Source organism: Diadema antillarum, unplaced genomic scaffold (genome assembly GCF_040938485.1).
Source record: "Diadema antillarum isolate AM-2024a unplaced genomic scaffold, OU_Dant_1.0 seq00000471_RagTag, whole genome shotgun sequence".
Classification (NCBI taxonomy): Eukaryota; Metazoa; Echinodermata; class Echinoidea; order Diadematoida; family Diadematidae; genus Diadema; species Diadema antillarum.
Genome location: NW_027271439.1, coordinates 458,736 through 530,824, shown reverse-complemented (window position 1 = coordinate 530,824; position 72,089 = coordinate 458,736). Strand labels below are relative to the sequence as shown.

General features: G+C 38.3%; 3 protein-coding genes across 3 annotated transcripts; 1 reads left to right on the top strand and 2 right to left on the bottom strand.

Annotated features, from left to right (window-relative positions):
* Window positions 1–20,600: 20,600 nt before the first annotated feature.
* On the bottom strand, window positions 20,601–38,418 carry LOC139733327 (uncharacterized). Its single transcript, XM_071644165.1, has 19 exons — window positions 38,339–38,418; window positions 36,680–36,937; window positions 36,001–36,101; window positions 34,943–35,068; window positions 33,938–34,075; window positions 33,375–33,501; window positions 32,163–32,269; window positions 31,717–31,897; window positions 30,491–30,574; window positions 29,095–29,243; window positions 28,455–28,673; window positions 27,554–27,803; window positions 26,445–26,626; window positions 25,786–25,872; window positions 24,391–24,731; window positions 23,833–23,967; window positions 22,907–23,015; window positions 21,742–21,862; window positions 20,601–20,985 (listed from the first exon to the last, which is right to left on the bottom strand). The coding sequence occupies exons 1-19, from the start codon at window positions 38,415–38,417 to the stop codon at window positions 20,753–20,755; spliced, it is 3,027 nt and encodes a 1,008-aa protein (XP_071500266.1). The 5' UTR covers window position 38,418; the 3' UTR covers window positions 20,601–20,752.
* A 71-nt stretch (window positions 38,419–38,489) lies between these two features.
* LOC139733313 (uncharacterized) lies at window positions 38,490–41,859 on the top strand. The gene is made up of 4 exons (XM_071644150.1): window positions 38,490–38,581; window positions 39,822–40,016; window positions 40,495–40,579; window positions 41,033–41,859. The coding sequence occupies exons 1-4, from the start codon at window positions 38,566–38,568 to the stop codon at window positions 41,433–41,435; spliced, it is 699 nt and encodes a 232-aa protein (XP_071500251.1). The 5' UTR covers window positions 38,490–38,565; the 3' UTR covers window positions 41,436–41,859.
* A 7,494-nt stretch (window positions 41,860–49,353) lies between these two features.
* LOC139733326 (lipoamide acyltransferase component of branched-chain alpha-keto acid dehydrogenase complex, mitochondrial-like) lies at window positions 49,354–70,007 on the bottom strand. The gene is made up of 11 exons (XM_071644164.1): window positions 69,936–70,007; window positions 65,510–65,681; window positions 64,655–64,760; window positions 62,635–62,810; window positions 61,076–61,239; window positions 58,929–59,037; window positions 55,486–55,811; window positions 54,329–54,406; window positions 53,348–53,539; window positions 51,715–51,786; window positions 49,354–49,602 (listed from the first exon to the last, which is right to left on the bottom strand). The coding sequence occupies exons 1-11, from the start codon at window positions 70,005–70,007 to the stop codon at window positions 49,435–49,437; spliced, it is 1,635 nt and encodes a 544-aa protein (XP_071500265.1). The 3' UTR covers window positions 49,354–49,434.
* Between the last annotated feature and the right edge of the window lie 2,082 nt (window positions 70,008–72,089).

Sequence of the window (72,089 nt, the reverse complement as noted above, 5' to 3'; positions counted from 1 at the left end):
TTTAGTTTCATTTCTGCATTCCATTTACTTAACAGAATGACTGAAGTTAACAAAGTGTGAAATTGGCATGACATACCAATTATATCATTATACATGCTATGTAATAAAAACATAGGAAACACGTCAGATAGGAAACACGTATAAAATGAATACATAATACAATGTCAGACTGAAGAAACACTATCAGACGAAACACTTTGAGTGAAGTCTTTTAATTGACAAAATAATTTTGAAATGCAGGATCAGGAGAAGATGTTCATAAGTAAAGCTTGACCGGAAGATGGCCCATCATAGAGTACATTTGAATTTGCCTGCTAATCACTGAGTAAATGGTTGCTGTTCGTTATTCCGAATGTTCGATAATCCGAAGGTTCGTCATCCGAAGGTTCGTATGTCCGAAGGTTCGATAATCCGAAGGTTCGTTAGTCCGAAGTTTCGTCATTGCGAAGGTTCCATAATCCGAGGGTTCGTTACTCCGAAGGTTACAGTCATCCGAGGGTTCGTTAGTCTGAAGGTTCGTTATACCGAAAACGAAGTAGATGCGATGAGATATAATTTGATGTTAGACTGTGGATCCTTGATGAGGATTTTACCTCAAATATGCATGGTATGGATTCAGTGTAGTGCAGATAAAGTTTGAGTTAAATCGGACAACCTATTCAAAAGTTATGGATTTAGGAAGTTTGGGCTAAATTCATGTGCCGTCCTAGCTGCATACGAAAACTTCAACAATTCGTGATATCATAATAGGGCAACGATATAAAGAAATGCTTTGTAAAAATTGAACGTTCCTTCGACTTTACTACTGACTTAGATTATGTTGAAGGTGTTATCAATCCCCCTGCCTTCTGAAAGAAGTAAGTCAAGTGCACTTTCAAAACAGAGTATCATAATGATAGAAACTCCAAGAGTAGAAGTGCTCATAGATAGGGGTCGCAGGAGATAAGATACGTTTAAACTGATGTTAGGTATATTGCACTCGAGTAGTTAGAAGGGAAAAGAATAGAAATCGATGCACATACAAAAGCCAATTTCTATACAGGTAATGCAGAAAAGACACATACTAGTAGATCTACATACTAGTAGTCATCGCAACTACAGACATAAAAAATTGTGATGTGGGTCTTTTAAAGGGGATGGCGAGTAACTGATCAATGGGAATCAGTAGGAATGCTGGGGGATGATTGTTCCAATCCTTGTGGGATTCATTTAAGAGTACATTATATACCTATTGTTGTGTGAAAATTATTTGCTTCAGAATGGTCTCATATTCAAGTAATGTGCAGTTTAATGTTTCCAGCTTAGCATGCCTGTACAGTGACGGGGCATTAAACTGCACATTACTTGAATATGAATCCGTTCTGAAGCAAATGATTTTCACACAACAATAGATATATGAATTATAATATACTCTTAAATGAATCCCACAAGAATTGGCGCAATCATCCCCCAGCATTCCCACTGATTCCCACTGATCAGTTACTAGCCATCCCCTTTAAATGTGTATGGTGTGCGTCATAGTAAATAGATATATAATTATGGGGATAACAAATTCTCCATTACGTATGGATGCTACTAGCGTATGATAGCGAGCGACGGTATCCCATCAGTGGCCTGGTAGCGTTCATCCACCCAGCTATGACCTTGCCACTTTGTGGTCAATGACCTCTGCGATGAGGAGGAGGAGGAAGAGGAGAAGGACGAGGGGGTGGCTGAGAGTTCGTTTCACAGGTGAGCTGGCATCCATGGTTTGTGAGTGATGCTGAAGGGATGCATGACGTCACGCCGTGGAAGGATGCTCGGCAAATGTAATTTCCATCAAAAACTCATAATCGGAATTCAGTCCGTCTCGCTGTCTGGTGTTTATCCGATGCCGTGTCAAGAACCCCCTTCCATTATTTTCTTCTGAACGCTTTAAGAGATTAAACTTCGTAGCAGAGTTTCAAGAGTAAAGTGTTGTCAGATTGATACGTATATAGGCCTACAATAACGTATGGTCCAATCATTCATTCTTGGCATTAAGAGTTTATTTTTACTTGACGTGGTACGCAAGGACAAATTGACAAAAGCCTTAAACAAATCGTGTCTATATACATGTTTATTATAATATATATATATGTATACTTGTACATGGATTTCTTTTTTTTTTAGATATAGATATTGTATTGAAATGAGATGAGGTTGTATCGTTTCCTATATAGGAACTTTACTAGCAAAGTGACATTTTTGTTGGATTCGTTTACTTTTTTTTTCATTTTTGTGCAACCTCTCAAAGCAACAAAATGTTCTTCAGACACTCGAGGTTAAAGAATATGGGGGTTTGGGCTGTAAAGATCATAAACTTCATTTAAACTTCATTTTGTAGTATCATAACAGTTCAAATTTTCACCTGCATACCTTTAATCAATTCCTGTGCAATCTCAACCAGCCCTTCTCTCCGCCCCTGTAATTCTCTTTCCCCCTCCACCCCCCCCCTCTCCCCCTCTCCTTCTCAGTGAAGTTCAGTGACCCCTCATTTGCTGCTCAAACGCTTCTCTTGCGTTGACACTCAGCGAACATCCTTCCATCGGTGTGCCGTCACCGCGTCCCCCGGTACACCTCGGGGCGCTGTTCACCTGAGAACTGTTCTCAAGGCCAGTGACCCGAGCCGGGGAATAACCGCTGTCGTACGTTTGGAGATCATTATCAAGCCATCGTCACGAGTGTCCTTGAACTGATATTCTGATGATGTATTTGCCTCAATCATCCTGAAGCAGGATCAAAGACACTTTGAAGTATTTGCTAAGTAAGATAACAGTTATCATCTTTCGTTCTTGTTGTTTTTATTGCATAAAGATTACTTCGCAGTGAATTTAAAAATCAAATTTGCTCCCTATCTGCAAAACTATGTCTTAGTATCATTCGCATACTTCTTAAGTAAAGAAAATGGGATCCCATTTTCTTCGCTCATTTCTCCATATATTCATTTCAGGTCATAGTCTTCTGTTTACGTTGGTCACGTACTCAAAAAAGCTGCATCACTTCGGTGATCCCTTGCATTTATCCCCAAGTTGAATTATCCTTGGGTTTATGCCAGGTTTAAGTGTGTGCGTGTGTGTCACACACAAACACACTGCTAAAGCTTCTGACCATTTTCGAGCATTGAGAATTTAGGGTTTGTGTGAAAACACTGAACTAGGGTTTTCTATAGCTCAGTCGGTAGAGCACCGGCCTAGCACCCGGAGGTCTCGGGTTCGAATCCCGATGGAATCCCATTTTCTTTGCTCATTTTTCCACTGAAATATAGTTTATTATAACATTCCAATATTCGCTCCCCTGGACTGCCCAGAAAGTAATATAGAAAAAAAATCAAAGCAAAATCACTATGACAAGATTGGTCAATCCTCTCACAGTGTCCTTGGAAATTTGAAAATGATTCAATCTAAATAAGATATTTCAAACATATCTATAAATTGGTAAAGATGTAAATGATAACCCACTCCGCTACTCGAGAACACCTTGCATGACTTAAACTTCATGTCAAACAATACGTGGACAGATAACAAGCATGATATTTACAGCACGCTTTAGATGTTTGATCAGTACTTGTACAAGCAAATCACAAAACTCTTTTTATTTCAGTTTGATTCTTCTTTCTAAATAAAAAATTTTTTAAAAGACTACGTCGGAAGTCCAACATTACCAAGTCTGCTGTCTCCGCATGTAAAACTTGTTTTTTATCATAATATACGTCGATGATGGAAATATCATCTTTATCGTCATTACAAGATGAATTTGGGCAGATATTTATTGTGACAACACACATCACACAGAATTCTCTATGCACCAATGACAGTACATGAAATCAGAATTTCATTCGACGATGGATAATTGCGATCATAAATACACACACAACCCTCCCGAGAAAGAGCCGCACGTCTTCCTATCTCCCAGTACCCTGATGAGAGAAAGATGAACCGTGTGCTAAATGGAATTGCCAGACTTCCGGTTATGACAGACATGGTCTCTTTTGGCCCGTCTTTTGGACGTGTTTATACGCCTTGAAATGCTACTGAAGTGTGAAGCGATGTCATGGTTATCATTCATCGAGTAATTGCCACGTGTGGACATTTCTTCTCCTTTTTTTTCCATTCTATTTTATTCCATCATTTAATCTTAAACTTGAAATCATTCGCACGCGGACAGGACCGCAGTTAATGGAATAGGACAACAGGTAAGCGGGCGTGCGATGACCGAAGTAGAGGTGACTTGGCTGCAACGCTCGATGTTCAAGACGTATAATATACGTTACATTAGCCCCTTCCGAAATCTGTCAGTGTTAATATCCGAAAACGCTTCGAAAGATGAGTGACATTATGATACGTGGTAGTCGGTGAGGTTATCTGAAGTGAAAGCTACTTTCCTTCTTCGTGTTGTCCGTTCTCTTCTCAAAGCAATTATGTTCTCCTCTTCTCTCCTGTCTTCTTATAATGCACAGAATTATTTCTCTTTCACCTTTCTGTCTGTATATTATATATCTCTCTCTTTCTCTCCTGTTCTGTCGGTGTATTCTTATCTCTCTTCAATGTTCTTGATTTTTCTCCCAAGAATTTGCCTTACCATAATTTCATTTTCATTATATTTGGGGATTTTGTGATTATGTTTCTTACAAAATAGTACATTGCAATTTTCAAATTATCCTTTTGTCACCATTAGCCTCTCCACACTTTTTAATCAATGGAGGAACAGCTTTGCTAATTAACTCCGGTCGTAACTTCCGAAACAGAGCTTCAGTCCAGATTCTTAATCGATAGTTCTTTTTTTCTATATTCCTTGTTTACCGAAATATATTAAACAAATTTACTGTAAGTGATACAAACATCATGATAGTAAGTTATCAGGACACTGATTAGTTGTTGTTTTTTCAAAAACAGTGAAAACAACAACAGTTATGACGGCTATGAATATCCTTATTAAACTGATGTCACTACAATCCCTCGAATAACATATTACAGGTCATACTGTGATATTTAGAGCTAATGAACTATGAAGCAGAAATGTGTTCGAAGTATAAACAGAAAGTTTAACTGCAAATAAAAGTAAAGATGTAAAATGAGATAAGATTAAATGTTCAATGAAAGAATTTTATTTGTTTGAGTGTGCATTTCTAGGTCGTCTATCCGCACACCACTGTGGCACATAATATGCTTTGCGGAAAACAAGAATGTAAACTACAAAAGGACTAGCTGAAAAATAGCGATCTGGATAACATAAATTCCTTCAAATAGCAATATAATTTATGTAAATAGAATCTGCTGATCATAATATCAAACTGAATTGCTTGCAAAGAGACGCTGCTTAAACATATTAAACCTCACTTGGCATACTGTTCGGTGATGTTATTAGGCATTTAAAGTAAACAGTCATGGGACATTATACCTTCGGGGAAAAAAAAGAAAAATTATCGACAACACACTTCAGTTCATTTGGTGAAAACACTCTAATAACCATGTTAACAGAACTAAAAAGGTTTCCGTGCGATAAAGGCCCCTCATTCGAGTGTTACAAGAAATAAAACAAAAATTATGTTAACACAAATTTGATTACACAGTTTTCCTTGTCAAGAATACGGATGAAATTAGATGGAAATAGATTTAGCTTAAACATATATGAATCTTATCTGATGAATATCTCGTTTCACTTTATTTCATAGATGCCTGTTCCACATATCACGAAGTGTGATTATTTAAAAAGTTAATGCTTTCATGTAATTTGGAGCTAAACCTCAAACACATGCACAGTAGTATTCTTGTGTCGATTTTCATTTGATGTTCATGTTCCAGTGGAAGATTTGCAAACATCGCCAATTGATAAATTGATTGATTGATGAATTGATTTAATCGATATGATTATGTTATTGATATGATTGTCTGATATGTGTCTTCCATATTTACCATCCATCTTATGATTTGGCAACTTTGCTCTTTATTCTATTCTATTCTATTCTATTCTATTCTATTCTATTCTATTCTATTCTATTCATTCTAATCTATATTCTATTCCATTCCATTCCATTCCATTCCATTCTATTCTATTCTATTCTATTCTATTCTATTCTATTCTATTCTATTCTATTCTATTGTGTTCTATTCTATTCTATTCCGAGCGCAGCTTGACGTCACTGCTCGAGGTTGTTTGATTCTTCTTCTTTTTTTTTGTCTTCCATATATTCCACATCTGTCATCATCTTCTGCCGACCATGGCTATAGTCCGATTAGTTAAATATAATACATAAATCATTCCATTGATTGACAGACCTACAAAATGCCACTCACCCGGAAAACGGAAACTATAATTGAATTGTTCCTTCAAACCAGACATTTAAGAGTGACACTAACTCAAGCGCGGTAAAAAGTTCATCCGCCATTGTGTTGAACGTCTTTTCCCCTAGTCCCATACAGTGTCATTCTCGTTGGCTCGCTTCCAAATTGAGGACTACCCCTGTTTGCTGTGCAAGAGTTCCTTCCCGCCGCAGACATTGTTTCGCGATGGATGAGACCAGGGCCCAGGTGTGCAGCCGTCTGGGGGGCATAGAGCTGGGATTCATGGCAGCGATGAATCGGATGATATAGATTTAGGAACACAGAGAGGGGAAAATGGAGCAAAAATGCCAGACATTGCCCGAGGGTGAGACCGGGTTTCCTACAAACAAACCTTGTCCAGTTCTCCGGCTAAAAAGTTGCTCCTCGGCCGTGACTCATCACCTTTTCTCTCTCTCAAGTCACGAACTTTGTTGTTCTTGCCAAGCACCGAGACAGGACCATCACAAACCGTTGCCCAAGCATAATAAATTCCCGCGCACAATATCGCCGGCAGGGGCCCCCATTCCTTCGAAAATAAAAACTAGGGGAAGACGTTCCACAATGTCATCCCCCCGGGGAAGGGAGCGGGGGAAATCCCAGCAGTGATCTGGTATGATTAAGGTCTATTTGATTGCTTGTACATGGGACGCGGACACCGATCGCTACCATCGCTGGGCGGGTGGCCTGAGCAGGGGAGGCGGGAAGTAAACTGTTACGTGCCCGCTGGAGACAGGAGACTTGGTAATGCTGTACTTTCGACCGTCTTTCATTCATCTTTTATTTAGAAGGAAAAACGTTCTTCCTGATCAATTCCATATTATTTAGAGTTTCCTTATTTTGTCTCGATCTGCTCTGTTCCTCTGTTCGTCACTGATTTTGTCCAAGAGTACGTTGGGTTCAGTGCTCAAAATGGGAGGGGAAAATATGTGAGCAAGCTTTTGAATCCAACATCCATAAAATGCTTCTTGAACGTTAACTCTTTACATGCCAGACAAATTGTTGCTCTATGGGATTTGCGTTCAAAAGGTACAAAAAGCATAATGTTATTAAACCCTCCCCTTTCAGCTTTAAAAAGACTCATAGTAAATGTAGCACATAGCCTTCCTGAATATTTGAAAATCAAGGGGGGGGGGAGTCGACTTATATAACTTTTAACGTTTTCACTTTCTGAGAATGTCAGACGCAGTTTCCAGTAGTGTTAAAGATAAACGAGAAAACTTTAAACTACTGAGTTAATGTTACAAGTGATCGTCTCTTGTAGGCCTATATCTATTATATTCAAATCTCTCCTGCATTATCAATGATCAATGAAAATAGAATAAAACGAAAACAAGTGAAAGAATTATGATTTTGTGATTGGTTATCATTTTTCATGAACTGATTATTCTCTTTTTTTTATTCATTTGATTTTAATGTCGATATATTATATCTTGTTACAATAGGGACAACAACATTCATTTCAAGAAAACAATCTCAACATATATATATATATATATATATATATATATATATATATATATACATCAGTAAAGTAAATCATATAGCATAAATAAAAGCAAATCATAATCGAAGTGGTATTTGATATTTGATTGTGATAAGTCACAGTGATATTCAAAATCCGATGTGGGCTCAAAAGAGTGGTTTTTTAGAGATGATGTTTTTTGATAAATCAAGGCATAGAAAAAGGAATAAAGCCTATCCCGGAATGCCTTGTTCAAGCCACATCGCGCTCAACTGAGCCTCTTGCTTTGATCACCTTTATGTCATGAAAGTCTCGGTTGATACGATTTATTATAGTTACAGTCATTCGTCATTGTACTAAATCATAGCATACATCTTCATTTGATCACAGGAAAAATACGATTTATGAGGATATAGCATTATGTATATTGATGAACAAGAAAACTTTAATAATCCGCATCCGTTCGGGGACGAGGACGCCCTATATATCATAGCATAAAGGAAAATACTTTTGCTGTTGCTCAACGGTCACATCATATTCTCATTTCTCATTTCCAAACAAAGGGCAGATTAATCTGAAATTTGCACCAGCAATTCTAATGCCAATGAGATATTTTTTTTTGCATACAAATAAGGCATAATACTTAGAAGCGCCTGATAGAAATATGTCAAACATTAAAGGACAAGTTCACCTTCATAGACATATGGGCTGAGTGAATGCAGCAATATTAGTAGAGCACATCATTGAGAGTTTGAGGAAAATCGGACAATCGGTTCAAAAGTTATGAATTTTTGAAGTTTCTGCTTACTCAAGGCTGGATGAGAAGACTACTATAGCTTGTGATGTCACATGAGTACAACGGTACAAAGAAAGAATAAAGAAAATTCAACATATTTTCACTTTTCTCGCATAACAAAAGAACACTTGACTTCTCTCTTTCAGAAGGCAGGGGGAATAATATTACCCTTAGTATATGTCAGTAACAAGTCGAAGAAATGTGCACTTTATTCATAAAGTCAAATTTTGTGAAATTCTCTTTTTATTTTCTTTATATGGTTGTACGCATATGACATCATGCACTGTAGTAGTCTTCTCATCCAGCAGTGACTACGCAGATACTTTAAAAATTCATAACTTTTGAACGGATTGTCCGATTTTCCCCAAATTTTCACTGATGTGTTCTACTAATATTGCTGCATTCACTCAATCCACATGTTTATGAAGGTGAACTTGTCCTTTAAGTAGGCCTACTGGTTACCATAGTTGCCGTTATTGTCGAACTTTCGTGACTGAGCTACAATAATGTTAATAAATCAGTGAAGAAACATTAAGACATACTAAAGTTTCTTTTTTTAAAAATAATTATTATCATGATGTCTCTTTTCAAGGTGAACAAAAAAAAAATCACAATGTTATACTAACCGTTCCTATAAGATGCATTCTAACACGAATGTTTGTGGGAAGTATAATGTATGGTAAATCTGGTCACCCATAGATTTGCACATTTTTAAGCATTTTCTTTTAAATGATATAAGTCTAATTTGATCAAACCCTCCTTTTTGCAAACAACTGACGGGCTCTGGTAGCATGTATTACTATTACCAAGCAACTTTTAGCCTAACGTCTCTCGATCCAGCGCGGTGCATTTATTGTCTTTGGTTAGTTACAAGACGCACGCCAATTCACAGAGACAAAAATTGATTTCGATGCTATTAAATCCAGATCTGAAAGGACTAAAGACAACCTCCCTTAAAACGAATTGCGGGTCCAACTTGTTGACCACAGCAATGACAGAACCACTGTATGTTGTGTTCTACAAAATATACGCGAACTTCGATGTTCGTCAGTTTTTTGTTTCGTTTTGTTTTTGTTTTGTTTTGTTTTGTTTTTGTTGTTGTTGCTGTTCTTCCATCTGCCTGAGGAAATCTGACAAAGTCACTGGATGAATCTTGTCCTGCATATCATCATTTCATTCTTTAGTAGACCTGGATGAAAATAAGTCGGCTGGAGTAGATGATCATTAATGAATGACTCAATAATTTAATGCAGAATTACCAGACGATGAAATTCGAGATGCCAGGCCATGGGAATGTAAAATTGGGTGCTCTAATTCCGTCTCGGGTGATTCTAGCGGAACTCTCGACTTTTTGTGAACTTCACTTCTCGTTACCACAGGCAGTCCTGTCGGGGAGGAAACTCGCGGCCAACTCGGCCGAGAGCATTTGACGTGTTTGGGCTGGCGTTTAAATGGGTGACATTTGGTAGCGATAACCACTTTTACCAGCTTAAAATACTAGCCTCCCACAGGAATCCTTCACCTAGAGACATCGACTACAAATTCCGCATGTGTTGAATGGGAAGTAGCCTTAGAAACTATCAGCCAAAGACAAAATGAATCACTTTCACCCATCACTCCAATCATTCTAAATTTATTTCGTTTTCTGTTGTCGTGCCCTTTGTCGGAAAGTTCTCCGCTGTCAGCACCCAGCATTATCTGGCAAACATGTGCTAATAGATGCTAGCTGTCAGCCAACCATGCCGAACTACATTGGATCCGTGGTTGAAGAAATTTCCTCCTAACATTTATTTCATTATACGGGACAAAACAAAACAAGAAGGAACGTTCATTGAACGTTCTCATTCCCTCCCAGCGGAAATTCTTTGTGAAATCTATGTCTTTAAGTCAAGCATTGATTCGAAACAAAACTGTTAGGCTAAAAACATGAAATTAATTTCTCTGGACTCCGAGGAAATCCGGGGAAAGCCGTGGGGAGCAAACGATATCAGTTTGAACGGAAAACTCAACATAACCAAGCTTGTTTTGCGGTTTCTTGTCTTTAAATTCAAATGCGAAACATTCGATTATCAATGTCCGAATTTCCATGTTTAAGAAGAAAAGTGATAAGACATATACATTACTAGATATTCTCCAGCATGGGATCTTCTATTCTGCGTAAAATAAAGAAGAAAATGCATTAAGGTCTGTGGATGCACAAAATAATTGGACCGCTGTTTTCACGAAGGACGCACTTGACGGATAAGCATCTTTGAGGGGCCTGATTGATGTCATTATAATACGATGTACCTGAATCAATGTCAATCTGCTCTAAATAAAGTGTTGCTCTGGGTAAATGGCCTTATTTAAACTATAAGGCTTCAATACAAATGTTGCAGCTTTCCAATATATTGCGCAATAGTATAATATCATGTGATTAATTCAATACAAGTTGTTTCTCTGTGTGACTGCGCAATAATAAAGGGAAATTTTGGACCAGCTAAAATTAGTCTTATAAGAAATATTACCATCTTAAAGCACAACGGTGAAAATTTAATCAAATTTGGATCAACATTCAAGAAGTTATGAAATTCACAAAACAGTTCTTGAAGAGTCGATATGAATGTAAAAAGAGAAGGAGCGAAATAGAATTACTATGACTTCTTGATTTTTCCCTCCCAACCCAAGGGACCATTCGCTCGAATATATGTTGCACAATTCAGATGACAAAATTGTGACCAGAATAGAATGAAAGAAAGAAAGAAAGAAAGAAAGAAGGAAGGGAAAGTTAACAATGGAAGGTGAAAAGTCAGTAGCTCACACAATTCAAACGCTTCAATTCAGGAATGTTGCTAGAGTCTTGCCGTGTAAGGTCAAAAAGTTTTTAGGGTTTTTTTTTTTTGTTTCAATTTATTAAAGAACAAGTGCGCCTTCATGGACATGTGACGTGAGAGAATGCAACAATATCAAAAGAACACATCAGTGAACGTTTGGTGAAAATTGGACAAGCCGTTCAAAAGTTATGAATTTTTTAAGTTTCAGTCCCGCCATTGCTAGATGAGAAGAATACTACAGGTTGTGATGTCACGTGTGTACAACGATACGATGAAAATATAAACATGATAAAGAAAATTTAACACATTTTCCCTTTTCTCCACTAATAAAAGAGAATTTGTCTTTGCCTCTTTCAGAAGGCAGGGAGAATAATCTTACCCTATAACACACGACAGTGAGAAGTCGAGGGAATGCGTACCTTTAAAAAAAAATTGTGAAACTCTCTTTATATTTTTCTTATCGTTCTACGCATGCGGCATCATAAACTGTAAAAGTCTTTTCATCCATCAGACTGTGCAGAAACTTCTATATCAATATTCAAAATATGTGATTTTGAAAGAGAGACACAAATGCTATGATATAGACTTCATAATCGAAAATGACATTAAGGTCTGTTTTGAATTCTGTAATAAATATTTGGTGTTGGCGTTTTTCACGTGCCTATTTGTCATATTTTTCTGATCACACCATTCAATAATGTACTGAGATGTTCTGCAGGCGTGTGTCCCATGCCAATGCTTCCGGAATGAAATAAAAGAGGGTGTCATTGGTCAGACGTGTCCATGGTAACAGTATTGATTGCAGACTGCCTATCAAGCAGTTAGGCCTGATCCATACATCGCTCTGGCGGCGTGCTTTCGATTGGCACATTATTGGTTGGCAATTACCATCAGATGAACAGACGAGATGATACTAGATGGGGATAATGCCATCAAGTTTGACATGACCCCTGTCACATCTAAATGGTTTCCAGCCTTGAGTTGTTTGTCCCGACATTGGAAGAGGCTTGAACTGATTGAAATGTTCTGCCTGGATGGCATTACACCAACATACAGGATTCTGACGTACGTTTCCGTAGCAACAACTTGTAATCATCCCTTCACTGGTTCTCTTCACTGTTTTAAGCTCGGTCTCCGAAATGTATTTGGAGTCTGACACCAGATGGCGTAGTGCAATGCACGCAGGCATATCCAACTTTTTAAATACTTGTAGCTCTTGGAAATTTCGGGAATTCCCTTTCCTCCAAGTCAAACAAACAACGACAAATTTACGACTTACTAACGTTTCATATCATGATTTATCCCAGTGACTGTGTTTTAAAGGACAAGTTCACCTTCATAAACATAAAGATTGAGAAAATGCAACAATATTAGTAAAACACTTCAGTGAAAGTTTGAGGAAAATTGGACAATCGATGCAAAAGTTATGAATTTTTAAATTTTTTGTGTTGGAACCGCTGGATGAGGAGACTACTACAGCTTGTGAGTCATATGCGTACAACAGTATAAAGAAAATGTAAAAGAAAATTCAACAAATTTTCACTTTTTTCGCATAATAAAAGAGCACTTGACTTGCCTCTTTCTAAAGGCAGGGGGAATAATATTACCCATAACATTTGTCGGTAACGAGTCAGGGGAATGTATACTTTTTTTCAAAAGATGGAATTTTGTGAAATTCTCTTTATATTTTCCTTATATTGTTGTACGCATGTGACATCTAAGTTATTCATACACTGCAGTAGTCTTCTCATCCAGCGGTTACTGCACAAAATCTTCAAAAATTCATAACTTTTGAACGGATTGTCTGATTTTCCTCAAACTTTCAATGATGTGTTCTACTAATATTGCTACTTTCTCTCAATCCTTATGTTTATGAAGGTGAACTTGTCCTTTAAAGACTCTTGTGGCAAACAGCATTTGGCATTTTAAATGGTTAAAAAGAAGAAGAAAAAAGTCTTGATTGCACTTATTGTATCCATTTATGAATAGCCATTGTTATTTCTCATCAACAGTTATAACGTACTCAAAAGTAAACTGAAGTAAAGAATGATTTATGTATATGAGCTACTTAATAGCATAAAAAGAAGTTTGGTTTATGTACTGTACGTAGTTTTCCTCGATGGAGAAGCATAGTGGATGTATTGCTGCCTTTATCCGGATTTTTGATTTTCCTCGAACGCTTGACATTTAAGTTTATTGCAAAATGTTCAATTTTTGTTCTTGTTTTCGTTTTTTGCCATTACATGTTTATGGAAGCAATAGAGATATTTGCTTCCAACAAGGTGTATTCATAGATCAATCTTGTTAACCAATGACTATAAAATGTACCTGAAGGAAATGTGAAGATATATGATGACAGTTGTTGGTAATGCCACAAACTAGCTCAAGAACCGCTTTACCACTTATAATGCAACAATGCAGAAAAAATGAACAAAGACAGAAATTCGTGAACGGGTTTCATTTTATGGAAAGGAACGATTGGTGCATTGCGATATTTCATACCTTGTGACCCTAATTCCAGCAGAAAGTTTGTCAGCCCTTGACCTGCATTAGGAGATTATAGATGGTGGGCATAAGAACTTTTCATAATCAAGAAGTCTTTGTTGTTTTTCTACTGCCATCTATTTACAACGTTGAAAGAGAGGGGTGGTGCTTAAAGGAGAAGTACAGATGCCACCATATTGGAAAAAACAAAAATTATCAATATGTAATCACTAAAAATAGTGTAGGGGGAAAATCTCAGCCTGGTGTAGGAAGCATCAGACATTGATTTATCTGAACAGAAATTTATGATTAAGATTTAATTTTTCGTGCGGCGGCGATGACAACAACAATGACGCACGGGTCTGTGACGTCATAGAGCAAACGGTGAATTGTCTTTGAAAAGAAAGAACGGCAGAAAATGTAATCTCCAGGTCGGAAGACAACAACAGCAGAAAATCATCGCAGCATGACTAGGTGAAAAATAAAATGGCCAATAATGGTCACAATATCTGCGATATTGTGTCAAAACATATTAATGGGTATTCGACGCGACATTGCAATACAGCGTCCTCGGAATGCGAGGAAATTGTCCCTAATAGGAATAGGTCTTGTTCTTCTTACCTTTACCAGGTGATATCTTTAACTCTACCTGCATGTTGTGGTCACGAGTGTGCCCCCGCTGACGTTATGTCTCGAGTCGCAACAAGACATCAATTGCGCGCCCGCTACTGACGTCTGCCAATTAAAATGGCTATTTTTATCGCGCCTTTGTTGTTTTCTGTCCCACTGACCCAGGGACCGTCAAAAATCATCGCGATGATAATCCCATCACTGGAAATTTGTAGATTCATTCATCCCCTCCTCTCTACAGTTCATCATCTTGTCTTTTGTCTTCTCTGACCTTTTGTCGTGTTTTTCTCCCAGCTGTGTGGGCGTCTGCGTGTCCGTGTGAGTGTATGTGTCTGTATTTTATGTCCGTATGTCTGTGAGAAGAGGCAGGGGGGAAGAACGAAGGATCTGCTATTTCGTCTCACCTCCCTGGCTAGAACGAATTGCTTGCATATCAATAACGGGAATACATTTGAAATAATAATTCATGTGATACAAAAGTATACTGACAAAATATGTGTTCTCCACAATACCCTCATTAATAAAACTACATTGAGTTAAAACTACACTAAATAGGAGTGTTTCATGGAAATAGCACCCATTCTTGATTGCCATCTCTTAAAATCAATCAATCAAACGTTTGCTGACAAATTCACTTTAAAGATCGAAACGAAACAGACAACATCTCTCATAGTTTTTGGCAATAATATTGTCTTTGAATACAGCTGATGTCTTAACTGCTGAAATCAACGATAGCAGCATCGACTTGCTTCTCTTGATTTCATTCGTTGTTTGTTTGTATCTATGATAATATTAGCTTGTTGCTGTCTGTTGGTTAAGTCTGAGTTTTGTGTTGACGTCCATGCAAGCGAAGCAGGTGATATTACTTATGTTCGCTCAGTTGATAATGATATTAACTCGTGTCGATAACCTATTGGCGTATCGTCTTCTTCAAGTAGAGAGCGACTGAGGAAAAAAAAAAGAAGAAAATGAAATTATACCATTTGATTATTCGCTCTTTCATGAGTATAGAAAAATAGCTCTCAAAATCAATGTAGGAGAATATTGCTCAGAGATTAGCACCTTGAGTAGTCTGCTCGTCTTTGCTCCTAAGAGTTGTGGGCGACACGGTGCGTAGAGCCTGGTGCTCTAACCGTCTGGGTGTATCTGTCCGCGCTGACGAGATTCTTCGCTCAACTCGTCGCACTTAATTAAGGACTTACCAGACACTTCCTTTATCCAAACTTAAAGTTGCTGTGTGTTAAGTATCGGTTTCTTTTTGTTGTAGTTTTTGCTGCTAGTACTGTTTTGTTGCTTTGTTATTTCTCCCCATATCTTCCCTATCTCTTTGTTGTTATATATTTTTTTCTCTTTCGCTCAATCTGCCTCCATTTGCATCCCTCACCCTTCTCTTTCTCTCCCCTTCTCCCTTTTTCTTCCTCTCTTCGTATCCCTCGCTCTGTCAACCGCACGCACACACGTTCACACATAGACACACACACATATGTATGTATATATATATATATATATATATATATATATATATATATATATATATTCATTCATTTATTCACAATAAATTGAGCGCTTTTATATATACATATATTATATATATTTTCTTTTCTGCATATTTTTCTCTGTTTCTACTTCTCAGCCTCCATGATTTGAAGTAATTCAACCCTGGAGCAGATTTTAGCATCTATTCTCGTAGCAATTAGGACCTATTCTGTTATTCTTTCGTGTACCTTTTGGGCTGCTAGAATGTCTTCTTATAATGTGATGTGTTGGGTAACGCTTTCTTTTCAAGTCACATTGCATATTTGACTGATTGATCGATTGATTGATTGATTTTATTTTCCGAATAAAAAACCCCCATAACAACCACTGGATAGCATGTGAGTGCATATGAACAGCATTGAGGATTAATCAGTTTTGAAGCACAACATCGACATCCTATACATCAAATTCTGTTTCGAGACTCTGTCGCAGAGTTCCGTCTATGACGTCACTTTTCGTTGAAAGAGCCTCTTTGGAAATGAAACAGATGATGACAATGATGATGATGATGATGATGACGATATTGTTGATGATGATGACGACGATGATGACGATGACGATATTGTTGATGATGATGTGGTGGTGGTGGTGATGATGATAATGGTGGTGATGATGATGACGACGACGACGACGACGATGATGAAGATGATGATGATTTTGATGGTGATGATAATGATAATGATGATGATAAGGACGAGGAGGAGGATGGTGATGATGATGATTTTGACGATGATGAAGATGATGATGATGGTGATGATGATGATGATGATGATGATAAGGAGGAGGAGGAGGAGGATGGTGATGATGGTACTTGTGGTGGTGGTGATGGTGATTACTATGATGAACTGAGGATAAAAATTGGGGAAGGAGAAGACTAAAAGATGAGGAAGATTAAACAGAAGAAGAAGCAGAAGAAGAAGAAAAAGAAGTTAAGGAGGAGTGATGACCATCAAGTGTAAGTATGAGGTGAAGAAGGGAAAGATGATGAAAAGAGCAAAAAAACAAAAACAAACAAGCAAACAAGAGAGAGAGAGATGACGATTATGACGAAGGATAAAAAGAATAAGAAAAGGGAAAAAGAGAAGAAATTGGCAACCATAAAGTTGATTTGTCTATGCCAGTATTTTGAAGGGATATACGATTTTGGTTGAGATGGGGGATTTAGACTTTAACATTTTTGAGAGATAGTTAGAAACAACTTATGAAATATGAAAGAGCATACAATTCTAAGAGGTATTCAGAGCTTTGAAATGGCTGAGATATCAATAAACAAACTTAAAGAAAGTGGTCCTAATAAGAGTAAATGGTCATCCTCTTCTGGATATCTCAGCCATTTAAAAACCCAATTTTCATCAGATAATTTTTTAATTCCTCTCTGAAATGTATGCTCTTTCATATATCGCAAAAGGTTTCCAATTATCTCATATGAAAGGTTGAAAACCTGAAGTTCCATCTCAACCAAAACTATTGAAGTACTGTATTAAATCTGCGATTAGTGTCAACGCTTTGTTTCACAGGGCTCTACATTAACTTCCCTACTTTTATCAACAACCTGTGTGTACATGATGTCAATGACATTGTTAAAAGGTGGCGCTCAGAGGACTATCCAGTGAATATTGTAACCTCACGATAAGCTTCATAATTTTGGGCTTTGTGCCAGAACAAAACCCTTGTTATTGGGGACGCCCCTGGATTGTCTCGAACATAAACCGCGTGGTGACGATCTAGGATCATACATTGTAAATTAACCAGCAGTCATGTTTTGACGACGGATTTGTAATGACCTTGACTTGTCGATTAAATGACAAACAACTACACGGGTATAGGATTAGCTGCTCTGTTACGCTTGTCGATGCAATTGTATGTGTTACGATGTTTTTCTTGAAAGGGGCATGCAGGTTATTACATGGTATACGAACTCATCAAAGAAAATGAGATATAGGTGTGTTCTTGTGTGGAATGCTACAAATTTTCTTGGTCTAGTCCATCAGTGTAGAATGACTATATTGTGATACTGATTTGCTTGAGGCCTTGATAATTACTATGATTACACGGTACCGAATGTTCTTGCATCAATTTGAAAACAAGAGAAAAGATGACTTCCGATGAAATTGCATGAAAAGAGTCGGTAATTCACAAAGATTCTCCGTCTAAGAATGAGCAATATCTACTACTAATTTTCAGGCGAATACGTCGTCCTTGTCCAATCCAATGACAAACTGCACACAATGGGTGAATACATCACCTGTCTATAACTTCATTAAGTTTGCCGAGGTACCTCCTGCTCGGGGGACCGTTAATTGCATGACGGGGATCCGTGAGGGTGACGAACCCTAGAGCGTTCGGCGAGAAGCGGGGACAATGACTCAGCTACAAGAAGCACGTTACTCCACGAGAGACAGGGATTGGTAAAACAGCACAAACAAACTGATTTCAACAAACAACAATACACATGTACCTGGTAAAGTATTATCATAATATCAGCTATCACTATTATCATTATTGTTGCTGTTGGTATCATTATCATAATTGTCATTAACATTATCACTATTACATGTATCACTTCCACAACTACTACTACTGCTACTTCTTCTTCTACTACTACTACTACCTTTACTACTACCACTATTACTACTACTACTACTACTACTACTACTACTGCTACTACTACTACTACTACTACTACAGTACTACTACTAACACTAAAACTACTACTACTACTGCTACCATCATAATCATTATAATCATAATTATCATCATCATCATCATCACCATCATCGTCATCATCATCATGGTCATCAAGGTCACCATTGTCCTCTTCATCATGGTCATCATGGTCATCAACGTCATCATCATCAGTACATGTATCTATTTGGCATTTCAATAAAAGGTGCAGCAGTACATTTACAATGTACTCCATGAGAAAACCAAGCCTTGTTCTGGATTGACAGCTCACTTTTATTGACATTCTCACATTAATACATTGACACATGAACTTTTTGTGTGCAAATGGATCATATGAAATTATAATAGAGAAGACAATCAAACTACAATGTATCTAAATACAAGATTGATGGAACAATAGAGGATGAAAGACAGAATTGTGAGTATTCAGACACACCAGGTATTGCACACTATCACACATGAAGAAAAAGATGTCTCTACAAAGATCAAATTCGCATTAATCTCAAACCAGTATCAAAATACTATATGAACCTTTCATAAAAATTACATGACTGATTCGAGATACAAGAATGTTGCTTTAAAAAAAAAAAAAAAAAACTGTGCTACGTATAGAGGAACTGACAGACCATGTTTTGTATATTCACATTTCCATGGAGATGTGAGTTGAAAATCAGTCACACTGCAACATTAATTTGTTTCTCTTTTTTCTTCAGGAAGGAAAGCCAATCTCCCCCAAAAGTCAAGAATCAATTTTCCTTTTTCTGTTCATGAGTTAATGTTCATATTTCTAAATACAATCTTGGTTTACATCAAATTCTCCTGCTGACTATGTCTAGGTACTGACATCACTTACTCATGCAAAATGTCACTATTCATGTGGCCACTTATTTGCATACATTTTCTTCAATACACTGTATCTCACAGCAGAATATCTCGGAGTTTACTGAAATGTCTTAATCATCCCAAAGCAGAAAATAATCAATCTATGGACAACTATACTTCACTAGAATCTTCTTTTTTTCACATACATACATACTGATTAAGGAAGGAAACTCTGGCAGTAAAATTCATCTTAAGGTGTAGTATTCAAAACTGTTTCAAGGCTCTGCTACAACATGGACGGAAAGTTCTTTTCCAAGAATCAAGGCACAAATGTCACACACATTATCATGCAAACACTACAACAGTATCTAGTCCAATCTAAATTGAGGTACTGGTACTCGTTTTTGCTATGACTACACACCTGCAAATCAAAAGAATTGTTATCAAAATATTTCAGCAAGATGAATAATGCTTGAAGCCCTTTCTCAAAGATATGTCAAAGCTGTGAACTAAACATAAATTTGTTCTTGGACGGTATAAGCATGTCACAAGCAGGTTATCTGGAGATCTAAAATCAATGACATCACACTGAAATTAATAAACAGCTTTACTGACTATTTGACCTCCAAGACTACAGTACTATCATCTCTATGTAGTAGAATAATCTGAATACATTGTATGAATACTACAAGCACTGAGTTGTATCTGAGCTACTTGGAATTTCTTTTCTTTCTTTCTTTTATTTTTGGTAGGTAAAGTTGCCCTAGTGACAAGAGTGAGAGAAGAGAAACCATAAAGATGTGAAATATATGACACAGATGATGACAATTATGAAAATTGTTTTAATGCGGGTAAAGATTGATTCAAAATGTCTACTTAGCAGCACCTGAAATTAGCTGCCTCTGTCATACTGACCATGGCATCACTCATAATATAGTCCTCATTTCCTTTCCAATTATCCAGAATCTGCCATACCTGTGACCCATGTCACAAGCATGGCTAACATACATATAGTCTGTGCACCAAAGTAGTCTGTAGAGTACAGTGGGTAGGTCGTAAAGTGAAGGAGTGCAAGCAAGCTATAAGTCTAGCAAACCACCTTGAGCAACAAATACATCTGATTAAACTATTTCCCTGAATGTTCATAGATATCAAACTTTTCTCTATTAAATTGTTTCTCCATCTAGAAATGCTCTGTCTCCCTCATCATGCCAGGTGGATCCTTCAGGAAATCCCTCGCAAACGCTGTGATCTCCTCTCTCCCAATAGTCCTACCCACTAACTTTGACGTCAGTGAGAAGCCGTCTGCAGGTGGGTAGAAGGCAGCATGCCGGTGATCATCGGCCTGAACGATGCAGAGGCGAGGGTAGACCATGAGAGATGGGCGGTACTCCTCCGTAATCTCGTTTTCATGTTCTGTCAGGATTGAACAGGGTCAGAGGTGTTAAGGAGAGGTGAAAACCTTCGTCAGTATTAGAGGAAGTCACATAAATTTGAGAAATGAAGGCATGTTAAACATTTTCTGAAGTTCCGTGTAGTCCATAGCAACTGACCAATGGTTTCCATTCAGTGGTTCCTAAGTAATCAATTACTGGTCCCCAATTAGTTCATTTTCTGCATGAGTGAAAGCTCTCTCCCTCTCTCCCTCTCTCTCTCTCTATATATATATATATCTATTTACCTACTGTAAAACATGATATATTCGCGTCATGAAATTTTTGTGAATTGGAGCTGACAGCCTTTTTCGTGGCATAAAATTTTCGCGAACTGCCACAGGCATTCAATGCATATAGTGTACACAAGAACTTTGGCGGGCATTTTAATTTCGCGAATCTTGACGCTCACGAAATTCTCGAAATTAAAATGCCCGCGAACATTCCTCGTTTTACAGTATCTATCTATCTATCTATCTATCTATCTCTGTATACACCTATTCATCAAGTTATCTTATAACCCGTCCATCTATTTATCTATCCATCTATTTTATTTATTTATTTATCTATATATCAATCTATCTATCTATTTATCCAGCTATTAATCTACATGTGTATCTACCCGGTATCTATATACCTATCTATCTGTCCATCTATCTCTTCAACCCTGTTAGTGCAAGTATGAGTCTGAGCTTTGAGTTACTGGCTGTGTTTAACTTTTAATCCATGGTATACTCACCCAGGACAAACTTGGAGTAATGGACAGGGACGAATCTTGCCACCCAGCGTGGAAACTCTTCCACATCCACCCATGTGAAGACAAGGTCCTGGTAGAGGTCATAGGCTGCTGATATCAGTGCCTTGAGGGGGAGGCAACAGTGTGGATGATGGATAGAATACATGGTAAGTACGAGATACAAATAATCCTCAGTGACAAACCATATGACCTTAGGATTATGATATGGTCGAACTTACTGGAGTACACTGTGTCAGTACCGGCATTGCTCTCACAAAAAGGCCCTATAAGAATTATAACCCTGACATAGACAGGTATCCATCTTTAACACTTGAGTGCGTACACACACGATAGGTAAGGCTGAATTCAAACTTGAGATCTCCTGTTCCAAGGGAGTTTCCCCCAAACCACAATGTATTTATTCAGTGAATGCAAAAAGATCAGAGAAACACTCTGTGATAGTTTGAGGGAAAAATCAGAGAAGCTGTTTAAAAGTTCTGAAAGTTTTGATCAATTCCATATGCTGTTCCCACCATATGGGAGCTAGATTACAATACATTGAATTCAAAAGAGAATTTCACAAAAGTTAATTTTGCTAAGATATCCAAAGAGCACTTGACCTGGCTCCTCCTGAAGGCAGGGACAATGATACTTGCCTTTTCAATCAGGTCAAGGTAATGTAAACTTGATGTAAAGAAAGGAAGATTTAGAACATTATTTGTATATTTTCTTCCATTGTGTTACTATTTTCCCTTAACAAACTGTGATGAGGGGAAGCCACACATAGTAAAATTGGGATACGCATTGCACGTCGTGGGCAATATACTGTAAAACGAGGAATGTTTGCATGCATTTTAATTTCGCGAATTTTGCAAGAGCCAAGATTTGCAAAATTAAAATGCATGTGAAAGTTCTTGTTTACACTATACACATTGAATGTTAGAGGTAACTCGCAAAAATGCCATGTCACGAAAAAGGCCGTCCGCTCCAATTCGCGAAAATTTCATGTCACGAAAATACCGTGTTTTACAGAAACCTCCTTCAATAACATTATGAACCCTTCAGATGAATAAGTATTCTGTATATTCTCTCCCATATACCAGTCATAGATATAATGACACAGGGTCAACGGTCAAGGAATAATGTGGGGGTGGTTGGTGTAAGATACCTGTTGAAATGGTGAGCCATCCTCCATTTGGTCTCTATGAGCCAGGGCTATGAGGACAGGCAGGCCACTCTTGAAGACAGAGTTCTTGTGCTTGGTGTCAAACCCCACACTTGAAGGAATAAAGCATGTGAAGGATCATAATATCACTATGACAGCTCTACAAGATAGTCTGACGAGGACTGATTATTTAAAAAAGAAAAGAAAAAAAGTTTGGAAAACATTTGATAAATTTGAGAAGCAGATCAGTATTAAATTCACGGCAAATGTTAAAACAGTTGACACATATTTCATTTAGTGTGTCATCTGGAGTAAAAAGCAAAATAGCCTTATTGGTTCATGTGTCTTCAACAGCTCTTCCACAGTATTTGTCTTTTCCCAAAAATGTATTTTTTTTTTTTTATTTAAAGGAAGGAAGGCCTTAACTTCCTCAGAATTAGAGGAATGTAAGAATGTAAGCTTCTTCCTACCGACTTTAGTACAGACAGAAATTTTTTTTTCTTAAATAATTGATATCATTGACACTTTGTGTGTGAATCAAATGATGGGTAAGACACTAACTATGTCACTACGGTCTGATAAACTTAATAGTTCTTGATGAGACCATGTAAGCTGACTCGCAGAAATTGAAATTGGAAATACATTTCTGAATGCACATCTAATTTCCAATTCATACTTATTGGCAGGTTTTGTTTGTCGTTTGTTTGTTTGTTTGTTTGTTTGCCTTTCCAAGGATGAAATACATGATGTACCAATATGCCTGAAATTTGTGAAGAGACCTCTTTCTGTTTCCTTCCTTTCAATACATGGTTCTAAATCAATAATTCCACTGTAGGTTTGGAATCATTAACAAAACTACACAACTAACAAGTGGGACTATGATAATGAAAAAAAAATCACACTTCTGGTAGCATATCTACTCCACTTACCTAGAGTAGGCGTGGAATGATGTCACAGTGAGATGAGTGACGGGAAGTCGACTGTGGTCCTCAACGAACTCTGTGATGAGGTCTGTGCAGGCGGCATGGTCGTCCTCGCACTTCTGGCCTGACCTTAGTTTGTACCTGAGGGAGACGGGCGAGGGAGGGGCAATACCACCATATCATCAAACTGTTTGCACTTGTAATAATGTCTGTGTCGCTAACAAGGCATGCAGTACAGATTAAATGAAAAGTCCACACATTTTGAACACATTTTTTGGATACTGAATTTCATGGCTTTAACATCCACATACCATATCTAAATCAACTTTGGCTGATACAAATAGAAAACAAAAAAGGTTTGCAGGGCTGCCAACTCTCACACAATTCACTCAATTTTAACGGGTCCTCCTTCTACACCATACATCCTCCTTACCTCACAGTGTCTCACTCCAAAGCTCTGACTCAGGGTTGGCAGCCTTCGGTCTAATGTTTCCACAAATTTTCTAGAAGGAGCAAGTAAAGCATTTTTTGAATAGGACATTGCTTTAAGCCAGGTGCACTTACTTATGAGGGGTGTGGAATTTATGTATCTGAGAATCAGCCTCATCTTGCAGGGCGGCAATCAGGTTCCGGCCACTGGTGATGACCTTTGACACCACCCCATCCCGCCGTTGCATTTCGATTTTGCTGATGATCAACGCTGTTCCCTCACTAATCCTCTGCCTGTCGGCCTGCTTGATGTTTTCTGCGTAGGCAGCGAAGCAGCGAGCCTTGCCATAGAGACGCTCGCAGGCCACCTGGAAACAGTCCAGTGGGTACCAGCTTTTGGTTCCACCCACTGATCTCAGGTACTGTCCAGCTATGGTGATTGGGTAGACTGTGGCTTGAAGGATTACGTCTGTTGTCTGTGAGTATTACACAGATAGTCATGTACATAATGGCAAAGAGCGTCCAAGACGTGCATGTCGATATGGTTTGTAAACAATCCTTAAATAGTTTTCACTCAACTGATGACAATCAAAAAAACAGTCTGATGTCAATCCATTAAATGTGACTCAATCCCAATCATAAGGTCTGTGTCACGATGCTTACCCCATAATGTACCCACCCTGATTCAAGGTTTTGAATAGGAGTATGTTCAGGTTCAGAAAAATTAGGAGTAATTAAAAGATGTCACAGTTAGCAGCTACACTAGATGCAAGTTTTTAGTTCAAATGAAATCAGACCAAATTCTTAAGTGTCAGAAGAGACAAGATTTCATTTGTTTGTTGATACTACATGCAAAACACTGCTCAACTTCAACTTTTCAATGTGAAAGTTTCCCTGATTTTGTTCTGCCTACCAGATTATAATTTGTGAAGTGTCAATGATAAATAGGATGCTCCTCAAACTTTGTTCCTCTCTAACCTTTGCTATTTCTTGATGTCTTCCCCATTTAAAGGGGCATTCCAGACAATTTTCATAATTTCACATCATGTAGTTCATAAATGGGCAGCTCCATGTATAGATTTGTGGAATTTATTGTGGTTCTTGAGCAGAGAAACAATACTTTGAAAACCTTAAACAAATTACACTGAACAAGGATGATGACATAGGAGGCTCATATATTTCAGAAATGTAGCAGTGTAATTCCATTACAATACTGCTTGCTTGCGAGTTCACCTGTGTATAATCTACACATGCCTTCTTCTTTTGTTCCGTTTCCTTGACCCCAACTCATGCATTCTTATGGTGACCCTGCCATGTCATCATCCTTGTTCATTGCAATTTGTTATAAGTTTCGAAAATATTCTTATTCTTCATCCCCATTATCATAAATCTGAAACTCTGTCCTCAGTATAACTAATTTATAGTTGTTCAAATGTAAAAATCTGAAAATCATCCGGATGTCTCCTTTAAATATATTCTGTGATGTGTCAAGGATAACTGTAGAGGCTCCCTGTGTTTATATTTGTTTACCTTTTGCTCTTTTTGGATGTCTTCATGAGATCGAATCTGGACCCTGGGCACGGCAATCTCTGCAAACCACTCCATGATCTCATGTTCCTGTCAATGGAATACCAAGAGCAAATTGATTGTGAAGCACATTTTTCTCTCATTCCACTTCCCTTTGCTCTTCCTCTTCTTCTTCTTCTTCTTCTTTTCGCTTTTGTCATGTTTTCATGGTGCTACACCTCCTCTGAACTCTCACGTTTAAGACAACGTTTAAAAGTACAAATTTTGACCACGAACAATAATGTTGGACACTCTCATCTTATCTGTGAGATGTATAAACCCATAGAATCCAATGAAAGGAACAAAACTGGCCTGGAACTGTTAGTGAAAACACCAAAAATTGTATATGATTTAAAGTACAGTGCTGTTGGTTGCTGAAACTGTATTTCATTTGTTCTCTGAGTCTCAAGGTTCTTTCATTGAAAATAAATCTTGAAGGCATACATGGGTTCCTGTTAATATCTCTCTCTGTCTATCCCTCTCTCCTTGACCAGGAAGTGATGTATTCCCAAGTTTGACAATTGTGGAAGATATTCCCGGTGCAATCTAAAACAATAAAAGAATATAAATGTCTGAAGTGAGGGCCACATATTGGGCGAAACATTCCTAAACACCCTACATACCAGCAAGACTCCATGGTAGTCCATGCGCAGTGTGTGCTGATGGTGGTTAGGGGACAGGCACCGCTCACTGCTGTGCTGACCAAACGTCCTGAAGGCTATCAGGGTGGGGAATCCCCGGACATTGAGCCTGGCACATGTCAGTGGGTCTGACGTGCAGTTGAGGATGTAAGCAGAGCCACCCTCTGGGAACATTTTCATTTGGACATGATCATAAAATTGTGTCAGTAGGATTATGAAATGTAATGATTATAATCAACTTATGAATCTGGATTCATTAAAGGCATTGCTTTGCCCACATGACAACCTGTTCAATAGATATTTGACCACATATCGAACAATACTGAAATTGTCTGAACAGTTTGTAGATTGCCACGTTTTGATGGTACATGAAAAAGGGTCTCACAACTCCAGAGTTTGTTCTCTTAATACAAATCTACTTCTAGCGCTGAAGGTGATTTTGTTTGAAATTCATTCCATTAGTGTTTTGAATAGACTTACAAAATCTAAATTGACAAATACCAGATACTTAAAATAGTGGTGTCCCACATTTGTTCCAAAATTACCATGGCAAATGATAGACAATATCAATGAAAATAAAACATTAAAGGGTGTGTACAGTTCTGGTTGAGGTGAGGATTTAACTTTTAACATTTTGCGAGATATTCAGAAATCACTCTATGAGATGTCAAAGAGCATGCAATTCAAAGGGGTATCAAAAGTTTATTTGATGAAAATTGGTTTTGAAATGGCTGAGATATCCAAAAACAAGGTGAAACAAAGAGATCCTAATAAAAGGCGTGGCCTGTCGCCTTTTATTATATCACTTTTTTGGATATCTCAGCCATTTGAAAACCAATTTTCATCAAACAAACATTGAATCCTTCTTAAAATTACATGCTCTTTCATATTTCATAAGAGTTTTCTCATTATCTCACTTACATGTAGGAATGTTCAACACATGAATCCCCACCTCAACCAGTACTGTACAGTCCCTTTAAATTGAACTTATCTTCCATCAGCGTAGATAAGTCATTAATAGAATGAGTCATAATCTATTTATACGGTACACATTCTTTCTGATAGTATGTAGCAGTCTTCTGTGTACCTACCTACAGATTCTACGCTCTTGGCCACTCTTTCAAACATGGCTTGTTGCCGCCGGCAACTCCCGCATCCATCCTGGATGAAGAAGACCAGATTGGTCTTGGGTTTGTCCCTCCTCCTAGAGTTCTTCTGGGCGTTGACGAGTGCTTGCAGCTCCTCTGCTCTCATGTCTCCGTGAGAAAGTTCAATGACATGTGGCCAACTTGTGTCAGTGACTTGGGTGATGCTGCCAATTTGAGGAGTGGCTCGAGATGCCTGACAAAATTATACAAAATGTGTGCATGCAGTCAAAACCAGCATCTTGCATTTCAAAGCTGTGGACATATGGAAATACATGTGTGCACAGGTATGCCCTAATAAGTCTAAACAAAGATGTGAAGATCAGATCATGAACACTGTGCTGTTCATATTGTCAGTAGCTTTCAATGAAATGTCATTTTTCTGGCTGTCAAGAAGATTCCAAGCTCTTGTTGTGGTCCATGTTAACCCTTTATCTAAAGTCTAGCCAAGATTATCATTTAGGTCATGTTAGAAGAAGATGTGTGCATGCTCCAAGTACCAAGCACAGAATTATGTGCTTGATGATCTTTAGTGGTTGACACTCATTAACAGTACATCACTATCATGGCAGACTCTGCCTCTAAAATCACAAGATTTCGGTTCCAGAGTATGTGAAGGGCATATCGTAAAACAACAACAACAACAACCTAAAACAAATAAATACCCGATTGTTCAAGCTACTGCCATTTCTCATAAAATCTGAAATGTGTTGTTCTACTAAAAATGCCAACTTTAGATAGAATCTGGTAATTCATCAATTTTTCATTTACTCATTTTTTTGTGTGTAAAATATCTACTTTTTATGTAGTCTTTGAAATAGACTATAATATCAACAAACATGCTTACAAAGAGCTCTCCAGACTGTAGTTGACCTGTAATCCTGGTGTCACTGTCAACTCCTTGGTGTGCAGAAACATTCTTTCCAATACCACCACTCTTTTTCCTAGAGGATCTGGGCTTGAAAGTGGGTGGTCCCTCACTCCAATGGTCTGCCCTCCCCTCGATGGAAGTGTTGACTGATGTGATACACACAGGCATCACCAGGCTGGACTCTCCCAATGACACCTAAAAAGGGGGGTGAATGATATCAAATGATGATTGGGCCACTCTTATCGCTATTTCTCAGTGAATGTTTGTTTTGTTTTTATCAGTATACATTGTATTAAAAAGACCATGACATCATAAAAGCATTTAGTCAGTGTGTGACACTGTTGTAAGATAATACCATTTACTACTGTCATACTATGGAGAATTCTGATCTGACTAGATGAAGAGAAAACATTACAAATCATGTCATGCATATTTTGACTCTTATTTTATTAGCCTAATTTCATCTAAATGGCAAAGCAGAAGTTCACAGAAAACACAATGGTAATACCAATTTTCATCCCTGTACATACTAAAAGTAGAAAAATGCTAGAAATTAGCCAATCTGTGAGATACAACCTCTTTGGCATAAGTGCTGACTGACTCTTGTATTTCGTACCTCCATGTCATATGAAGTACCCTGCACAGCAAAATGGAATGGTCCTCCATTTCTGTCTGTTAATGTGATGTTATTGTCTGTCAGGAACATTCCAACTGCTGGTGGGGTTGGCATCCCTTGTGGCATTGCTATCTGCTGTATGCCCCTCCCTGAAAAACATACAAGGAAAGAAATATATGAAGATACAGAGCAAGAAACAAAAGCAAACTTAAAGGACAAGTTCACCTTCATAAACATCAGGATTGAGAGAATGTAGCAATATTAGTAGAACACATCATTGAAAGTTTGAGGAAAATTGGACAATCGATGCAAAAGTTATGAATTTTTGAAGTTTTTGTGCAGTAACCGCTGGATGAGAAGACTATTGCAGTGTGTGAATAACTTAGATGTCACATGCGTACAACAATATAAGGAAAATATAAAGAGAATTTCACAAATTTTCGTCTTTTGAAAAAAGTACACATTCCCCCGACTCGTTACCGACAAATGTTATGGGTAATATTATTCTCCCTGCCTTTAGAAAGAGACAAGTCAAGTGCTCTTTTATTATGCGAAAAAAGTGAAAATATGTTGAATTTTCTTTACATTTTCTTTATACTGTTGTACGCATATGATTCACAAGCTGTAGTAGTCTCCTCATCCAGCGGTTCCAACACAAAAATTTTAAAAATTCATAACTTTTGCATCGATTGTCCAATTTTCCTCAAACTTTCACTGATGTGTTCTACTAATATTGTTGCATTCTCTCAATCCTTATGTTTATGAAGGTGAACTTGTCCTTTAAGATCACCGATTATGGCATAATGTGGTCCTCCACTGGATGACTGTGCAACGATCTCATGAATAGAATGGTTGCTACGAGGTTGCTATACACTGGAACATACTCCTCATGTGTGCTATGCAAGATATGATTTAATAGTAGGCTTACTGTGTATCAATAAGAAAATTGTTTAATATACTTGGAGTTAAATCCAGAATCAAGTGATATATCAGGTGTAAGAATATTTTCATATTATCTTTACCAAGTTGTGCAAGTGAAAATAATGTATACTACAACAATTCACACAGTGGATAAAAGCATGCAATTTGAAATATCCTGTGACATGCAATGTGATGGTGAAAGCTGCTAGGCAATTATATTGAAACCAAAATATATACTGATACCTGACATGGACTAATAAATATACCTATCAAAAGTTAAATTACCCATGTAATAAACCATGTGATGAACTACATTGTAGTTTAAAGTTTGTGTATACAAAACTAACATTTGATTCACAAGTACATTTCTCACTCAGTGTTTCCATGAAAGAGAAGCTGCACCTCAAGGGTCAACAAACAATCTCGCTTTGGGCTGATTTGACTGCTTGTATGCAACACAGAAACAATCACTCACCTCTCCCTCTCTCCTGGTTTCTCCAAAAGAGAGCTGTGAAAGGCAGTCCCTTGACTTCAGGAATTCTCACCCACCTCGGAACAACTATTGAAAGAGAGCATGCAATATCATGTCACCATTACCTAACAAGCAAAGTGTATGCATGAATAGGTAACGGAAAGTTGTGATGTGAACTGAACAGCTGTGGTTAACAGAATACAAGCTATCAGAAATGTCATTATAGATTAAGTGTCAGGACTGTTAAACTTCTGCCTGGGAAAAAAATACTCCATACTTCAGTTGGCATTTTTTCTCCTGCAAAACTACAGCTCATTTTTTTTAATTTTATTTTTTTTAACTTTGCCTTCTGTATTTTTCCCCCTACCCCAAGACAAACCATGAAGCCGGTACACGTGGTTCAGTGAGCAGTGTCCGGGCACTAGCATTGGTATTCTATATTTTTTCCCAACCGATGTATCTCAAAATAATTACATGTATATTGTTATAGAATAGTATATAATTTACTCATTATTTGTCTAGCGATCCACGTCCGACAAGCTATGCTTTTTAGTGGATCACTATTTTCCATAATCGAATTAATTTTCCGCTCGCCCACGAAGTATTTATACAGTGTTTTCCTAAATATTGTACATGTTATATGTTGTTCTATAATATGTCTCGTATATATATTACATGAATCTTATGCAAACGTTTGAACAATATTTCATCACATGTATACTTTGTACTATGTTTTTTGATTTTCGATGATTGGAAATAAATTATGATTGAATTATGATTGAATTGAAGCCTTCTGAACCTCATATTGCAATGAGATGCGCAACCTTTCTCAACTAAAATGACCGCATCTGCTACTCTAATAATAAAAATATTCAAAGTTGTAGCTGCATAGAAGCTGTTACCATGGTGACAATTATCTTACAATGGCATTCTAGCAAAATGCTTCATGAAACAGGAACTTGGTTATTCAGCAAGTTCATCAACTGATTCTATGTCCCTGCGATGATGAAGGCATTACCCACTTCCCCTCAAATCAGCTGTGCCATATTTCTCATGTCAATGAGACACAGCAACTTTAGTTTGAGTGTAGGATATGGCCTTTAGAATGTTATATAATTGTTCAAAGAGGCTACAACGAGACTTGCCCTTGAGGAAAATTAATGTACAATTGAGGACTTCAACCTCAATAGCTCAACCCAATGTACCATCAAAGTGGCACCAATACTTACTGTCCTGCTCCAGCTCCACATCCACCGTGCCAAACCTGAGCATGACACCCTCCTCTTGGAGAGTCGTCATGGTACCAAGGAATGTCTCTAGGTAGAGGACAGCATCACTGGCCCAGTGGGCGTAGAAACAGATGAGGATGGGGGCACTCTCCTGACCAAACACTTCTCTTTGAAAATTATGCTTTGAGCGGAGAGGGGGGAGGAAGAAAAAAAGATAATTTGTAAAGATTCCATTGTCTCATCTATTCCACCAGTATTTATCAAAGACAAATTGAGCACTTGTAGAAGTGCACTTCATATAAAGCTTAACAATAATCATAGGACATGACAGGCAGTAACAATCAATGACATCGCAGTTACCATGACATTACAGTTACCATGACATCACATGTAACATTGCTAGCATTTCCTTAACTCCTTACAGCGGTGAAAGTTGAAATACTCACCACAGTTAAAGACTTGCCCTTTGATGTTTGGGCGAGTACAAATGGCTCTACGTACTGTATCGATGCTTGGTAGTCTTCAAACCTTTGCCAGACACGGAGACGTTGATCTGAAGTAGATGGAGAAAGTTTCATGAATCATAGATGTATTATTACAGCCCTAGAAGTTGCAAACACAGAATACAGGAATACAACCTCAAATGACTGTGTAGAGGTATATTTTACATATTCTCTACCTTGGGGAAATTTTTCCAGAATTGTTTTGCAGTGACTCCTGACATATGAAGGTCATTAGAAGAAAACTCTCATATTGACATGTGTATGTTGAGAAACACACTCTAAAACAGAAAAAATCAAGAGACTGTTTCAATGAAATATAGCCCTATCAAATGTCATATTTTTCATTATGTGAAAAAGGAATAAAGCAAGTTAATATATATCGGGAAAAGTATGACTTGAATATTGTGTCATAACCATAAATATCTTACCAAATATGTCATGACTTGAAAATTAACAATCACTTTCTTAACAAAATTGCATGTGGCAATGCAGAAATCAGCAATTGGGAGCATTAATGACATTGGAAACTATATATTGGATCTTGTTAATCTTACACAATGTCAACTATATTCAAAAGTAGCTGCATAGTTATCAAAAATATTATCCCTCATTATATTAATTACATACATTACTAAACAGTTGCTATTGTTCAAAATATTTCCATAGAATGATGCATTTTCAAACAGACTGACAGTCAGACAGAAAGACAATGCCAAAGAGGCACACACAGAAAAACACAGACTGTATTGATGAAAGAGTGACAAGGGGACACAAGCTATTCATATCTAGAGCGGTTCACTTCTCTCTGACATCAAGCAAACTTGGATCCATCTTAACTTTCTTCACAAGATCTTCTGAAATCCAGTATCTCTATTCCAATACCTGAAGCAGTATTCTGTTGATGAGTGTCTGTGATTAGCAGGTGTCTCCTGCTGTGACAGTCCTTGTTTAACCCTGTGAATGCTGTGAGTACCAACTGACACAGAAAACCCCATAACACTGTACACTGTTCAAATCCCTGGCACAGAAAGGGATAAAGGTATGCTTACAAACACATAATTATGAGCAAATCACGGAGTCATACACAATGGCATCATACCATGAATCCTAAAACAACCCGACGGAAGAATTTCATGATTTGAACATGAATCCTACCTCCTTTTTTGAGCACCAGGATTGCAGGCTCCACTCTGACACCAAACCTGTGCTTGAGGGACTCCTCATCCTTGGATCCTGGATGCACAATAAACAGCTCAAGGTTCTCTGGATAGGTTTCCTTTAACTGAAAGTACATCATGAGCAACAAAGAAAATTTAAGAAAAAAGAAAGAAATCTGGACCATAAGTAAGAAATTTGATATTCAGCAATGAATGGAAAAGTTTGACTTGGTCAAAAAATGTTGACACTGTTTAAGCATTCCTATTCAGTTGCACACCATCTTGTGGATTAGAATCATATCTGCAGCAATTGTAAGTCATAATGCATTAAAGGGGACAAAAATGGGATGATATTATGACAGTTCCTATTTCAATATGCACATGAGATTGTAACTTCTTTTCAATTTGTCTCAGTTTGGCATATTTTCCATGAAGTTGTTACTTTCATCATTTCTGCTCTCATTCTACAACATGTTCCCATGGTGGTATGGTGGGGTGGGGATGGGGGAGGAATAGAGGAGGGCAGGGAATTCCCCTCTGTGAGTGAGATGACACACCCACCTCCAGTAGCATCCATTCCACCTTGTAGTGATGGGTCTCTCCAGGGAAGGCTACCACAGTCAGCTGCCTCTCATCTACAGCAGCATCTCTGAGCTCACTGACACTGGCTTCCTGCAGTCTGTTCTGGTGCTTCTGAGCCTGTATACATCCCCATGAGCACAAGGAAAGGATATCTGCATATCAGTCAATATCTGCGTAGTGCAGTGTTCAAGCAGAATTCTGATTAGCATGGTATTTTTTTAGGTCTCTTCACAATCAATATGTACAACCACTATTTATACTGTATGATTTTTTATTTTCAGTTTTTATTTCATGCTGACAGAAACTGTAACGTTAGGCCTATATGGCTAGACAGAAAGGTACAATTATCAGATGTGAATAGCCTTAATTTTAAAGGCAAAAGAGCATTTCTAAATCACAAAATTGTTACATTATTTTGATTTTCTCAAGTAGGCCTATGGTCAACATGAAGAATATCAACGAACTAGAAATGTCGCTATGGCGACTGATGCCTCCGCCATAATGCATGATTCTCCCAATAGGTGTATGGTACATTGTCTTCACAATGTGTTATGACAGTTTCACAAAACTGACAAAATATTGAAATGACAGGTTTGTCAGAAATATCTTGAATGTTCACTTTCCTTGAACTAGGTTTGCTATTATTGTCTAAGAGTGCATGTACCTGTATTTGGGGAATTGAGAACTTTTACTTAACTTCTGACCGACCCTTTTATAAGTTTATGCATTGAGTAATTTTCAAGGTATGAAGAAAGAGTGTAATTACAGTATAAAATATATATATCTATATATTTTTTTGCATTTAAACCTTCGTGGCGGAGGCATAAAAATGAATATTTCAGAAAGGAAATTTTAAAAAGCATTTCTCTACTTAAATCACAATAGAGCAAAATCATACTCTGCACTCTGAAATTTACCATTTTTTTTTTCCCCATCTGGCACAAGCTACATATGTATGAACAAAACTAATTTCTATTATCTCACCAAATGTTTGAACCAGTGCAAGAGCTTCTTCAGTTTGGGAGAACCAGTGTAGTCTTCAGGGACAGCTGTTCCGATGTAACATCTCAAAGTTGGGAGGAACTTGGGGAGTTCAAAATCTCCTAAAGGCTGCAGAGTACAATAGTGAAAGAACAACAAATGACTTCATGAAAGGTTGCTTAACCCGTTGAGGACGGATTGATTTTGCTACAACATGCATTTCCTATAGACACTTGGCTGAGTATACTTGGCACTCGTCCTTAACGGGTTAATCACACTGGATATCTCTACTCCTTTCTGTACAACTAAGACATATCCTTACTACTCACACACACTCTCCCATCCCCCCCCCCCTCTCTCTTTCTATGTCCTTCTTTGTCTGTTTCTCTCACTCTTTCACTTTCACACACACACACACACACACATGATACTAGTGGTGACCATTGGCCTGGGGCCACTAAAAATTGATATCGGGCTATAGGGATTTCCAAACAGACTATCTTTTGATGGCCCGATTGAGCACTTTGAATTCAAAATGGATTGTTATGTTTCCTTTAAGTTTTTTGGGCCAATACATTTCTTTTTTTGGCCACCAAAATTTCAGTTTCAAAGACTTTAGTGAGCCTAACAGGCCACCAGAGAAAAATATTAGCATCAAGACCTGAATATAGATACTTCTGATAAATATACATTAACATCTATACTTCATCTGTATACCTCTCAACAGAAATGTCTCTCCTTCATCCAATATGCTATCACAAACTAAAAAAAAAAAACTCCATAAAGAAATACTTCAAAGAATTCAAAGTGAAGACATAGCACATTCAACAGTTAATGATTTGTTTCATTGTAATTGATGCTTACTATTTCAAACAACTTTTCTGTTTCATGAAAAAGCAAAAGCAAAACAACAAACAAGAACATGAGTAACCGACACCCATATCACCTTGAATATTGTACTTTGTGACCAATCATGCAAATAGAACCCTTAACACAAACACACAATATAATTCAATCAAATGTAGAACAAGTAGCTGCCAGCTTATGAATTTCATACCCACCCCATATTTTGTCAGGTAGAGTCCAAGTTTCCAAGCTCTAAATGGTTTATAGGTCGATAGCTTGCTCCAAAGTTGCGACACTTTCTCCTCCAAGACAGAATCTGCAAAATTCAACAAAGACCAGGAGAGAGAGAAAAAAAATTGCATGAATATACAGATAGATACATGTTTTATTATGTTTATTGACAATCATAAGCGAACTTTTCATTTGCTGACTTCATTTATTAGTATGTATGCTTTGTCTCATTAAAGATATCATATGCTCTGAACAAATGTACAAAAACTAAAATGTCCGAGGACAAACTATCACTGCACAAGATGCATTGTTTCATGAGATTAGTACAACTTGATGCAGATAATGCACGCATACTGCTCACAAACTTCTGTCAAATTAGAAATATTCTTACTAAGCAAACCAATGTTTAGAGTTCAACTATACTTTTTTTTTTGGGGGGGGGGGGGGGGAATGCAAAGGTAATAAAGTGTACACTTCACTTTCATTTGATCATTGCTGTTCAACATTATAAAAGTGATAGACTCATGTCACAACTGATACCAGTACAACATCAAACTTCCCTTGATCTATTTTGAAGTAGATGTTTGTCTACTTGACAGGAATACTGTATCAACAAAGCAATATCTATATGAGCAGCACACAAAATTATGCACTCTACATCACCTGCTTCTGAAAAGACTACACAGACTGGTGAGTGTATGCTTTTCTGTAGATGATCTTGCAGTGTGTCTGATGGAAACTGTTGGAGAGAGGGTTGGGGCCCAGTCTCCTCATGGTCCTTTTTGCTGACATCTTCTTTGTGATCAGGCAATGTGGATGATATGTTTGTCTGGTTCAAATGGGTAACCAGGCTGGAATCCAAGTCCTTCTGTGTCAGATGAGCATCTACAACCACTGAAGATGAATCCTCACAGAGGGAAACTACACACAATATACAATATAAATAATAATTAGTTTTGACAGTTGACGGATTCAAAATCAATTTATGTCAAATGTACAAAATGATAAACTTTGACAAGAGACTGAATGCTCGACATGCCAAGATTTATAACAATTAGTTGTTGTCCCCTCTCCTAACATTGGAACATTACTCAATTTTTAGCTAAAATCTAAACAGCTAACAGTGCAAGAGTTTTTTTTTTCCATTAATTCTTATAGGATTCTAATAGAATCTAATTTAAAGATTTTATCTTTTATTTTTAGTGCATGTAATGTGGTTTTTTTTTCTGTCGGTTTATTTTTCAGAGGACAAAATCACAGGATTCTATTATGGATAGGTGCACTCAAAACTAGTATTAAATGTGACAACCTCCTAATTTGGGATTGAAAAAGTACACAATCACTATTAAAGGACAAGTTCACCTTCATAAACATAAGGATTGAGAGAATGCAACAATATTAGTAGAACACATTAGTGAAAGTTTGAGGAAAATTGGACAATCGATGCAAAAGTTAGGAATTTTTAAAATTTTTGTGTTGGAACTGCTGGATGAGGAGACTACTACAGCTTGTGAGTCATATGCGTACAACAGTATACAGAAAATATAAAGAAAATTCAACATATTTTCACTTTTTTCGCATAATAAAAGAGCACTTGACTTGACTCTTTCTAAAGGCAGGGGGAATAATATTACCCATAACATTTGTCGGTAATGAGTCAAGGGAATGTGTACTTTTTGCAAAAGATGACATTTTGTGAAATTCTCTTTATATTTTCCTTATATTGTTGTACGCATGTGACATCTAAGTTATTCACACACTGCAGTAGTCTTCTCATCCAGCGGTTACTGCACAAAAACTTCAAAAATTCATAACTTTTGAACGGATTGTCCAATTTTCCTCAAACTTTCAATGATGTGTTCTACTAATATTGCTACATTCTCTCAATCCTTATGTTTATGAAGGTGAACTTGTCCTTTAATTTAAATTCAAAAATATGTTTCTGGAGAACACCTACACTTGAATTTCATTGAGGCAATCATGCACTTAACGGCCCTATTATCGGTGCGAATGAGGTACCGATAATGAGGGCCGTAAAGCACATGATTAAGATCCGGAATAGACCAAGTTCTAAACGTTCCGCCGTGGGATGATCTGAGCCTGGCTGTGATGTGTGGTTCTATTCAAGTTAGTAGACTACAGGAACATCATTAGCTATGTCATGACACCAAATAGCACGAGTGGGATTAAAGCACCAGGTATCTCTAGCCTGTGTCGCAGGTATTCACGACTTTCTCCGTCGCTGAAACTCTCCTTTCATACTGTCTTATCATTTCTGATCATTATGAGAGAAATTGCTTGAATTCTTTTTATACGACTTACCCTTTGAACAGAATAACAAAACAATCACCATGGAAACGGTTACGGAGATTTTGTAACTTCCTGTAGCAACAGACGCCATCATCACGATTCTTCATCCAATCCAACCACAAAGTATAATCGATGACAATCGCAACATCATCGATCGTTTCAACGCACGCGAGAAGAAGCGAGGAGGAAAGCCCTGCCTACGCACTGCAAAAACTGGAATTTGCTGAAATCAGAGAAAGATGTTCCAAACGCAGGGTAATTATAACTTCATGGCATTGCTCTATGTTGATTCACATGTGGATAGAGACTGATGATTTGAACAAAAACGCTGACACTGTTCTTGTTTGTGGCCAGGCATGTTTTATGTAGTCCCACGTGCTTGTTACGGTGCTGCTCTATTTGAAAGGAAACACAATTCTGAATTCAGTAAATCGAATGGGCGGAATAGCCTCCCTCAGCCTGACGATCAGACAACTGTTAAAAGTGTCAGGTTTTAGCCTTGAACGTTGGAGATGTGGTAATCGTGTTGTATCAGCTTGTTTGATATTAATGATAAGGTAAACCTCAATCATTGTCAATTAAATTTATTAGAGTAAATTTAAATTTAGTTGGTGCAATTTTACATTTTTAATTTGTAAGCCCCCTCAAACAATGCTCAAAAGTTTCAGACGAGAGAGTTTTCACATCGATTCGGATTAGATCTAGACCCCCTACATAGAAATACAGATATGGTATTATCATATAAAATTATGTGTATAAAGACTATGTGGGTACTCAGCTCAGCAAAGTCCAATTCTGGATATGATGATGAAACTTGAGTAAACCTATGTGATGCCGATATATTTACATGGTGCGAGTAAAACAGACAGCATGGTATGGTAATTTGAGATGCGCACATCTCTGCATGATAATGACATTCAATGCATGTGGGACTTCATAGACTAGCCTCACAGAGCACTGTATAGGCTGAAATCGCCAAAAAAGCGACACACAAAAATGTAGATCTAGAAACGCTAAGAATAGAATTAGCATTAGAAATGCTTAAGAAATTCACATTTCATCTCAGATTCAGAAGAAGATTTCTGTGGAGGGTATCACAAGTTTTTATTGCATAAATTGTTTAAAATGTTCATGTTACAATACAAATACAAAATTTGAGCCTTGTTTTATTTGCTGATTTTCTCTCTATCTGCTGGTAGTGGTAATAAGCTGTGTTACTGCACAGTGCAGTATCGAGCCACTTTTGTCCGTTGACTTGTCTGTTTCAATTTGCGAGCATTCAAAGATTTTATTTTGTTTTGTTTTGATGTTTACCACTAAATACAATGTGTGATTCCCATGAAGCAAAACTGAGGTCATGTACATGTATGCTATGCCATAAGGCATATTTGCAGGAAATGAATTAAGCCCAAAGCAAAATGCTGTGATTTTACTTGTCTGTAATGAAGCCAGACATAACTTGACACACGTCCTTTTATTCCTTTACTCCCAGTAGGCCTTCTGAATCCAAGCAAGGAGAACTCTCGTGTTGCCTGCAGGAAATGCGGCTACTCAGGTCACCTGACCTTCCAGTGCCGCAACTTTGTGCGCGTCGACCCTGAGAGGGATGTGACCCTTGACATCAGTAGTACCAGCAGTGAGGAGAGTGAGGATGATGCGACGATGCCAGCATTGCCTCCAAAGCCCAAAGGTAAAGATTCAGAGGTCAGAATGAAGAGAAAGATTAACTTTGCAGTGACTCTTGAGTCTTTGTGCTTTTACTTGACATCTGCTCCTTTTGACAAGTTCATATAATTACTTTCATTGATTGTAAAACTTTCCCCTTTTGAATCTCCAAGCTGAAAAGGGCTTACTTATTTTGAACAAAGCTATTGCACACTAGAGTACAACTTCAGCAGCCGTGTTTTAATACTCTCTGACTTTGTACAGATATAGATTGGATGAAAATAATGGCCATCAATTGTCATTTGGTGAAACTTGACTCAGCGAGACTACACAAATTTATTTCCAGGAATGTGTGTGTATCGAGTTCATGTTGGGAAAGAGCCTCGAAAGTGACAGCTGTCTCCGTCAGTTGTGAATATAACACCCAATTTGTGTCTTGATGATGACTTTATCATAAATCCAATTCACTGATTATATTTGATAATGTTTACACTCAATGGCAGAGTCACAGACACCTGAGGTGAAGAGAAAAGACAAGGAAGAGAGGAGAAAGCATCAGAAGAAGAAGAAAAAGAGAAACAAGAAGAGGTAAAGCAGATATCCATTATCAGTAATTAAAGCAAAGCTCAAGACACAAGGCGAGTGTCCAGCACTAGAGTAATGTGGTGTGTTCAAAGTCATCTATCATCAGTTCTATGCCTTTGAATAATAATGTTGTCAATCGCGGCATGTGCTGAAGTAATGGGGCTAAGTGCAGAGTCACATCACTGTAGGAGCAAACATGTAGTTTTCAAATTTTGTTACAGCTTGTCAAATCCCAGCTGAATCTGATTGTGGTTAGAATCAATATGAGCCAGATGTTGGCACCTGCACCATCTGGATTATCAATGTTTGTTGACCAGAGAAAATGGATTTGGCTTAATATAGAGCAGTCCATGGTTGTGTGTCATCTGATGTTATTGTCTCACATTTAACAGCATCACTCCCACAAAAACAGCTTGGAGTCTAATGTTGCTTGCTTTGTTTTCTTGTTTTTCGTAGACGAGACCGTTCCAGGTCACCACTCTCTTCGTCAGATGATGATGATGATGACAGCGGAAACTCATCTGAAGACTCTCAACACAAAAGGAGGCACAGCAAGCATCGCAAGAAGCGGAGGGAGACGGGCGATTCTTCCGATGAAGAGAGAAGTAGACGTCGCCACAGGCAGAAGGAAAGGAAGACTTCCCGACGGCGCAGCAGATCAAGGGATGAAGAGGCACCATCCTCGTCAGAATCTGCCGAGGAGGAACGCAGCAGCAAGCATAGGAAGGATTCAAAGCCCCAGAGGAAGCACCGCAAGGAGAAGAGGAGACACAAAGACTCAAGGAAGGCAAAGAAGAAGAGGAAAAGTAGAAAACATTCCCGGAGCAGTGATGACTCCAGCTCGGATTCTTCTAGCTGACATACTTCAAAGTAGCACTTTTCAGAATCAAACTTTACCCACGGATGAGGTCCCATTTCACCAACTGAATCTCAAGTTCAGGTTCAAGGTGCAGCTAAGAAATTGACAGTTTGTGTTTACACCAAGTCATAGTCCTTCCTGTTCTTTTTATTTTGCCGGCTTACATTCACTTTATTTTGGAAATCAGGCAATACTTGCAGAGTGTCACAGTCAACTAATTCTTTTTACAAGATGTTGCATAATCTACACATTCTTGTAATGTTGCAATATTTCAGTAATTAACCTTTGTACATGAAATGATCCTTGAGTTCATCTGGTCCTTGTAAATGCTTCTAAATAATCTTATTACATGTACCGGTACTCATTTATTTGTAGAGATTTAATGTCCTTTCAAACAGAGAAAAGGGACAGTGGAAAAAATGTAAAAATTTGTGTAATCTGTGAGCACATATGCCCAAGTTATCCTAGCATTCTGGTTCATTCAGAGTTCAGTGGGGGGGGGGGGGGGATTTCATCTAGGGTTTTGTCAAATATATATATTTTTTTTCAGACAACTTTGCCCTCAACTTATAAGAGTTTGCCCTCAGCCAATAAGATGCAAGGATTTCTGGAGCTTATAAGAGTTTGTCAGAGAAAATTATCTAACAAAATGCTTGATGAAATGCCCCCAGGTCCCATCTCTATATCAAGTGCTCGTCAATCTGTTGTTGCAATGAAAGTTCACAATCTTAGAATATCACTCCAATATTCTTATGCAAGAGAGTGCCTGTTTCCTTTTTCTCATGACCAAAATTGTTGAAGTGAAAACATAGTTCTGGTAAGGGTCTGAGAACCCGTCTTGCATAATTTCATATTTGCTTGCAATAAATCGAAAGAGTCTACCAAGAAACTTACCTGGCTGACGCGATTTGCCAGGACGATGAGTTTTTTCGGAGTATTTTTAGATCAAAAACAAAAGTCGGTATACCGACTTTTATTCCAGAAGGATCCAGACTAACTCGGTCTCAGGGACAACTCGGCTCTATTTCAGACAATTTATACAGTTCGTGATCGCCGTGTTCTATACATAGGCGCACGTTCGTTTTGTAGGCGACCAGCCACAACGCGAAGCGATCCCACAGTACAACACTGTACAATCCAGAGGGATAACTCGGCCCGCCATCAAAGTGAGGCCGAGTTGTCCCCGAGCCCGAGTTAGCCTGACCCCGATCGGGTAAATTCTGAGCATTTTTTTTTAATATTTCGCATTTTCGTCGTTACCGAACGAATATTTTGTTATTACAGCGTTATTCCACACATTTCTTAGGCATACGTGTACATTTTTGAGCGAAATTTGACAATTTTGCAGGCATACCAGAACTATGTTTTGCCTTTAATACACTGTAACTTGTATGTGTACATTGTTAATTGCAAGAGCTCCTGCTTTTGCCAAGGACAAGTGGGATAAAAACACTGAATAAATGTACATAATGGGAGCATGCATTTCACATTCCTCATATTTTCTAGTGACAATGAGATGGAAAATAAATGAAACATGGAGGATTGAAGATGATATATGATTGCCTAATAAATCAAAATGAGATAGAGCATAAGAGAGGGGAAGAGGAAAATAAAAGAAATACAGTGGACTCCCTTCATAATGAAGTCCTCAGGACTGGCAGTTTTCTTTTGTTTTATAGAAATTTTGTTATAACCGAACAAATAAACAATAAATATACATCGGGTGGATATTGTTGTGGCCTGAATTTTTACTTCATTGTATTAAACCGGAATTTCGTTATAACCGTGTTCGTTATAACGGGATAAACTTTGATGTCAACATGCCATACACGTACAGCAAGTCAACAAATAGTATACTGTAAAAGTGGAAATTTTCGCGGTGTTCAAATTTTCGCGCATTTCGCGCAACCAGAAACTAGCGCGAAAATAAAAGCACGCGAATATTTTTGCTTGCCATATGTGCCTGTGCGTGATGTCTTGATTCCGCGGAATTAAAAACACGCGAAACTCTTCCGACCCGGCCAAGCGCGAAAAATTAGTCACCCGAAAATATCCACTTTTACAGTAGGTCCTGAAACAACAGTCCTGATGTTTTCTAAGTGCCAACTTCAGCAAAATGTTGCCTGTAAGTAAAACTATTTAGCAAATTCAATTCCATTTCATTATTTTTCTCTATGACTGCCAGCAACAGTAATAATGGCATAAAACAAGTTTATTCTAAAAGTGGGATTTTTTACAATGAAAATTTTCATACATTTTGTGCAATAACTAACCTGCACAAAAACAAAAGCACAAAATTTTTGCTTGTTATGTAACACTATTTTATGTCTTGATTCTGTGGAATCAAAAAACGGGCAAAATTCATCTACCTCACCAAGTGGTATAAATAACTGGCACAAGAATTTTCACTTTTACAGTACATATACCAGGAGAGAGTTAATGGTTGAAGTGATTCATTTCAAATTCATTTTAAGTGTGATTTCAGGAAAGAGTTGCCATATAGCTGATCATACATGTAGGTCCACTAATGCATTACCAGGTTATTTTTCATTGTTGTGATTTGCCTTTCACATTACATTTCCAAAAGTAAAGGAAAAAAGTCCAAGGATCATTAAACTCCAAGAATTTTTTCACATATGCTATCAATTTCCAATCATATTATGGAACACATGTTCATTAGCAACTACACTTGTACTTGGGACTCAATATATGTACCTGTAACTTGTGTGATTACTTGTAAGTCAGCGTGTTTTGGAGGTTTGCGTATGTCAAATTCAGTGGTCCAATGTGTGTTTCTGACGTGAGTTTCACTGAACTAATGTACGATGTATATGTATTTTTATATGCATACTTTTGAGAGGAGTAATTCCACAATAAGAGCTCTCACAACATTGAATAGAATCACAAACCATGGTTGGCTAGCTTGGTAAAGTGTCTTACCTCATCCGAATATAATGCATTGAATACACACATGGGGTGACCGTCCAGCTCAAAACCTACAAAAAGTAGGCCAAAATGAACTTCCTCTTTTTCTACTTTATAGATTAAAAGAGTAAGCTCTAAGCTTTAAAATGATATACAACTTGTTCAAATTGAACCATCTTAACCAATTCAAAAATTGGAGTCAAAAGGGGCCTGAGCTTTAAAACCTAGCAGAATCTTTGTCAATGGCAAAATGACAAACAGGCAAACAGGCAGGGAAAGCAATCACATATAAGGACTTCACACAACAGGAACAGTCAGGAAAGGCTAGGGACACTAAACAAAGAAAACAAAAGGAGAGGGTAGGAGGTCATGGGCAAGGAGCCCAACAGGTAAAGGGAGAGGGGATTAGAGCAGGAGGGTGGACAGACAAAAGGCAGAGGAGGGTCAGTAATGATACTTAGGACCAAGGGGGCAACCATTAAAGGAAAAGGATGAATAGGGAGGCAACAAATTCAAAAATTGATAGAAAGAAAAGAAGAGGTAGCAGGTGCAATATCACAAAAAGGGAGGAAGGAGGATTTAAAGATCATAGTTATTCAAGCATGCTGTGCATGTAGGCTCCTACATATATCAATTGAAATGAAGCTCAGCCTGTCCCCCAAAAATATGGTCCAGAAAAAATCCTAATATGTTGATTTCAGTTTTATTTCAAGCCACCAAATTTTGACAGTAGATAGAAAAAAGACTCTCCCAGCTGAGACAAACTTCCAAAATTTTAGTTGGTCAACACAAATGACAAACAACTATATTTTGGTCCATTACAGAGAATCCTAATCTGCGACATTTTGTGGGTTTTGAGCTGGGTGGGTGGTCACATATATAAAGAAACATTTAATACATTACAATGTACTGCAATGCTCTTGAACACCTTTCGGCTGAATGAAAGTGCACACATACACACACACATTTATATATATGCACAAGTAGGAGAACATCTTCATATCCACCATATTCCATACTTTATTCAGAGGATACTAAAGACAAAACTAAAAAATATATCAATTTTGTAATCAGACTCTTTTCAAACCAAGTGTCGGTATTCTCATTTTCTGGCAAAACTCAAAAGGGGAAAAGATACTGACACCAATATACATATTAAGCATGAGGTTCACATGATTGTATGCATGACTGCCATTTCGTCTTCACAGAATATCCATTTCAAATACATCGTACATCAACAGCGCAGTTGCAAGACACAAAATGAACCCATTCAGCAACTCATATTGTGTAGTTACCTCTGGTAGCACAGTCTATACAAAAAACTGACAACAAATATGTGATGCATCAGAGTAACAATTTATCCAACATGAATACAATTGTATCATTAAATTGCCAAAAATAGCCAAGGGAAGAAAAAAAATGCAACAGTTCTACTTGCTCTAAGTGGTGTAAGAAATACTGATAAGATTTAAATCATTATTCACACATTTTTACCATTTTGTCGCTCAATGCCAATAATTATGTGTGAGTGTTCACCAACTTTAAACACTATCCCATTGATATCCCGATACATGCACTGGACTCGTACTGTCACTGCCTGGTAATTTGTATATATTTTATCTCCTATGGCGACCAGGGATGACATCTCATAGTGCTTTGTATCCAGTGGAAAAGGCGCTCTAAAAATATCTACTATTATTGATAAAAAAAATATCAACTATTATTGCAAACACATAGCACACCATTTTGAAACACAGAATTTTACCACCACAAGCTATCAAGTCCAATTTTACATCTCAAAAATAATTAAAGATGACTCCCTTTATAACAAAGTTTATGGGACACGCAGTTTTCTTTTATCATACCGAAAGTTCATTATCAACAAAGGAAATATTTCAATTTTGCATGATAATAATTATGGGACCTGGATTTTTACTTTGTTAAAATGAAATTTTATTACAACCGTGTTCGTTGTAATTGAAGTGCTCTGTAGTATGTACCATGTGTTCATTTTAACTTGTATGATTTTCACAGGATAAACAAGATGGAAGTTTCTTGGACAACAGTTCACACAGCAATAGAGGAACATCATCATATACACATGTACATCAACACTGGAGAGTACATTATAGTTTCCATTCATATGAAAAGTGTTATATCTAAAGGTGACTGCCATACACGTTCACATGTGGTCACACTCGATTCTTATCAACGGTCTCTATTTAAACCCACCGTAGGAGTGTGTCTTAAGATTGTATTTCCTGTGAGAAATAGGGCTCAAATTTCCATTTGGTGGTTTCAGCTGCAATGTTGAAGCTGCTATACAAATTCATAAAAATGATGATGATTATAACAACCATAACGACAATAATCTTGAGTCTAAACTAACAGATGTTGAAAAGACTTTTAAAGTGAGTATCACTACCTTAGATGTTTCAGGTCATGATTACACACCAGACATTTACTAATGACAAACTAAAGGTGAAGTCAGCATCTAAACCTATACAAACTACTCAGGAGATCCTGGAAAAACTTAGGCACATTGATTACGCACCAGTCCTTGATTATTGTCTGAAATCATAACATCATATAAGATATGATAGATAGAGGGGAAACAAATATAATGCTCTGATGGTCCTCAAAAATGTAACGAAGTTGGATCATACCATATGGAGGAGAAGTAATACACAGCATAAAACAGCACAATCTGACAGAACTTACCAACTCTGTCATATTTTCTGAAGATTTGCTGTACCTGCACAACACAGATTCATCTGCAGATTTAAATGGAGAGATTCTATTGAATTTTAACATGGTAATTGCACAAAGTTAAATGTTTTGTCCCCACCCTCCCCCTCAAAAAAAAAAGAAGAAGTTAGTATTAAACAAGGAGTAGTAGTAAAGTGGACAATAGTACTTAATTTGCACACAGAAGGATTTCCTAATTTTTTAATAACTATTGGCTGTTTAAAAAAAAAATATTTGAAGTAAAAAATGGGTTCCACAGGTCCCTCAGAGCAAGAATGGATCTACAGTGTATTCTATGCACAGTAAACATGGTTCATCGCATTATTGTTTTTGCTCTAGACTTGAATATATCAGGAGCTGCACAGGCATATACAGTGTACTTCTGTATGACATAGTTTGGAACAAGACTGAGGCATGACAATCACACAGTCAAATAATTTTATTCACCTTTCAGAGACAGAAACAGAAATTTGGTATTCCGTCTTTAAATTGCACTGTGACTTTGCTGGTTTAGAGATACATGTATTCTGCTAGAAGTCAGTGATACTAAGTATCATAACAGAGATGAATGAATCTGCTCCAGTTATTGGGCTTTAGAGTAAAAATTCATCTCAACCAATTTTGGACTCATAATGATCATACAATGTATTAATTTACCACATAAATTTGTAAAAAATCAACCATCAAAACAGAAAACAAACTGCAATCATGTCTTGTTACATTGTAAATATATTGAATCGCCTTTTGAATAATGTAAAATCATTTGATTTCTTATTGCTGTTCCAGAACATCTGTCAAAAACTGCATGGCAGCCACACTATATGTCAGAGCATTTATTGCACACCATTTTGGTGTCACATTGTAAAGAAATGTACTGTAATCATATGGGGACACAACAGAAAATTGTTTTCAGTTATCCACATAAAGAGAGAAAATTACTTTGCACAGCTTTCAGCCACCATTTCTGGTAATTAAATTTACAATAGTTTATTGATTATCCATTCCATATAAAATCTTCCAAGACTTAGTTCCACATACATTGCATTATATATGTTTGGTAAATGCACCTGTAACACATAGTTCATAATGGTTTCAAGGACTATTCCTTTGTTTCGACCTCTGTAATCTCTTTCAGTGCAATGCCACTGTCTTTGTATACAAACTGTTAGCTTTTTAAGCAATTTAGTCAATTCTTTACAAATAATTCAGTGGATATTCTTTGATTTAAGCATTCAACTTGCATCACATCACTTAGAAAAGCAAAGCCAAACAAACAAACAAAAATTCCATCTATGTAAAGCACTTATAGACCACAGCCAAGATTATTTTCTGACACCCCTCTAACAAAACGCAAACAGAACAAAAAACAAATGCAAAGTCCCTCAAAGTGACATACCACGCACCATTATGTCTGCATCACTCGATCAGAACGAAGACTACTTTCCCAGATGCACTCCCTACATGGACAAACATTATACTTCAGCATATAGCTGAGACGACCAGTTGCAGCCCAAACTAGTCCTAAAAATTTTCATCATCTAAACACCACAAGAGATGAAAACTGTTTTAACATTCACCATGAAATGTAGCAGCCCTTGTCTGTGAAGAATTCCTTGATTAGAGCTTCACTGCAGCTGGAAATACAATCCTACTGGGTGGATACGATACATCAATCAATCTATAGCCATTAAAAACAAAAAACTGACAGGATAGCTGATATACTGCAAAGCCCTCAAGGTATCACTAAATGGTGATAAATCAAACATTCAGCAGGGCAAATCAGGAAATCAGAATGATGATTTTACTTTGAGGAGACTGAAGAGGTCGTAATTATTCAAAGAAAATTACAGCGAAGTGAATGTAGCAAAATATGAATGAAATGAAATCACACTTCCTTCATTACTGCTTGACCTGAAGATAGTTTGAACGTTGATTTGGTGCCTGCCTTTGTAGCTGATGATGAACACTGGTTTCCACTGCTGATGATGAATGTTATTTCCAACTGAAACAACAAAGGCAGTGGGCCGGGGGGGGGGGGGGGGGGGGGGGGGGGGGGGGGGGGGGGGTGCATAACAAGAGGGCTACCATTCTGAGCAGGGAATATCCTCAACAAAAAGTACCCTACAGATCCCGAACATGCCACCTTGTATCACAGACACATCTGCCTAGCGACGGTGAAGACTGCCCTCCTATGTCCACAGATATAATAGGGGAACTCCCATCACCGAGTGAGGATGACAGAATATGACGACTGGATGAACAATAGCAGGTAGTTGTCGAGTCTTGCAGCACTGTTTGACTATCCCCTTCTTTATTGGCCACACTATTATTTCATGTCCATGAGCATGGTGGCAGGCTGTTCAAGGTAAGATTTCCAGAGGTTGGAGAAGCGAGCCATGGTGGCCCCGTCGATGACCCTGTGGTCAGCAGACCAACTGACCGCCATGATGTTGGCCTTGATCAGGTCACCATCAGCATCAAACCTTGGTAGTGTCTGCAAGAAAAAAAAAAGAGCATAATGAAAAAGAGATTAAAAAGAAGAAAAGACTTTAAGAATTGATAACGAATTCCCCATTTGTGAGCCCAGTTTAAAACAAGAGACCCGCGGGTCTAGCGCTCACCTGAGTATCGCAAGTTCACCTTTCACGCAGTCACTAATCTAAATTATTCACAGCTCTACCAAAATTTGACCAGGCACTCTCAAGTAGAAGATGAAAATGTACAATAAGGTCCCATTTTTTTAAAGATTCCTTAATTTGGGGGGATTGGGGCCCCCTGGGGCCCTCTGGGTGGGGCATGGTGCTCATTTTGATAAATTGTGATCCTGATCCCCTAGGGATGCTACTTGCCAAGTTTGACGAAAATCCATCATGAGGTTTTCAGGAAGAAGATGAAAATGTACAATTTAGGCCCCCATTTGGACCTTCCCAACCACCCCCCCCCCCCCCTCCCCGAGGGGCACCCCTGGATCTCCTATGAACAAACTTGAAACTACAGTCATTAATGTACTCACTCATAGTATTATCTTAGCTCTATAACTTCTGATACTAGAGAAGATTTTAAAAGATTCCTTCATTTTGGGGGTGTGGGCCCCCCGGGGGCCCCCTGGGTGGGGCATGGTGCCCATTTTAACAAATTGAGATCCTAACCCCTTAGGGATGCTACCTGCCAAGTTTGGTGAAAATGGGTCATGGGGTTCTCAAGAAGATAAAAATGTACAATTTAGGCCCCATTAGGATCCCTCCTCACCCCCCTCCCCTGGGTCCCAAGGGGGGCACCCCTGATTCTGCCATGAACAAACTTGAAACTACAGTCATTAATGTACAAACTCATAGTATTAACTTAGCTCTATCACTTATGGTTCTAGAGAAGAAGATTTTTACAGATTCCTTAAGTTTGGGGGGTTTGGGCCCCCTGGGGCCCCCTGGGTGGGGCATGGTGCCCATTTTAACAAATTGGGTTCCTAACCCCCTAGGGATGCTAGCTGCCAAGTTTGGTGAAAATGGGTCATGGGATTCTTAAGAAGAAGATGAAAATGTACAATATAGGCCCCATTAGAACCCCTCCCCACCCCCCTCCCCTGGGTCCCAAGGGGGGCACCCCTGATTCTGCCATGAACAAACTTGAAACTACAGTCATCAATGTACTAACTCATAGTATTAACTTAGCTCTATCACTTCTGGTTCTAGAGAAGAAGATTTTTACAGATTCCTTAATTTTGGGGGGTTTGGGCCCCCTGGGGCCCCCTGGGTGGGGCATGGTGCCCATTTTAACAAATTGGGTTCCTAACCCCCTAGGGATGCTAGCTGCCAAGTTTGGTGAAAATGGGTCATGGGATTCTTAAGAAGAAGATGAAAATGTACAATATAGGCCCCATTAGAACCCCTCCCCACCCCCCTCCCCTGGGTCCCAAGGGGGGCACCCCTGATTCTGCCATGAACAAACTTGAAACTACAGTCATCAATGTACTAACTCATAGTATTAACTTAGCTCTATCACTTATGGTTCTAGAGAAGAAGATTTTTACAGATTCCTTAATTTTGGGGGGTTTGGGCCCCCCTGGGGGCCCCCTGGGTGGGGCATGGTGCCCATTTTAACAAATTGAGTTCCTAACCCCCTAGGGATGCTACCTGCCAAGTTTGATGAAAATCGGTCTTGGGGTTTTCAAGAAGAAGATGAAAATGTAAAAAGTTTACGCACGACGCACGACGGACGACGGACGACGGACGACGGACGACGGACGACGCACGACGCACGACGCACGACGCACGACGGACGCCGGACGAAGGGCGATCGCAATAGCTCACTTGAGCCTTTGGCTCAGGTGAGCTAAAAAGAAACAACCACCAAAAAAACGCAACATATTCACATCTAAAACACAAATACTATCGAATGAAGCATAAACTAGAAAATTACATTTGGAGATGTCACTAGTTACATTTCTGCCTGTGTCTCTAGCACTGTTCACATAATGGATGTCTATCGTATACTTCGCAACGACCTCTCAAACTTTCATGGCGTCAATCCAAAATGATATGTCCTTTTTTCTTGTATGCTTTTTGTTTCATGTTTTTTTCTGTGTATTTGCTTCTACTGGTAGATTTACCTGAACTCTGCCGATAGCTCCTATTGCTACTTGGGGAGGAAAGATAACAGGATCTGCATAGGTACCTCCAATCTGCAAGAAAGAACAAGGAAAAGTAGAAATTACGCGGTGCGTAATATATGTCCCCGCAGGAAGTAGCATTTTGTAGCAAAATGTGCAATATAGGTAAAAAATCAAGGTCAAAGGTCAAAGAAGTCAAAGGTCAAAATTCTGTGTAGAAGTTTTGAAGCCCTCACCTAGTGCCATCACATAAAGCAAACGGAATCAAAATCGGGTTAGAAATGGCGAAGGAGTAGCATTTTATAGCCAATGTACAATACAGGTCAAAAATCAAGGTCAAAGGTCAAAGAAGTCAAAGGTCAAAATTCTGTGTAAAGTTTTGAAGCCCTCACCTAGTGCCATCACATAAAGCAAACGGAATCGAAATCGGGTTAGAAATGGCGAAGGAGTAGCATTTTGTAGCCAATGTACAATACAGGTCAAAAATCAAGGTCAAAGGTCAAAGAAGGCAAAGGTCAAAATTCTGTGTAGAAGTTTTGAAGCCCTCACCTAGTGCCATCACATAAAGCAAACGGAATCGAAATCGGGTTAGAAATGGCGAAGGAGTAGCATTTTGTAGCAAAATGTACAATACAGGTCAAAAATCAAGGTCAAAGGTCAAAGAAGGCAAAGGTCAAAATTCTGTGTAGAAGTTTTGAAGCCCTCACCTAGTGCCATCACATAAAGCAAACGGAATCGAAATCGGGTTAGAAATGGCGAAGAAGTAGCATTTTGTAGCAAAATGTACAATATAGGTCAAAAATCAAGGTCAAAGGTCAAAGAAGTCAAAGGTCAAAATTCTGTGTAGAAGTTTTGAAGCCCTCACCTAGTGCCATCACATAAAGCAAACGGAATCGAAATCGGGTTAGAAATGGCGAAGGAGTAGCATTTTGTAGCAAAATGTACAATATAGGTCAAAAATCAAGGTCAAAGGTCAAAGAAGTCAAAGGTCAAAATTCTGTGTAGAAGTTTTGAAGCCCTCACCTAGTGCCATCATATAAAGCAAACGGAATCGAAATCGGGTTAGAAATGGCGAAGGAGTAGCATTTTGTAGCAAAATGTACAATATAGGTCAAAGGTCAAGGTCAAAGGTCACGACTGAAATTCTGTGTAGAAGTTTCAAAGCTCCCATGTAGTGCTATCATATAAAGCAAACAGAATCAAAATTGGCTCATAAATGACAGAGAAGTAGCAAATTGAAGATTTTGATCACACACGGACGCACACACGGACACACGGACGGACGGACGGACGGACACACGGACGGACGGACGGACACACGGACACACACACGTACGGAGCCCGTTTCATAGTCCCCTGCTCGAACTCGTTCGGCGGGGACAAAAAGGAGCACACTATTGTCATTGTAGAGCAAAATGCAACGTTTATAAGGTAGACATATTTCATGTGGATGACAGATTCAAACCAGAAAGATATAGGCCCTGCTTTTTAACATAATGCACTTGTTTGCTACATCAAACATCATGAAAAATTTGAACATGGGCTTGGCGGGATTACAAGTTTTGGTGACACACACGCGCGCACACACACACACACATGCCTGATCAACACATATAAGATAACAATAACTGACCACGCCTATGTTGGAAAGGGTGAAAGTTCCCCCTGAGAGGTCATCTGGTCCCAGCTTGCCCTCCACTCCTAGGGCCATGAGTCTATTCATCTCCTGGGCCACCTCAAACAGACTGAGGGCCTGTACGTTCTTCACGTTGGGCACAATCAGGCCCTGTGGGGAATCCATGGCGAAGCCTATATTGTGTGCCGCCTGGGATATGTGAGGGGGAAAAGAACAACGGACATTTGAAACTAAACCACTTTTAGTATATTGAGTTGATTCATGGTAGATTTTGATTCTGAAACAAGGTTCAGGAGTATGTCAAGATGGTCATCTGTTGAATAAAGCCAGCCAAGCAACCTGCAAGATTATTGCCTCAGTATACCTGCATGAGTTGAGCATCCACACCAGTATCCTAACATAACACACTGCAGCCTGTGGCTCTTGTGAGCTACACCAGTAGAGAGTATATTAAATTTTGTGAAGTTATAAAATGACGTAAATCCTCACTTTATTTGAAATTCCATGCGATACATGGTAACAAAATATGAGAAGGAATGTTGCCAAGTTTGCATCAAGAGTAAATTACTGTTATCAAACTTGCAAGAGAAGATCCTTTCAAAGAAGAAAAAACAGAAAAAAATACTCGAAAACATGTTTTCATTCCCTCTAAGGATCATGTAGGGTGCTCCAATAGCAGTCATACGGCAGTCATTTAATTGCAACTAATTTTCTTATAACTACATTACTCATACAGTGTACTTGCATTTGTAACTCTAGTTTCATTATGTCCATTACATTTGATAAAACTCACTGCTTTCATCCGAGGTATACTTTTTTTTCTCCACTTTTAAAAGATTGGAAAATTTCAATTTTTCGAGTGAATGTATTCTTCTTGTTGACTTGTGTCCTCACACAAATTGATACAAGTACCATACCTACAACACGAGTGTGAACAGAATTTCAGAGATCCATACACTGCAACATTGTATCTTGTACCTTGTATGTCATATTCTCACAGGCCTCATCTACACTGCAGTTCAGTTCTGGGAAGAAAGTTAGAGCCATGGAAGCTGCCTGGAGTACAGAGAGAAAAAAAAGGGAATAAACAATAACAATTGGAAATACAAAAAACCAAAAACAAACAAACAAACAAACAAACAAACATTACTGTCTCAAGGTGAATGGTTCAACTAAACAGGTAAGAGATGCAGTATATGACAATCTCATTATTCAAATTCATGAAATTCTTCCATTGAGGTGTTTTCATTGCAACTGATTGACAAATTTTACGTCGATGTAGGGCAATTTGTCAATCAGTTGTGATAATCTCATTGTTTTAAGGTGTGCGAACCAACCTTTTTAACTTTAAACCAACTATTTTAAACCAGAGTCGCAATATACTATTCTATAATCATCTCTCTGTTTTGAGGAGTATGATCAAGTTTCACTAACAAGGGATGCAATACACTATTTAAAACAATCTTATTGTCTTGAAGAATATGAGCCACTTCCACTAACCAGGGATGCAATATACATGTACTACAGTTCACTCCCGTTACGTTATAACGAACACAGTGATAACAAAATTCTCATTACAGCAAAGTGAAAATTTAGGTCCTGAAATTATCTACATATCTTTATATACATTACTGCTCCCCTATAATGAAATTTTGATACAAGAGAAGAAAATGTTCGGTCCCAAGGACTTTGTTATAATGGGAGTGCAAAGCACTCTATGACAATTGAACTACTTTAAAGGTATAATTTACCATTTGCAGATGAAATAAAAACCCAGCTTTAGTGCTTCAAAATAGTTATAAAATGTGAGTTAGGGATAGAAACAACCAATGTAAAAATTTGAACAAGTATAATCGATGTTAAGTATTGTTAAATGTACAAAATGTGAACAATAGTTAAAATCAAAATGTTTCCAGACGAAACCGTCTGCAATCATGGTTCAATGAGAAAAATAATGATATCTCCTTATATTTTAGGCTTTATTGCAAAAATTTTATAAAGTAGGATGTTTTGTGATACAACTGACCTACACATATGCATCAAAAGTGATATCTTGAACATTTTTAAAATCACTGCTCCCAATGGTAAACAGGACCTTTAAGGTGCACGAGCCGACTAAAAGGGAGGGCACAGACCTTGATAAAAACTGGCGTTAAGGTGAACTGGATTCCCCTTGCTGCCGCAGCTGACTTGAAGTGATCCTTGAGGGCCACCAGCTCTGTCACGTCCACTTCGTCCTTGTAGCCAAAGTGTGGGATGGCGTTGGCCTGAATCATTGCCTTCACCATGGCCCGGCGAAGGCCCTTAATGGGCTCGGTCCGGTCCTGGCCCGCAACGGGTCTGACGGGCACCCTGGCAGGTATCGTGGGTGGCTGGGCGGCCTTTGGAGGGACGGGAGCTGTGGGCACGGGAGATGGGACCCTAGGAGGCTGAGGAGGTGGTGGTTCCAATTCTTCTGGAGCTAAAGGATAGTACAATGTAATGGAAAGGCAAGAGATTTGATTCAAGGAGAGTACATCATTCAGTCCTATATCTGAATAGATACGTCTTCATTGCCATCGTTGGCTCATAAATGATGATGCAGTCACATACAATCCGACCTCTCAACCCCTCTTATGGGATCATACATAAGATTTAGAAACTTTTGATAATTACCAAAGGACGCAGGACTAATATTTAGACGAAACAATCATAGGTTTCTGAACGCATAGAAGAACTAAAAATCAACAGCATTCTGCCTAAGATTGGGGATCTGAAGACTTAAACAGATAAAGAAATACCAACACAGCAAATATGGGATCTTGAACAAAAACATACCCATTAAAATTCCAGATAAATTAAATTTCTTTTTTCTTTCCAAAGAGGTACTGTCATCCCTTTGATTTCTTGGAATTACAATTCTCTTGAACCCATTTCATCTCATTTATGCTTACACTGCATTATAGGAGGAAGAAATTACTGAAAAGATACTGTTCTTTGGAACACATTTGATAAGTTAAAATGTACAACAGTATTGTAATGAAATATGTATTTACCTTCTATCCATACAGAGTAACTATAGGATTGTGATTTAAGTACATTTGTACAACTTGTTCTATTGGCGTAGTGGAAGAAATGTGACCGTGCACCTCAAAACGAACATAAAGTCGCACACACTGATTTTGCGTTAGGACTGAAAATAAGTGAAATAGGTCAACCTAGCCGAACTTGACTTTTTCATGTTTTCTGAAAGAGCGGGTCTTCTTTTACATTATGCTAAAATTTGGCATGATAAAACGGGCAGGAAAGTGTGTTTTTTTAGCAGTTTATCTCGAACATTTTTGGTAGAATAGTGTGATTAGGTGTGTCTTTAGAATTCCTTTTTCATTTCTGGAAAAACCTTGTCCACACTCTTCAGTTTCAACTCTAATAACTTTAGAAAGAATGATGCTACTGCTTTGAAAGTTGGCATTAATTATGGACAGAATGTGTTAATGAGGCATGCTTAATTTCAGTTTAATCTGATAATCCCTTCATTGTTGTTACTCTGGTGGTTTACTTCCTGTTTTTTGTCCCATTCATCGCACAGCCAGCACGGTTTGGTAAAGATTAAGCGCTTGAATAGACACTGTACTTCAGAGCCTCTTTTCTCAGTTCACACTTTTCCTGAGTTTGTGCTTTCTTTCCAATATTTAGATAGGTTAGGAGAGTCCATTTGATTGAGTTATACATCATTTTAAAGCTTAAAGTCTGCTCTCTCAGAATATGGTCTTAACTAAAAATTCATGTCTGGCGACGTTTTGTTTGTTTTGAGGTGCAGGGTCACAAATATTCATTCAGATGTGATTGTGCGAACCAATATCAAATAACATTCCCTTTGAAGATTAGTCAGTGAATATCACACCCAAGCAACTGTGACTGTGCATCACAAAACCAACAAAAAGGTCGCAAACATTGATTTTGTGTGAAGACTCAAAATAGGTGAAATGGGTTAACCTAGTCAATCTTTAGTTTGTCATATTTTCTGAAAGAGCAATTCTTCTTTTACATTATTTGAAAGTTTGGGATAATTAGACAAATAGGAAATTAAATTGTGTTTTTAGCAGCTTTTCTAGAACTTTTTTTTTTCACTGAATAATTTGATTAGGTGTGTCTTAGAGTCTCCTCTCCATTTATTGAGAACCCTTTAAACACTCATTACTTTCAACTCTAATAACTTTTGAAACGATGATGCTACTACTGCTTTAACCCTAACTTACCTGGGGGGGGGGGGGGGGCCATAATGGCCCCCCTCGACAAATTCCGCGACCATTCCGCCGCGCAAAATTTTTTGACCGCGCTGCTCGCTGACTATTTACTTTCTAGTCTCGCGCAACTTTTGAGACCAAATTTGTCGCGCCAAGGCATACCGTTCCGAAGCCACGTCCCTTCAAAAAATTTTCGTCAAACCCAAAATTGCTCAAAAATGTGATTTTGTGTACAAAGTCAATACAAATTGTGTTTTTTCAATTAATTCATATAAAGATTCACATTTTTAATTCTAATGGCTGAAATAAATTCATTTTAGTATAATTATGCTTCTAAAGATGTGTATGACAAATTCTGCTGAAAAAAACAACCGAAACAAAAGTTCGAAAAAACAAAAAAATACATTAAAAAATGATAAAACAATAAAAAACATAAGAAATTAATTTTGATACTGATTTTTTTTTTTTTTACGCACAAATGTTTGGAATGTCACTCGGAATATTTACGCCAAAAATCAGCATTCCATAAGCCTTTATAAGCCAATTACAGACGAAAATGAGTTTTTTTTGCATATATTTGCATAATTAATTAATTTAAAATAGAAAATGCAAATTTTTTGAAAATTTAACTGAACAGACTTGTAGATTACATCCGGCTTTATGTTTATGCAAAATTTTGCAGCGATCGCGTGATCAACAGCCGAGATCTGAAGGGGGGGCCATAATGCCCCCCCCCCCCCCCAAGAATTCAAGCTTGCTAAATAGCCCAGGTAAGTTAGGGTTAAAAGCTGGTATTTGTCATGGATAGAATGTGTTAATATAGCATGATCAATTTCAGCTTAATCTGATAATCCCTTCCTTGATGTTGCTATGGCATTTTTCTTCCTGTTTTTAGTCCGTTCATTGCACAAAGCACAGCTAGGTAAGATGAAGCGCTTGAATAGAACGGATACTTCAATACCTCTTTTTTCAGTTCACACTTTTCCAACATGAGTGCTTTCATTCCAATATTAGATAGGTTAGAAGAGTCCATTTGAATTGAGTTATACAGTCAACCTCGCATAAGTCTAATAGTCACCTAAGTCGAAGCTCTTTTCAAGTTCTTTTCTCTTTATATTCTATTGATTTTAATCCCCCATAAGTTGAATTTTCTCTATTAAAGTCGAAGCTATTTCTTCAGTCCAAATACAATGCAGATTTGAATTAGGTGAGGTTGACTGTACATCATTTTAAAACTTAAAGTCTCCTCTTTCAGAATCTGCTCTGAAATAAAAAAAAATCCCTGTCTGGCAACCTTTTGTTGGTTTTGTGGTGCAGGGTCACAATGATCATCAAGGTTACTTAATACTCACTTCGCTTCCACTGTGGGAGTCCAGATTTGAGTTGCTCTATATGCTGCAGCACATCCCCCTTCAGAATTCGGCCATCTTTGCCCGTTCCCTGCACATCGGCCAGATTTATCTGTCCATAGCAAGACAAGAGCATAAAATATACACTGACATTACAATGAAAACAACGCTAAACAGTGAAAAATCTAACATATGGAAAGTGATACACTTGAGATGTAGAAACAAGAGAGAGATCATGTGTTGTTTGAAGAGAGAGATCCTTCTGATTCAAATATTCTCTGGAAACAGAAATGAACTAGAAAAGCACTCTGAGAGCGCAGACCTCCGCCAAGCATGCAGCCCATTTCCACTCGCACTGATCTTGTTCTTCCACAGAGATCAGTGATTTCCACCAAAGACAGTAGCAAGCGTCATTGATTTCCACCCATACGTACTGCATTGTGTTGAAAGCCGCCCAATTTCCCACTATAGCATCCTTTGTTACGTCATAAACCCTCAGCTGCACCGCGCGCCTCGCCCTGGCAGAAACTAGAGCACGCACTTTGGTGCGCACATGCAAACCTCAAATACGTGCAGCCTTAACTTCCAAGTTCATTGACCCTCCCTGCCAAAATATCAAAAATCCTTCATAAATTCCCCCAAAATTCTCGGATCACTGCCAAAAGTTAATCGTTTGTTACTTGTGTCATTCTAAACCTTTCCTGCAAGTTTCATCTGAATCCGTTAACTACTTTTTGAGTTATTTTGCACACAGACAAACGAACAAACGAACCAACCAACCAACCAACCAACCAACCAACCAACCAACTAACAAACAAACCAACGGTAACAAAAACATAACCTCCCCCCTTGGCGGAGGTAATGATACCATGTATGAGCTGTGTAATTTGTGAAAACCTAAAGAGCAGCTACATAACTACGGTCATGCATCACCAACTCTTGCGTTTGCAACATCCTGCTACTGTATCGTTATCTAAACACCAAATTTTCTCTTGATGAGATTCCTCCTGATTTTATGAATACTTGGCTAAGAACAGGGAAAGGAGATAGCATTGTACAAAATATACAGAATGCATTTTTGACATGGAAGGCACACTTTCAGATGCAACATAACATTCTGCATAATCCTTACCCCGTTGAGGACGAGTCCCGAGTATACTAGGGCAGGGGTCTATGGATGGGAAATGAGTGTTGTAGCAAAATCAGCCCGTCCTCGATGGGTTAATAATGGTTTAAGACAAGTTGAGGTTTCCCTCCTCCCTGACTCAGATTTTGTTTGTTTGTTTGTTTTGCAGATTGTTGTTTATTTGTTGTTGTTTTTTCAGAATTTGGGTTATTTGTTGGTTGTTGTTGTTTGTGGGTTTTTTTTTTTTTTTTTGGGGGGGGGGAATTAATTAAAGGGATTGCTTACTATCTCTATTGATTTGCTGACAATGACTTTTCCTTTCTTTTCTCATTACTGGCAGAATCTCCCTGCCTGAGACATAATACACACACCATATATTCAGCAGAGTTAAATTTTTCTCAAAGTGCAAATCCCAAACAATTTCACAAGTGGTTGAATTCCAGATTGTGGTACAGAGTAATGAGCAGAAGACTGTATGCCTAGCTGATGCATTCATGGTGGGATCAGAGCATATACAGGGCTCGACACTAATGGTGGCCCGGTGGCCCAGGGCCACCAAAAATGAAAGTCGGGCCACCAAAATTTTTTGAAAAGCATGTCAATAAATTCGTAACTTTTTGCGCCGGAAATTAGCAGTTAAATTTCTTTAAAGGATGGATGGAAAGGACTGAATGAGTGCCTGAGAGTGAGTGTTGCGAGTTTGTTGAGGTTTATTTATGAGTAGATATGTCCAGCTTCCAATTCTTACTATGATAAAGCTTAAATATTTTACCCATTCAAATAAAAAAAAACACAGGACTTCTAATTCTTTTTAATGGGGTTTTTTTTCGGGCCACCAAATTTTTCTCTCGGGCCACCAAAAATTTGAAATTGATGATTTTGGTGGCCCCATCGGGCCACCAAAAAAAAAGTTAGTGTGGAGTCCTGGTATATATTATCACATTCTGCTACACTGGGGAAAAGCACCCAACTCACAAAATTTGTGAAAATAAAAACCCACCGAAATACATGGTGTATACAGTACCTTGTGCTGCATGGCTAGGCGCTTCACAGCTGGGGTGCTGGGTATTCGTCCTCCGCCCGTGACCTCTGACACTCTCATAGCTTCCCCATCACTTTCGCTGGAGTCGCTGGAAGATTCCTCAACTGTCTCGCCTGACACGTTGTCCTCATGGCTAGCTGTGGCATCTGTCCCAGTAAGAAAGTAAGACAAAACACATATTTTTAACCCTAATCCCACCGGGGTTTTTGATGGACTTGAAACCACCGGGGGGCCAAAAGCCCCCCGTTTAGATCTAAGTCGTGGATTGCGCGATCCTCGCGAAAATTTGCACTAAGGTAGAGGCCAATGTAATCTACAAGACTGTACAGTTAGATTTTTCAAATTTTATTTATGTATTTTATATTAATTAATGTATGCTAATTTATGCAAAAATAATTTTTTTTGCCTATAAATCAAAAAACAACGGTCCAAGACTTCTAATTTTTGGTGAACATATTCTTTTCAATATCTTCAACAATATGAAACAAAAATTGGGCTTCATAATTATTTCTTATGTATTTTACCGTTTATTGAATTTCTTATGTATTTCTTTGTTTTTTGCTTTTTGTTTTTGTTGTTTTTTTCGTCAAAATTTGTCGCAGAAACTTTTTAAAGCATAATCAGGCTAAAATAAATCATCATCAGCCATTGAAAGTAAAAATATATATTTTTATATGAATTACTGTACTTGCAAAAAAACAATTTACATCGGATTTGTACACAAAATCATGTTTTTGAGCAATTTTTGGGTCGACAAATTTTTTTCAAAGGGGCGTGGCTTCAAAACGGTATGCCCGGGAGCGACAAATTTGGTCTCAAAAGTTGCGCGATACTTGAAAGAAAAGTCATAAAATGTTGCGGTGAAAGCATCACGCATTGCGGAATAATCACGCGAAACATCGAAGGGGGGGAGGGGGGCCAAAAACTTTTTGTCAGTGATTTACACTGACAACTGTTAAAAGCTACTGAAATCCTTGCATCTGATTGGCTGAAATTTGTGGCATCTTAATCTGTCTTCCTCAATATGTGTCTTAAACTAAGCAGTTTTGGCTACATCTTTTAATATTTGACTGCAATCACGCGCCATCACTTTTTTCGTCGCGCAATTCCCGCAGAGCTCGCGGTGCTGTGATTCGAACACCTAGTGCTGGTGATCGATAATTATGATCGGTATCGCCTCGTTAATCTGACCATCAGTGTTGGAGCTCGATTTAACGCTGTTATTTGGGAGCTACCACTAGCACTAGCACTAGCACCAAACTTGAAATCACCCAGTAGATAGCAAATACTCAATTCCATAGGACATAATAAGAAAATATGTTGTCTAAGTCAGTATTATTCTACAAAGAACATTCTTTTATTTGTTTCCCTTGTCTTCTCAGTCACCACACAAAATGATAATCACACTACAATCCTGAAATTTGAAAACTCTTGTCTACACTGTATCAAGGATATAGAGCGTAGAGTCCAACATGTGGATACACAGTGTTCAGGCATCAATGCTGGGATTATCATAGAACAGAAGAAACAAATACCGGTACCTCCTTCAAGCTCGATGTCAACTAATGGCAGTCCAACTTTTGCAGTGTCTTCCAACTCGTAATATATTTTCTTGACCACGCCATCATAGCGACTGGTGATTGTGACGGATGCCTTGTCACTCTGCACTTCACAGATACTGTCAAACTGGGCCACTGAGTCCCCTTCCGAGACGTACCTGGCAGGCAGAAGAGCAAGGATATATGAACAGCACTGAGTAAATGTGCAAAAACAGTATGCCTTCCAGACCATAGTAGGTTTCAATAGCATAAGCCAAACAAATAACTTCTGAGAGTCTCGCAACAGATGCAGGCTTTTACTACAGCAGATGTTTTACAGACAGCTTGTGCATCAGTTTATCACAAAATTAGCATGCTGTTACCGATGACATATCTACTTGAAGTACAGCTGAATATCATTTCATCTTTAATACAGGGACTGTAGAACATGAAAATGAATATTCAAGGAATACTTACATTTACAGTTTGTGCTATAAAAAAAAAAATACTTTCTTGATAACAAATGCCATATTCAGCTCATATTTTGTTGATATTGGAACAACTTGCCTGAGAAGGATACTGCATTTAAGCTATCCCTCTACATTTTGATAATCTCTTATATTATATGACCTATATAGATATCAATGTGTGATTGGTCAAAATGCAGTCACGTGACCATTGTCACAAGGATGAGAAGCGTTATATTTTCATAACATGACGTAAATTACGTACAACCATGGAATATAACAGCGACTACGTTAAACAAATGCGTTATATCAGGAGGGGTGACGTCATCAAAAACCAATTGTTATGATGCGCGCAACATACACAGAGACGCTTTGCACACACACGTACACGAATGCAATCGCCGTGACCACAGTACACAGCACACTACTGTAAAGCGTACGTTAGCGGTAGACAACACTTCATGCACGGCATACACGCGCTACAAGCGAGAATTGCGAAATTGCAACAGATTTGTTTTTGTCAAACTGTTAGCAGTGTTGTAACTGGTATGGCAGCTTGAGAGAGAAACAAACTGGTGAATGTGTTGGAAGCTATAGTCTATAGAGCCTACTACTCCTGTTAATGTTAGACAGTCATGACAGGGCCGGAAGGCAAAGGATTTCCCATTTGTATTACCACCGCCTGAACTGAGTAAGTTTCTTTGACACCGGTAGTTCTATGCTACAACTAGCGCTGACCTGGACCAGGGCCAGGTCCGTAGTCTACAGTTCATGTACCAGTGACTGCAGACAGAAGAGATTAGGCCCTACATTGTTAGAAAGTTCACATTCTCATACATCACCACAAACACTTACCAAGCTTGCTTTAGACCAAAAGCGGCAGTTACGGTAGTCTTCTACAATTTTTTTAAAATAATAATTTAATATTAATAGTGCTACAACTGTCATTACAAAATCTAGCTCTAACGTTACCGCTACGTAAATAGGCCCTCGCTACAGGCCTACGTATGATTGAATAGCGATTGTTCTAGGAATTATGCTCCTGCACGGCTATATGCCACGGAAGAACGAATTATCGATAGTAGGGCCTACGCGAAAGCCATCATAGTTATGGCTCGGTTTGGCTCGATTGCATACCACTAACAGTGCCGAGCGTTGTCACGCGCGTTCATGAATTTGACTGTGGGTTTGAAAAAGGAGAAGTCGTGTTGCTTTTAGCAGTTTATTTCTTGTACTGTAGGTCATAAAGAGATATTGACTTTTTTCCTTCGGTAGGAATATAACATTTCATTTCCCTTGGGAAGTTATATTTTTGTCTCGAAATACTATATTTTTCCTCAGCGCTACGCGCTTCGGAAAAATATAATAATCCTCGACAAAAATATAACTTCCCGCGAGGATCTCAAATGTTATATTCCACCTCTGATAAGTCAATATCTGTATAATATCGCTTTGACTTGTTCTGGTTGCAAAGACGCATTGATACCATTTATTGACAGAGTCAAATATAAAAGATGTATATTGTCTAGCAATCAATATTCTTTTATGAAACTTACCATTCTTTTACTACAACTTCCGCGATACCTTCTCCAATATCAGACAACTTGAATTGTACAAGCTCACCATGTAGATCTGAGGAGACACAAAAATGCAATGTGTATGCAACATGTCACATTTTGAGAAAAAAAAAACGATTTCATACACAGTTTTCATCACAGCAGGCAAGTCTGGTTTCTCAAGACGTGTATAGTATAAGAGCATCACTGTATTTTGTTCATGGTCCCACTGTAAACACAAATGCAAATGCAAAATGCATCATTCTTGCCTTCAAAAGTAACCATCAGCTGTTTAATGACAATATGAATGAAAATCAAAGGAATACTTTGTTTCATCATTACAAGAGGAAAAGCAATTTTGATAAGACCTGAGGCATGCATCACATGTTACTCATTCCAAATGTTAACAAAAGAAGTAACTCTTTAACGGACAACAAGAGGGGTGGCATTAGAGCCTTCAATGTAGAAATGTGGGTTTGAACTTGTTTTACCTAGCCACTAGGGAAGATCTCTGATGATTACTAGCAAGCTGCTATGGGGCTGATGGCTAATGCCTCCTCCAACGGACTATTCAATGAGGATTAAATGCCCTTCCTAAGAGGCACAACTGCTGCTTCCAGAGAACTTGAACCAGCGACCTCATGACTAAGAGTCTATAGTCTTATCCACTGGGCCACAATGGCTCTGCACAAATTCTGCACAGAATTATCTGCACTTCCACTAAATCTGAAATAAATTAATGAATGAATAGATGGTAATATAGATAAAGAGATAATGAATGAATGAATACATTAATAAATTAATAAAAGAGTAAAAAACAAACAAACAAATGATTTGCAAGTACACTTTACTCACTAGGTGATGTTGAAACAAGGCGAACACCTCTAAAGTGAGAATGAAGCTTCAGGGGTCTTGTAGACAGACTGCCCTTGAGATGTACACTTGGGCCAACATTGGGTCCACTGCTCTGCCCCCTATGGCACTGGCGGCTCAGGTAGACAGAAGATGCCGGGCACCTCAGCGATCTCTGTGATGTTGGAAACATAAATGAATACGATCATCCTCAATTGGAAATGTACTGAACACACTATACAGCTGCATGCCTCAGCATTGCATTGTCCATTTATCTGGGCAAGTCAGAAGTCATATCAGATAGAAAGTACAGAGTAGTACCTTTCTATACTCATTTGATTTTGATACAAATCAAGAGAATAGAATGCTATTGCTAGAGATTTGAATAAAATCAGATATGGAATCAACGAGAGGCATAGAATTTTGACATTTCATTCTTCCACAAGATGTTGATGTTGGCCACAACCACATACTGTATGTAAATGAGATGAGATGATGATGTCACCAATGATGTCACTGCCTCATAAGTCTCCTCCTGATGTGCACACAAATCTTCATTTCCTTTCTGCAGTGAAATTAGAAAGAGTGTGTCCTTCACATAAAATTATTTAAGTGCTATACAATTTACTGCAACCATTGGAGTGTTTAAAGGAGACACAAGCTGTACTTGCTGCATTATCAACCAAAGACATAATTTTTGTGAAGGAGTATTGTGAGGCATATGAGGGTATTGATGTCATCCCATCACCTCATGTCTCATTCAATGAACATAGTAATGTGGCTGTGTCGTTGGTGGTACAATCAGAGTCTTTATTCAGGCAATGGTGAATTGTAATTGCTGCTCATTTATTGATACCAAAGCATGAAAAGGAGCCCCAGGCTCAACATCTCTCCTTTACGAATATTCACGCCACGTCAGTCTCATGGAAACAGGCGCCTATAGGCAGGCACAGGCCAATGGCTGCCACATGGTCACTCCTAGGCTGATAGGACAGAGCTCCCGATCACCACGACTTCACCTGCTCACAATTTACTGCAGACTGCTCAAGCAATCTTTCTACCTTTTGCATTTCTAATCTTGATCTCTAATTATTCTTGGGTGTAACCCTAAGCATTCACATGACCACACCTGATAACACCACGAAAACAATTCACTCTATAGCCTAAAACTGCGGAGATCTCAACTATTTATCATAAAACAAGACTTCTACATCACAAATTTTGTCATTTTCCTGAATACCAGGTTGCACTACCAGTGCCTGCCAAACCAACCCAGAAAAAGAGACCATCACCTGTTTCAAGCAACATATAGCGAGTTACCCAAGGGGACCAGCAGCTTGCCACACCACATTCTCGCCCCACTTTTTCTCAATACATGTTTAGAACTAATGCTTCAAAGAGCACTGTACTGGGGAACCATTACGTAATCTTACTTATCTCCTATGAATCAACTCAGCAAAAACCTGTTCCTGACAGTTGCAACAACATCGCTGTCTGGTACAAAAATGAATAAAAAATGAATAGAAACAAAACCCTACATTAATTCCTGGTCAGGTAACTTGTTCTTCCATGACCCCCCATTCTGATGAAACTTTCTACCACATTTTTTTTTTCATTTCTATTTGACTCAATTTTAAAGTCAACTTGAACTACATGGTTGTAGATGCGAAATAAAAAAGTTTGTCCTCAAATAATTTACCTCCGCCCCATGGAAGGAGGTTATGTTTTCATCGGCATTTGTTTTTTGTTTGTCTGTCTGTTTACAAAATAACTCTCAATTTTGACACTATTGGCTTGATTGGTTAATAATCTGTTTACCACTTTTTGAGTTATTTTGCGAAAAGACAGACAAACGAACAAAAATGCTGATGAAGACATATATTATAAAACCTCCATCCTCCTTCCTTGGCAAAGGTACTGAAGTGAATCAATGGCACTGCCATTTATTGGAATTAGCAGGTATTCACATATGCAAAAAACAAACAAACAAACAAACAAACAAACAAACAAACAAACAAAGGTTGAATAATGAGAATTAAGCTTCCTTCTTTCATTAACAGTTGAGAAAAACCAAAACCAAAATAAGATTAAGAATGCTCTATCAATGGGAACAGTTGGAAGGTATAATCGTGATATAGTCCCCACCGCTGAGGGTTAGGCCGCCAGTAAATTAGGGTATATAGGGTTAGGTAGGGTTTTATTTAGTACGGGCACGCAGTGGTGGGGACTAAACATATCACAATTATTCACTTGGAGTAATTTACTACTGTCAATTGTTCTAGAGCCAGAGGGAAAGAGAAACAGAAAATGAAACACGACTCTCTTTTTCTTCGACTTTCCTGGACCCGAGCTCCCGAGCAAGCAGCGCAGCGCAAGCAAAGCCAAAGTAACTGTGTGTTAGAACCTAGAGGCTCCTCAAAGCAGCTGCTGGATTAGAGTGTAATGTTAGGGTGCGTTTTAACTACAGCGGCTGCACGTCTATTCCTTCGCAGACGTTGTTATTTTTCAGCGGTGGGTGTACGTTTCCTTCTTGAATATCTTTATTAATCGTGGAAAACTAAAATATAAGGAATCACCGTAATCTATGATAATCATTCAATAATCGGTATGCGATTTTTTGTTTAATTATGTCTAAAACTCAAGGAAATCCGTGGCTAAAGTCAGGTCTGTAAACGTCCGTATTGCTTCACTCCTCATCTGCGTGTTATTTGAATGGCATTCACTCTCGTATACTACAACGTAGGTAGTCGGGGCGGAAGTGATGAGCTAGTCGGAGTGACCCATAAAAAGGTGAAATCATAGCCGGCGCAGCACGCGCGGATACGAGTGCTGTAGCTTTACGTACGTAACACATAAAACGCACGGGCGCACGTAAAACGCAACTACTTCTGGTTGCGCATGCGTGGTACTGTAGATTGTTGATTTTGTGAAGCGCTCGAAGGAAAAGATGCCACCACACAATCTACTCGATACCGTACTCCGAAAAATTCAACAGTACGGTCTGGATACCAACAAAACGCCGAATTCAACTCAACCATCAGGAAAATACGCTGTAGGTGAGTGGTAAAAATTATCTTACTCTTAAAATCAAACAAAATAAAAGGCATTTTATGTGATTTTGCCGTCAATAGTGACGGTCGTTTACAACGTTTGAACACTAATGCATGTCAGACCGCTGTGCTTCGCACAGCGGTCTGGTCAGGCTAGGTGCATTTATGCTTCCATTTTGGGGGCCAAAATCAGGCTTTTGAAACGTGATTAGTGCAAAACGCTGTTGCGTTCATGCTCACTTCGATAGAAACGCTGATTCAAAACGCCGATCCAAAACGCACAAAAAGGTGCGTTTATGATCGGCATGCCATTGCACGTTTGACGGGGAAGTATGAACGCAACAGCATTTCTAAACGTGTTAAGAGTGACGTCATCTTAACGCCTTTCCGGTTCATGGGAAAAAGCGCGCGCCCTGCCAGCCAGCTACCCTGGCCTGTGCAGTTTTCCCATGTACTGTGCATACGCATGTCTCTCCCAGCTGCTCTCCCAGGCCAGGCCATCGAGGGCGATCGCAGCGCGCGTCCCAATTTGACCTGCCTCTGCTGAGGTCAGCGAAGCAATCGCAAACGCTCTTTCCAGATCCAAGGCTCGAAGAAAGTGAGCATAAACAGTGCTCCCGTGAACGCAGAGCTACCAAGTCTCACGCATTCTGAGTGAGACTCAAGCATTTAGGGGTCGTCTCACGATCTCACGCATGGCACCCATTTTTCTCACGCATCGGGCAAAGTCTGCAATTTGGGCCCATAAATCAATAGGGAGCATATACAGTGTAGCTCAAAGGATTAAAGTGATAGTTACAATTGAAGGTATATTTTCCTTTTGTCTTTCAAAATGAGTAAAAAATAGTCACTCAAGTATGCACCTGATCGCACCATTAAGAGCTAAAAATTGAAAAAGCTCCCTACCGTGGGAGGCCACGGGGGGGGGGGGGGGGGGGGTGGGGACACACCCACCCTCGCTTGCGCGCACATTGGCTCGCCGAGATGCCGAGTCATGAAAATCTCACTCATCAATTTTTTTTTAACTTGGCATCCCTGTGAACGGCGTTTTGAATCAGCGTTTTGAATCAAAACGCTGATTCTGCCTTCGCAAATTGAGCATAAGTATGCCATTTACACACCCTTTAGACTGTTACGTAGCGTTTGTACACAGTTTATGATTTGACCGGCTGGTGACGACGAGCATGCATAGCATAGTTTTACACGTGATAAGATACTAGCGCAGCGGCATTGACACGAATGTCTACGTAGGAAGAAGGGGTACCCGAAAGTGCTATGATGAAGGCGAGTTTAATCTAACTTGACCTTACTGAACACACTCTCGCTTCTACCACACCTCTCACATCCTTCAACGAAAGCTGATCGATAAGTGTAATTACCTGAAAACCCGAAGAAACAAGTTCAAAGTTCAACAAGTTCCTAGGTCTCACGAATCGCATGTAGCTCGCCATCTTCCCAGGATGTGCTAGTTGGGGGCTCGTCACAACTAGTGGTGCCGCGTGGAAAATCGCGAGTTTCATTTTATTGCTAAGTCAAAGGGGTGCTAAATAGAGAACGTGTAGTGGGAATCGTCATTTTAATCAATCACTATGCTCATTTTTTATGTTTTATTTCATTAATTGAAAGTTCATTTTATTCTTCATCTGTCATCAATGAAGAGCAATGAATTAGTGCAAAAAGTAAGTACATTATTTACATTATCATCCACATTTTAAGTACACTGATTTTATACCTACATTAAAAAATGGCATCAAGTATTAAATGATGGGCTCGACACTAGTATTTTTCTTTGTTTAAAATCATTGATTTTTAAATGTTAATGGCTAAAAAAAAAGTCTAGTGACACTTTATAAAAGGAAATATGACAATCAATTTCAAATCTTAGCCCGATCAGGCAACCCCAAGATTTGCTTTTTGAAAGTTTGGTGGCTATCTGACATTTGGCAGAAAAGCACCAATGATCATATTAATTATTGTCTATTCTATTTTACCTCATTATTCTCAGGACATGCCCTCCTTGTCAGATCACAGCTGCCTATTATTATGTTGCATGTAAATGTCCCCTGTATTTTGTGATTGATCTGATTAGAGTGAATGTATCAGAATTCAGCTGAATTCTTGCAGTCATAAAGTCATTTACACCACATCAAGCACTGGGCTCTGTTGTTATTATTACTGTTATTTCTTTATCTGCATCCAGTCAGACGAAGAGTACTGGTGGTACTTTGCACTTATACACTTGAAGCTACATTGCAGAAATGCCTTGGGCCACATATGTACATAATCTTTTCTTCCCTCTCTTTAATTTCTCTCTGGATATAAAAATATATATGATATATAATTATCATTGACCGTGCCACGTTTTCAAAAGTGGGGGAAGGAGGCCACTTCAGACTCCTGGCACCATTTCTGGGTTTCATCAGCTGACATGCAAAAAAAAAAAAAAAAAAGAAATTATCGTCCCCCCGTTCTTCCGGCCCTGTTAATTGTACACTCAGAAAAAAAAAGAAGAAAGTAAACACTTCTTCAACTTCATCTTTCTCACCACATAGATTATTTGGCTAATAAAAGGTCATTTAATTGGCTATTGACCTAGTAAGTAAATAAAAAGGGAAATTTGACGCATGAGTGAACATATTCGTTTTTCTCTTCCAAGGCACAAGTAAAAATTGCAAAAATGGACAAGTTATTATTCAAGCGAACGTGCCCTTCAATATAGCAATGAAACAAAAGACAGATTTAACACGATAACAAAAGCAAATTAATTTACAAAAATCAACTTATGATCTCTATGTCTCTGTAACCCTCCAAAGATAAAGAAAGGCAAAAATAATGGAGGAAAATGAAGAATCTTCCGTCAAATCCACATTTAAAACACACAATGGTAACAAAGATAGTCGAAATTTGAACTGTTATTCCAAATTAAGAAAATTGAAAATAATATTAGGTTCTTGAATTTGTCTCATGAATTCTTAAATTCCTTAATGAATAAAGGAAATACAGATATTCTGTCCATTTTATCACATTTGCAGCCTACAGTTGTAATCCCTGTCATTTAAACGCTGAGTTGACAGAAAATTCCCATGTCCCCCTTCAGTTTCCCCACTATGTTTTGATTGAGAATATAAAGAGAAACAAGAGAATGAAAACTGGTTTCTACTATTTCATTCATGTCTCTCATTGTGTTAGTCTTTTTTTATCATTGTTATCTTGAAGGGTATTTGCATATTAATTTCTTTATGTGAATTTCTGCAATTTTTACTTTTGTGCCTTGGAGGACCAAAACGAATGTGTTCATTCATTTCTCTTTGTATAAACCTACCAGGTTGATAGCCAATTGAATAACCTTTAATATGGTATACCGGTACTTATGATACAATGATTTTTATGAAAATCTACAAAAAATATGAACTGGAAAAAGTGTTAACTTTCTTTTTCTTTTTTTGCCGAGGGTACAGTAGTATATATAAAACGTTCCATAGGACGAACATATTGTACATATGAAAATGAGGTATCTTACGGGAAATTCGCTC

Excerpts from the sequence above, each read along its gene's own strand:
- LOC139733313 (XM_071644150.1), top strand. Across the intron at positions 40,017-40,494 it reads ATTGCCTCCAAAGCCCAAAG|AGTCACAGACACCTGAGGTG; the intron begins GTAAAGATTCAG and ends ACTCAATGGCAG. Across the intron at positions 40,580-41,032 it reads AAAAAGAGAAACAAGAAGAG|ACGAGACCGTTCCAGGTCAC; the intron begins GTAAAGCAGATA and ends TGTTTTTCGTAG.
- LOC139733327 (XM_071644165.1), bottom strand. The coding sequence starts at position 38,417 with ATGGCGTCTGTTGCTACAGGAAGTTACAAAATCTCCGTAACCGTTTCC. Across the intron at positions 36,938-38,338 it reads TTTGTTATTCTGTTCAAAGG|TTTCCCTCTGTGAGGATTCA; the intron begins GTAAGTCGTATA and ends TATTGTGTGTAG. Across the intron at positions 28,674-29,094 it reads GTACTTCATATGACATGGAG|GTGTCATTGGGAGAGTCCAG; the intron begins GTACGAAATACA and ends CCCCCTTTTTAG.
- LOC139733326 (XM_071644164.1), bottom strand. The coding sequence starts at position 70,007 with ATGGCGAGCTACATGCGATTCGTGAGACCTAGGAACTTGTTGAACTTT. Across the intron at positions 65,682-69,935 it reads TTGTTTCTTCGGGTTTTCAG|AGATCGCTGAGGTGCCCGGC; the intron begins GTAATTACACTT and ends CCAACATCACAG. Across the intron at positions 49,603-51,714 it reads GAGCTATCGGCAGAGTTCAG|ACACTACCAAGGTTTGATGC; the intron begins GTAAATCTACCA and ends TTTTTCTTGCAG.